General features: G+C 46.0%; 2 protein-coding genes across 3 annotated transcripts; one reads left to right on the top strand and one right to left on the bottom strand.

Moving 5' to 3' along the window:
• Positions 1–20,338: 20,338 nt before the first annotated feature.
• On the top strand, positions 20,339–26,468 carry MYL2 (myosin light chain 2). 2 transcript variants are annotated; one of them, XM_068989905.1, is made up of 6 exons: positions 20,339–20,422; positions 22,674–22,749; positions 23,816–23,920; positions 24,487–24,565; positions 24,671–24,719; positions 26,370–26,468. In XM_068989905.1, the coding sequence occupies exons 1-6, from the start codon at positions 20,387–20,389 to the stop codon at positions 26,466–26,468; spliced, it is 444 nt and encodes a 147-aa protein (XP_068846006.1). In that variant the 5' UTR covers positions 20,339–20,386. The 2 variants fall into 2 exon arrangements, with proteins under 2 accessions (XP_068846006.1, XP_068846007.1); XM_068989906.1 differs by lacking the exon at positions 22,674–22,749 and having other exon boundaries at positions 23,782–23,920.
• A 1,538-nt stretch (positions 26,469–28,006) lies between these two features.
• CCDC63 (coiled-coil domain containing 63) lies at positions 28,007–62,881 on the bottom strand. Its single transcript, XM_068989614.1, has 10 exons — positions 62,823–62,881; positions 57,771–57,960; positions 47,446–47,565; positions 46,626–46,807; positions 45,292–45,473; positions 43,946–44,166; positions 39,514–39,588; positions 34,940–35,132; positions 30,531–30,734; positions 28,007–28,140 (listed from the first exon to the last, which is right to left on the bottom strand). The coding sequence occupies exons 1-10, from the start codon at positions 62,879–62,881 to the stop codon at positions 28,007–28,009; spliced, it is 1,560 nt and encodes a 519-aa protein (XP_068845715.1).
• Between the last annotated feature and the right edge of the window lie 8,393 nt (positions 62,882–71,274).

Raw genomic sequence — 71,274 nt, 5'->3', positions numbered from 1 at the left:
CTCCAGTACTCTTGCCTGGAAAATGCCATGGACAGAGGAGCCTGGTAGGCTGTCGTCCATGGGGTTGCTAAGAGTCGGACACGGCTGAGCGACTTTACTTTCATTTTTCACTTTCGTGCACTGGAGAAGGAAATGGCAACCCACTCCAGTGTTCTTGCCTGGAGAATCCCAGGGACAGGGTAGCCTAGTGGGCTGCCGTCTATGGGGTCGCACAGAGTCAGACACGACTGAAGTGACTTAGCAGCAGCAGCAGCCAAACTATTTTCCATAGTGACTATACCATTCTACATTCCCACCAGCAAAGTGCAAGGGTTTCCATTTCTCCATATTCTTGCCAGTACTTTTATTTTCTGCTTTTTCTTTATAGCTATTCTTATGAGTATAAGGCAGTATCATTCCCCTAATGACTAATGACACTGAATATCTTTCCATGTGCTTGTGGGCCGTCTGTATACCTTCTTTGGAGAAATGTCTATTCAAGTCTTTTGACCATTTTTTAATTGGGTTGTCATTTTGTTGTTGAGAATTCTCAACATTTTGTCATTTTGTTGTTGTAAGAATTCTCCATTTGGGTTTTAAGGACATGCCTGTCTATATATGTCCCTTCATTCAAAGCATTCATATATGTTTATCAAGCACCTACTAAAGGTCAGTCACTGTAAAGTGGTAGACAAGATAGTTAAAGATGCTTGCTTAGGGACTTCCTTGGTGTCCAGGGGTTAAGAATCCATCTTCTAATGCATGAGACACAGGTTCAATCCCTAGTCAGGGAAGTAAGATCCCACATGCTGCAGGGCAACTAAGCCTAGGTGCAGCAGCTAGAGAGAATCTTTGTGCTTCAATTAAGACCCACTGTGGCTATAAATAAATAACTAGTTTTTTTTTTTTAAGATGCTTGCTTATAAGGAACTTCGGGTCTAATAGGGAAAACAGAAAGAAGGAAGCAAATAAATAAAACAAGATCTATTCAAATTGTGGTAAGTGCTAAGGATAAAGTAAAATGGTGAGATGGAATAGACTGGGAGAGAGAGGGAGGCCTCTCTCTCAGGAGGGGAGAGTTGAGTTGAAACAGAGAGAACAAAGAGCCAAGATCTGGGATAAGGGCTCAGGCAATGAGAAGAGTTGGTGCAAAGGCCCCGAGGCCAAATGAGTTTGCTATATTTGAAGAACAGCAGGAAGGCCAGTGCGGCTGGAGCAGAGTGAGCATGGGGAAGAAAGATGTGTCAACAAAATCAGAGTTGCGGATGGGGGCTGGAGCACTTCTTAAATCTGGACCAAACCTGGACACATAAAATAGATTGTGGCAACTTCTGCGGGGATGCGGACCTTTCCTTTCTACTGTACAGATTCCTCTTGTGTTGTTTTTGTTAAAATCAAAAATTGCTTTTGTGAGAAAATTATTATAAAGAGCAATGCATGCCCAATATAGAAAATTTTAATATAGAATCACATAAAGAAGAAAATTAAAATAAAAACTACCCAGATGGCCAGCCCCTAGAGATAAGCCCTCTGGTAGGGATTTTATTTCTCCTCAGAAAAGGCAATTTCCTATCAAACAGCATGTCTTCCAGCCTCTGTAAGTTGCCCTGGAGCCCTCAGAAAGGCCCTCTTAAGAAACAATCAGATCTCACATATAAAAGCTTTCAAAGTATGTACAGTCTTCTGTCCAGCATTACCACTTGTAGAAGCACATCTTAATGACATAATTGGATGATTGGACAATGTAAAAATGTTACAAGAATGGTGACTATGTCACTATTTATAACTGAGAAAAACGGAAAACAGTCTAAATGCCCATTAAAGGGGGAAATGGTTGAATAAAATATGGAACATCCATACAGTGGGACATTCAACAGCTGTTACAATAATGAATCGATACTTATTGACAAGGAATGGTCTTCTGGTTGTATTATAAAGCAAATAAATGATTATGAAACTTTATGTATGGAATGACCCCCATTTGTTTTATTTATATATAGGGTATATACCTATATATGTATGTATACATTCCCTGGTGGCTCAGATGGTAAAGAATCTGACTGCAATGCAGGAGACCCAGGTTTGATCCCTGGGTGGGGAAGAACCCCTGGAGAAGGGACTGGCAACCCACTCTGGTATTCTTGCCTGAAGAATTCCATGGACAGAGGAGTCTGGTGAGCTACAGTCCCTGGGGTCACAGACAGTCAGAAACGACTGAGTGACTAATGCTTTCACTGTATGCTTAAAAGTAGAGCACAAAAATATACACCAACATGTTAAATTGTTATTTCTGAGTAAAGAAGTTACAAATGATATTTTTCATTATCTAATTTTTCCACAGTAAGTGAATATTACTTTTACTTTCAAAACTAAATAACATCCTAGCTTCTTCTCCAGGCATCCTCCATTTCAAGTCTTTGGTGAGATGTCATTTTCTCAAGGAGCCTTCCAGACCATTTTAACTTGCCCCCATAGACCACTCTCTCTTGCCTCTTAACTTGCTATATTTCCCTTTTATTTCATAGAACTTATCAACTTCTAACCGAATTTGTAATTTGCTTATTTATTACACTTATCATCTATGATCTCGCATCCCCCACCCTCAGCCAACAGGTCACCTCCCCTGTTGATTCCCAGAGCCTAGAACAGATTCCCAGGCTTGGAGCAAAGTAAAGTGAAAGTGACATCGTTCAGTCGTGTCCGACTCTTTGTGACCTTATGGACTGTAACCTATCAGGGTCCTCTGTCCATGGGATTCTCCAAACAAGAATACTAGAGTGGGTTGCCATTTCCTTCTCCAGGGGATCTTCCCAACCCAGGGATCGAACCCGGGTTTCCCACATTGCAGGCGGACTCTTTACCCTCTGAGCCACCAGGGAAGCCCCGTTACAGCAGCGTAGGAGCTCAATAAATACTTGAGGAATGAATGAAATAAAAGCACGCAAATGGTTTTCCTGCACGGATACTTTTGTCCTTGCCCTTCTGGTTTTCAGAAGTGGTATGGATGAGACATCTGGCAAGCCTAGTGAAGGACTGGAGGGAGAAAACATGTCCTCTCGGTTTCCACATTCCTGCCCCCTTCACTTGCCTGCGAGCAAAGGTAGCTGCGCTGAGCCCTAACGTAGCACCGCCCCCTGCCGGGAAGTTTGAAGAACTGCAGAGCTCTGCTGTGACCCCAGACACGTTTGAAAAATGATGAAATCCGGCAGTTTGAAAGAAACCAGGTAGAAAAGTTATGGGGTGAAGCCCCCATGTTTTCCTCTGGCAACCAGATAAGCCTGTGGAGGCCTTTTTTAGGCTGGAAGAGGGGTTGAGAAGGAAACGGGGTTCACTTTCTCAGCAGTGGGGTCCTGAGGAGTCCTGCCTCAGGCAGAGTTTCTCTCTCAGGGTGGAAGGATTGCTCCTGAGAAATTTGGCTCAGGCTGACCTTGGTGGATGGGCCTCCCTGGTGGCTCAGTGGTAAAGAATCAGTGCAGGAGACGCAGGTTCGAACCCTGGGTCAGGAAGATCCCCTGGAGAAGGAAATGGCAACCCACTCCAGTATTCCTGCCTGGAAAATCCCATGGACAGAGGAGCCTGGCAAGCTACAGTCCAGGGGGTCGCAAAGATTCAGACACAACCGAGCAACTAAACAATGACGACCTTAGTGGATATCAACCATAATTCAAAGTCAACTCTCCAGGGATCTTTTTTTTTTTTTTCTTTTTAATTTCCGGCTTTCCTGGAGTTAGTTCAAGTACAGGGTTTTTCTCAGGTTTTGTGCTTACCATATGTTCTTTTTCTCCAACCCACCCCACAAAAGGAGAATTTCGAATCCAGTTTTTACCCAGACCTTTAAATGAATGCGCAAGTTCAGTTACAGAAAGAGGAAGTGGAATGGTCAAGTCTGCTTACTGGCTTAGCGTTTTTAAGGAGCAGTTACCTCTAGCCAGGCAGGGTTCTAGGTGCTGGGTATACAGCAGAGAAAAAAACAGAAATCTCAGCCGTCACAGGGTTGATATTCTGGGGAGGGGACAGATGCTTCACCCAGAAATAAATTCAAATACCTAATTTAAAACTGTGCTAAGTGCTCTGAAAAAGAATATGGTAAAAAAGAGTAATGGGATAGACTTTGATTTGGGGAAATCCACAAGAACGAGATATTTAAATTTGAATTCTGCTGCCAATAGTCAGGGGCCATCTGGGGGCCTCAGTCTTTCAACCTTGGCAAAATACCTCCCCAGAGAACAACAATTTGCTCATTTTAGTAACTGTTTGCTCTACAGCAAAGAGTATCGCACAGTGGTCTAGGATCAGAATCCTGGCTTCAAACCCTGGCTCTGCCCTCTTCTTCTTACCCACCTCCCACCCAGCACCATAGAACAGGGGATGGACCTGTGTCCCTGCAGTGGAAGTGCAGATCTTAACCACTGGACCACCAGGAAAGTCCGTGCCATCTTCCTTAGTTTCTACTGTTTGGGGCCCATAGAGTTATTATATGGAGAAGGCAATGGCACCCCACTCCAGTACCCTTGCCTGGAAAATCCCATGGACGGAGGAGCCTGGTGGGCTGCAGTCCATGGGGTCGTGAAGAGTTGGACACAACTGAGTGACTTCACTTTCACTTTTCACTTTCATGCATTGGAAAAGGAAATGGCAACCCACCCCAGTGTTCTTGCCTGGAGAATCCCAGGGACGGAGAAGCCTGGTGGGCTGCCGTCTATGGGGTCGCACAGAGTCAGACACAACTGAAGCGACTTAGCAGCAGCAGCAGCAGCAGAGTTATTATAAGGACTTAATAAGATAGAAATAAAGCAACTGATACAGTACCTGGCAAGTAGTCAGTATTTTAAAAAACACCAATTGTAATTGTTAAAGGCTCTGAGAAGTTCTGCAACTGAGAAACCATTTTTTCAATTTACCACCTTCACTAATTTAAAGAAATATTATTGTTTGGCTGAAGCAGGTCTTCGTTGTGGCACATGGGACCGTCTTGTTGTTGTTGTTTATATTTACTCTTTTTTTTAACTTTTTATTTTGTATTCGGGTATAGCTGCCTAAGTGTTGTGATAGTTCCAGGTGAACAGGGAAGGGACTCCATCATACCTATACATATACATATTTCCATTCGTCCCCAAACTCTCCTCCCATTCAGGCTGCCACATAACGTTGAGCAGAGTTCCCTATGCTATACAGTAGATCCTTGTTAGTTATCTATGTTAAATATAGCTGTGTGTATATGTCCATTTATACTCCCTAACTATCCCTTCCCCCAGCACCAGGGATCAAACCTGGGTCCTCTGCATTTAGAATGTGGAATCTAAGCCACCAAACCACCAAGGAAGTCCCTAGGAACCTCTTTAACTAGAGTCATTCTTCAGCTATAGAAAATTTTTGCTCTATTTTATATTCGACTATATATTTGGAGGGAAAGTATTTCAGCTTTTTTGGAAGGAGTGGTAAGCAGACATTCTTCACTGCCTTACCCCAAATCATTTGCCATCTTTTTTCTTGCTAACAAAACTCTAAGTTCAGGATTTGACCAAAGACAAAATAATCCTCCAATGGTTTAAGCTCCTGCTAATGGTCTTCTGCAACCCAAAGCGTACCCCATGCATCTAGGGGTCCCAGGTCTCTGTTCAGAACTAAGATCAACCTGGCTTTCTCCATTTGTGTTAATACCTGCATGTTCACCCTTAGGACAGTCTCTGGGCATTGTTACAGGCAGAACCAATTCCTTCCCTGAGGCCTGTTCCCTCTGTAAAATCATGACTCACCTCAGAGACTTTTGTTGGCCTCACACCTTCATTCCAGAGTGAATTCCATGATCTATTCCCCTTTGTCTTCCTCATCTCTCCTGTCTATTTTCGTCCTTTGTAAAAAGCCCTGGCCCCTGGCCGGGATACAGAAATATTAGCACATACTCCCCCTTAATCCCTCAGGCTCCTCTTCCCTTGTCCAAAGTCACCCAAGACAAGAGGGCAAACTTAGCTTTCTCTGTCTGACTTTTCCTGGGGAAACAGAAGTACTCCATCGTGTGTCCCAAACTCTCCCGTTCCCCTCAGACATGTAACGCAAGGACCTTCTTTCTGTCTCAGAGGACACATACAAAGGATGAATAGCAGATACATGGCACACAGCATGCGTACACGACTCCCTAATCCAGCACCCAAGGCAGACATTGCTAACCAATCACAGTACCCTTTTTTTATTAAGCCAGGAGAGCCATGCTCAACTGAAGTTGATAGGTGAGATCCTTAACCCCTCTGACATGGATGGTGGTAAGGGATAAAGAGCAACATCCACACTCAGCTCAAATAAGATTTCTCTGATGCCTGTCACTGTGATACTCTTGGTGAGCCAGAGGGGACCCACCTTGCCTGAAGTCTTCCTTTTACTTTTGAAGTCTTTCTTTTAAAAATATTTATTTTTTTCACCACAACATGCAGGATCTTTAGTTGTAGCATGTGGGAATCTAGTTCCCTGACCAGGGATTGAATCTGGGCCCCCTGCATTCAGAGCTTGGAGTCTCAGTAAGTCCCTGGCCTGAAGTCTTGGACAGGACAGGTGTGAGGACCACAGACTTCAGCCTCCAGAGACACTGCATAGGAAGTCTGTCCAGGCCTTTTACACATGTGTTCTGGACTCACTCTAAGACCATCCTCAGTCCCTTTTGAATTCAGTTCCATAGAACAAGTCTACAGTGATCACCTACTATGTGCCAGGACTGAGGGCCCTGGAAAGATGAATGAATCCTGGTTTCTGATCTGGAAGGTTCTGGAGAAAGAGAGAGACTAACAGAATGATAAGCCAGTGCAGTGAATGCTGCAATAGAGCATTCAGCAAATACTGACTGAGTGCCTACTGTGTGTCAGGCACTGTGCTGAGTGCCACGGGAAGATGGTCAGCAAGATAGACAAGGTCTCTACGTCGTGGAACTACAGCCCAAGCAGGGAGTCAGTGCTCATCAAATAATCAGACAGAGGAGTGTGAAAAGTGACTGTGATAAGTGAGGGAGAGAGGATTCCAGTGCTAGCAGTCTTCACCTGGGGCACTGGGGAAGAAGGAACAAGTTAGTTAGAGAATAAATAACTGCTAGGTAGGCCAGCGGCTCTCTAATGGAGACAATTTTGGACCCACCCCTAGGGGACATGTGGCAATGTCTGGCAATGTCGTTTTAAGTATCTCTGTTTGTTTATTTGGCTGTGCTCGGTCTTAGTCACAGCATGTGAGATTTTTGGTCTTTGTTGCAGTATGCATAATCTTTAGTTGCAGCATGCCAACTCTTACTTGGGGCATGTAGGATCTAGTTCCCTGCCCAAGGATTGAACCTGGGCCCCTCTGCATGGAGTGCAAAGGAGCATGGAGTCCAAGCCACTGGACCCTCACAGAAGTCCCATCTGGCAACATCTTTGATTATTACGACTGGGTGGTATCTAGTGGGAAGAGGCTGGGGATGCTACTCAGCATCTTCCAACCCACAGGTCAGCCCCCAACAACAAAGAATTATCTGGCCCCAAATGTCAATAGTACTGATGACCTCACTATTCCCCACCTCCAGCCATGGCAGAGAGGTCGAGGGTGTCAGTTCATCTCCCTTGCCATCTTCAACTGAGCGTGGCCAACCTGGCTCACTGAGAGTGCTGTGATTGACTGGCAGTGTCTGCCACGGGCACTGGATTAGGGAGTGGTGCGTGCATGCCATGTGCCATGTATTCGCTAGTCCTGCTTTGCAGGTGTCCTCGGAGAACTGAGAAAGTTCTAAGGCCACGCAAGGTGACATTGAGAAACTCTGATTTAGATAAAGAGAGAAGGGAAGAAGGGTCCAGATAGATGGAAGACTCTTTGTCCTAAGAGAGTAAGCAACAATTTAAAAGAATGAGTGGACATAACTGGCTTTGAAAAAGGTTCCCCTTGCTGCCATATGGCAAGTCTGTGGAGGGTCAAGGACAGGAAGCAGGGAGGCTATTGGAGTCATCCTGGTGAGTGGTCACAGGGATTTGATCAGGACGCTGTGCACACCTTGCAGGGCTGAGCTGAGGGAAGACAGAAGACTGGACATGAATTCACAGAAGAAGTTTTGAATTCTGGTTTCCATTTGGGGTTAGACATTCTAAATATTGAAGTAAGATTGTCTTTAGGGTTAAATGACCATAGGACTGTCTTTTACCTAAAATGAGCAGAAATGTCATGCACAGAAAACTCAACTTTTCATCCAAGGACAGGCATAAGTTACCCCAGAAAATAGGATTTAGGAAGACATTGGAAGGCAAAATCCAAGCTGTGTTTTGTTCAGTGTTATCTTAATCAAGCTGAACAGCGCCCCATGAGATTGGTGTTCTTACCCACCCATTTCACAGATGCAAAAAGGGAGGTTCCACAAAGAAGAGCCACTTGCCCTCCAGGAGCCAGGCAGCAAGCAGCAGAAGTGGCATTCTTCCCTCTTGACCCCAAGTGTCCCTCCTTCCCCACAGCCAGGCCAGGAGACGGCGGGAGGAAAGACAGAGGGTCGGTGGACTTCAGCACTCCTAGGCATCTGCATGCTCTTCACTGGCAGAGAACCCATCTCCCCCAGTGTTGTTGTTGATGTTGTTTAGCTGCTAAGCCATGCCCAACTCTTTGTGACCACATGGACTATAGCCCAAAAGACTCCTCTGTCCATGCAATTTCCCAGGCAAGAATACTGGAGTGGGTTGCCATTTCCTTCTCCAGGGGATCTTTCCCACCCAGGGATCAAACCTGTGTCTCCTGCATCGACAGGCAGCTGTCTTACCACTGAGCCACCTGGGAAAGCTCCATCTCTCCTAGCCTCATAATAACTCTCAAGATCAGTGGTTCTAACCCTTGTATAATTTCCCCCCACAGTGGAGAATTGGCTGCATCTGGAGACATTCCTGGTTGTCACAATCTGGGAAAGGGTTACTCCTGGCATCTACTGAGTGAACACCAGGAACACTGCTCAATGTCCCGCCATGCACAGGACAGCCCCTATCCCATTAAAAAAAAAAAAAAAAAAAAACTACCTGGCCCCAAATATCAAAAGAGCTGAGGCTCAAGAATCCTGCTCCAGGATCAAAGCCCTGTGAATACCCATGGCTGTGCCGGAAAGGTGCAGGGGCCCCAGCCCTGCAGAGCCCTGTGAGCTGAAGACATGCTGAAAGGTCCTTCACCCAAGAACCCTGGGTCGGATGACTAATGAGCCAGGAGCTCAGCCTTTATACAGCTCCAGAGCGGGGCGTAACTGACAGGTTCGGCTGTCATGATGCCACGGTTTCAACAAAGGGGACTTGGACAGGCGGGCAAAGGAGTGTGGAAAGGCTGGTGGGGGAGGTCAGGGCAGCAGCTGTTGCTGGAATCTGGGCCTCACCGAAAGGAACAATGCCCCCAGAATGCCAGGCATGCCACGGAGACAGCTGAGCCTGCGGGGCGGGCGGGCGTGGGCAACGGGCATCTGAAGGGCACCAGTAAAAATGGAATTGTCTGGGTGCCTTGGTCCCCCCACGCAGGCAAGGCAGATGACTGAGGGCTAAAAATACCAGGAGAGGAAAAGCCACCAGAGGCTTGTCTGGCTGCCTGGGACTGGGTCTGACCTCTAGGCTCCCTGGGGGTGGTGAGAGCTGGGACCTGGATCCCTGCGCCCCCAGACTGGATAGCAGAGTGAGGAAAACTGCAGTGGTGGAGTCTGGCATGCAGGCTTCAAATGTGCCAGGCACTAGCAGTGAGGCCCTGGAGAGTGACTGCTCTTCTCTGAGCCTCAGTTTCCTCATCTGGAAAATGTGTCTAATACTAGTACTCTCCTCCCAGGGCTGTGAGAATGAAATGAGATGACGGTTAAAGCTCTTAGGTCACTGTCTGTCATGTGAGCGCTAGATAAACAGGACAATAATGATTTCTCTGGGGACCTCAGTTTGGGGAGGTCATGGGACAGTGGCTGCGAGGTGGTTACGGTGGGCAGGCCTGCTTTCTCCAGTCCTTATTATCTACCCCCAAGAATCCAGCCCAGGCTTTAATGCTCCCTCCAGACCCTGCACTTCCCCCTCATGTGTGTCCTTCCTCCACGAGGAGGCTTCATTTCAGCAACGCAGACATGTCCAAGGGTCACAGCTCACCTTCCCCCAGCACCTCTGCCTGAGCGTGAGGTGGGGGCTGGAGTAGGAAATGAGCTGGAAAGATAACCAGTAGTAACTCCTTTGCACGTGCGTGCGTGTGTGTGCACACACACACACACAGGTACTTCTGGTGCACATACTCTGTGCAAAGCCATTCACAGGAATTCTATGAGTTACCATGTGGATGGCTCTTGGGACAGTACCTGGCACAGAGCAAGCACACCATATATGTTAGTTGCTATCCTTAGCATCTCAGTGATCTAGTTTTACTTTTAAAACAATCTTCTAAGGTCAGCTCTATTGTTTCCCCTCATTTATAAGTAAGGAATCTGAGGTTCAGGGTAGTTACGTCACTTTTCCAGAGCCCTACAATAAAGGAAGTGAAGGAGCTGACCTGGAATCCCGCTTTCAATAATTGTACCACTCTAGTATGTCAGGGTCAAGTGGGAAAAGATCTTAACTATTGGACCAAAGAGGGCAGTGTTCTTCCTCAGGTAGTAGGGAGCCATTGAAAGTTCTGAAACATGTAAAGTTCATCATCAGAGCTGGGTATGTCAGGAAGTACTGGAGTGGGGGTATATAGAAGGCATAGGTGAAAAGGCAAGAGAAGAGGGGCCTCAAACAAATCAGGATCTAGTACCATATGCCAGACCTAGGACAAGATTTAGGAGAAATGATTTGCAAGACATGATAGGAGCAGAACAGATTTATTTGCCAGTGGGACAGAATCAAGAGGGCTGAAGATTTTGGTCTGGTCGTTAATAAGCAAAGAGTTTGGCTGAGCGAGAGAAAAGAAATTAAATTCATGCTTGAACATGTTATCTTTTACCCCTCTTTTTCCCCTCTCCCTGGACACAGCTGACCTCCAGTGCTCTGGAAAAAGAGCTGACAATTACTGAACACTTATTGTGAGCCCAGAGCATTCCAGCACTTTGCAAGTATGAGTTAACTCATTCAAACCTCACAAGAATGCTTGCAACACTTGGACATTAGGGTCTCTATTATCCCCGTGTCACAGATGAGGAAACTGAGGCTGCTTGACCAAGCTGCGCTCACCGCACAGAGGGTGCCCCTTCACTGTAGCTGCCCCATCTCTGCTGGGCACAGAGCCTGTCTACCTAGGTCTGACTTGCTGGAGAAGCCAACTTCCCCACCTGGTGGCTCTCACTGACGCCTGGGGGCCCTGACACAGGGAGATAGGCTATCACTTGGTGACAGAGCCCATCACCCAGCCGACTTTGGGCTGGCAGGGCCTGGTATGCCTTTGTTCTATTGGTGATGGCTGACTTCACCACCCTCCTTAAAGAGGTATTACGCCCAAGGCAAGGCGACCCACTAGACCAGTTTGCTTTCAATGATAACATGGTAAGCACATATATGTCATTTTCCTGTGCCAGGTTTTGTCCTAAATATTCACATGCTTAACGCTTTAAATTTAACGCTTTCATTTACTGATATTAATGTACGTATTTGTTTGATCCACTGAAGTTTTATAAAACAACCACACAGAGAAGAGCTTCTTTTTCACCTTATGAGAAATATAAAGGCTTAGACTTGAATTCCAGGAGCTAAAGAGGAAAAAGTACTTACAAAGGGGATGAGTTAAAAAATACCCCTAGCCAGAGCTGGATTAAAACCTTTAAAAGACTCAAGTAGAGCAAAGACGCTAACTCCCACTACCTCATATGAAATGCAAGATAAAAACAGTACGAAACGGTCAGACCAGCGTAAAAACATCTCACGATGTTCTGATTTTCCCTGTGGTGACTATTTTAGTCATTTTAAAAAATATATCTAATCCTTTCCCCAAAAAAACTTTGCGGGTTTTCCTTTATTTTGTTCTTGGCTCCCCTACTCAGTTGGTGCTCTGAGTGTGTATTAAGTGTGTCTGCTGCATGACCTGGGTCTGCCTCCAGCCTCTCGCTCAGTCACAGACAGGTGGACAAGCATCTCATCCCCATGGGTGAGGAGAGGGTGGACAACGTTTCAAAAGGTTTCAAGGCACTTCGTGGAGTAGAAAGATCCAGGTGGCTGGTGTGTGTGTGTGTGTGTGTATGATGATATCATTCATGTGAAAAAGTATATTAGTATGTGCATGATATGATATTAATACAAAAAAGTACAAGTGTGTGTGCCAATGAGAGCGATTGAGAAAGGGAGAGGGGAAAATTGAGATGCAATCCTGAAATAGATCCTGGAACAGAAACAAGGGCAATGGTGGAAAAACCAGAGAAACCCAGATGGAGTCTGGAGCTGAGTCAATAGTAATGCACCAACGCCAGTTTCCTAGTTTCGACCAAAGTCCCAATGACAACGTAAGATGTTAACATTAGGGAAACTGAGTGAGTGGGACCTCTTCAACTCTTCTATAAATCCTAAAGTTAAAATTTTATTTTAAAAAAGTCTGGAAGGAACTTTCTGAAGTTCTAGAATAGCAGAACTAATCTCCGATTGTTGTGTGCTTTAGTCGCTAAGTCGTAGCTGTCTCTTTTCCGATGGACTGTACCCCGTGGACTGTACCCCACCAGGCTCCTCTGTTCATGGGATTTTCTAGGCAAGAATACTGGAGTGGGTTGCCATTTCCTTCTTCACTATATATATGTATATGTGTGTGTGTGTGTATTGTTGTTTAGTTGCTAAGTTGTGTCCAACTCTTTTAAGACCCCATGGACTGAAGCCTGCCAGGCTCTTCTATCCATGGGATTTCCCCAGGCAAGACTACTGGAGTGGATTGCCACTTCCTTCTCCAAGGGATCTTCCTGACCCAGGGATCAAACCTGTGTCTCCAGAACTGCAGGCGAATTCATTACCACTGAGCCATAAGGGAAGCCCTGTGTGTGTGTGTGTATGTGTGTGTGTGTGCGCACGCATGTGTGTGCGTGTGTGTGCACGTGTGCGCATGCGTGTGTGTGTGTGTGTGCGTGTGTGTGTGTGCGTGCGCATGCACATTTTATTTATTTTTTGCTAAACCTGGTAACCCCAGAGGTTACGAACTCCCACTGTTCTGACCCCTAACAGCAGGGATTCATTTTACCTGTTTACCCACACACTGTCTTGAAATTTAAAGTCTTAATGTTTACCTTAGAAAAATATCAGAAGCAGTGATCAGCAAAGTGGGAATCACAAGTTTATGTCTCCTTTATCCATCTCCCCTCATTCCAAGCCCCTGAAAACAGTCAACCCAAACAAAGGTGTTGGATCCAAGTTCAAACAGGGACTTTGACTCTGAGACACTCCATGTCGAGGCTCCAAACGGTCAATGGAAAAGGACTGTCCTTTTCCATTTCTTTCGAGGATTCCCTCCACCAGGTTAGACCACATTTCCCAAGCCTGGGAAAAGGTAAAAAGGTTCCTGGCCCCAAGTCGGGGTTCCCAGGTCTAACATCTAAGTGCCCCAAAGACAATCACAGTGGCTAACGTTTATCAAGGGCTCAAAACACTCTATCCTATATGAGCCTCATGACAACCTTATGAGGCAGTGCTATTATTACCTCCACTTTACAGATGCAGAAACTGAGATTTAGAGAGGAGAAAAAAAAAAACTTCCTGAAATAATACAGCTGGCCTGAACTCAAACCTTGGCTTATTGGATTCCAAAACCCTGCGCAATCACACAAGGCCATCTCGAGAAGAATCAAAAGCAAATACTCCTCCTGTCCTCAGTCTGGCAGGTGACCGATTCCCGGGACCTAGGGTCTGTGGTCTGCAGTCCCTCGTCCTCTGACTCCTTGCTGCCAACATTGCCAAAGAAAAGTCCGATACCAATTATATTTTTTCCACAGGAGCTATATTCTTTCTGCCTAGAAATATGTCAGATTTTCTCTTAACCCTGGAAGTTTGTGAATTTTGCCAAGATATACCTTGGTGTGTGTTTTTTTTTCCTTATCCATCCAGCATGGAGGAGCTTTGGGAGTCCTTTCAATTGGCAGATTTCATTCTCCCCTTGGCTGAAGACAGTTTTCTTGTGTGTGCTCAATCACGTCTGATTCTTTGCAACCCCATGGACTGTAGCCCACCAGTGTCCACTCTCCAGGCTCCTCTGTCCATGCAATTTTGCAAGCAAGAATACTGGAGTAGGTTGCCATTTCCTACTCCAAATTTTCTTGAATTATTTATTTTTGGCCCCTCCTTCTGGAATGTGTAGCATTTGCTTCTCTTTATTTCCTTCCAAGATACTCTCTGCAGGTCATCCTCCTGACCACTGTATGGATTGCAATGACCCTCCTTGCCGACAAGTCATCTAGTTAAGTTTTTATTTCAGAAATCGGCTCTTAAAGCTCCAGGAAGTCATTTTTGGATTTCACTGGCATTTCTGTATGTTTGTTTGTTTCAGTTTTTGTTTTATGTAGTAAACCAATACCTGGGTTTTAAAAAATAATCAAATTAACACACTGCTTCATTTTCAAAAGAGAAGACTATTATGCCATAGACAGTTGGACATAAATTCCTACTTTTCTCAAATTGAAGCTTAGTATGTACATCTCTCTCCTTAACCAAACAAAGTTTTACTGACATACATCAAGCCCTAAGAACAGGACCCTGCCCTGAGTGGGGCACCAATAAATATTTAAGTAATTCATGTCCTTTGAAATTGGGGTTGATATCATTCTTGCTTTAAAACAATGTACATCTATAAGCACTACTTGTATTTTTTCCTCTCCTCACGCCTTCTTTTAAAATCGTCAATGGGTAATTTTTAAAATTACCGTTAGATAAAATTGACCCTTTTTCATGCACAGTTCCATGAATTTTAATACACTTAAGTTTTATTGTTGTAATTAATATTACTTAGCTGTTGCTCTGTTTCCTCCTCTGCTCACTAGATGTGGAGGACAGTATAAAAGTCCTCGGAAATGTCCACGTCCCTGTAACTCGTGAGTATGTTACCTTACCTGTAAGGTCCCCTGACAAAGGGGACTTTGCAGAGGCGATAAAAAATCTGGAAGTGGGGAGATGACTCCCCCACCAAGATTACTGGATTACCCACGCTGGCCCAAAATAATGGGGGTCCTCAGAAGCCAAGAGCCTGGAGTGATGTGTCCATGAGCCAAGGGGTGTAGACAGGCCCTAGGAGCTGGAGAAGGCAAGGAATGGATTCTCCGTGAGACCCTCCAGAAGGAATGTTAGCCCTGCATTTTCAATTGACTTCTGACCTCTAGAACCATGAGATGAATAAACTGGTGCTCTCTTAAACCACCAAATTTATGGTAATATTCTTATAGCTGCAGTAAGGAACTAATCCACTAGATTCATTTTCTGATTGTTCTGCCCGATGTTCTTCTCTTTGGCTTCTGTTCAGGTGGGCAGTTATTTTTCTCTTTGGCTCCATGGAACTTAGGTCTGGTTGTTGGATACTTCTTGACCATAGGAATCCCACCAGCAGTGAAAAGCTCTCAGGCCTGGTGGAGCTGCATTCTCAGGCAAGGTGCCTTAGCCGTACCAGCATCAAGGACAGAGAAGCTTCAGCCCAGCCACGAAGCTCCCTCCCCTGATATACCCTTGAGGTTGGGGCTGAACGTACCCTTGAACGTCTACACAGACCCAAACCCCAAGTCTTCTCAGACTGCCACTCCCAGGGCTCTCGGGGACTCCCCAGGGCCAGTCCAGCTCATTGACAAGAGGGGATATTCGGTTCTCCAACAACAGAACCTAAGGTCTAACACAGCCTGTGGGCCCAAGTCCTGGTGGCCACATGCCACCACAACCTACTCAAGGTGCCATGTTCCCAGGATTTCCCTGACACACATAATCTCACTTAATCCTCTCAACAGCCTTATGAAGGTGTGTGTACTATTATGGTCTCCACTTCCCAGATGAGGAAACTGAGGCCCTGAGAAACTTATTACCCTGACCAAGACCCTCCCACCCACCTTGAATTAACAGAGCCGAAACTCTCTCCCCAGCATCTTCTCCCAAAGGCCCAGTTGAATAAAATATGTTCGTAGAGGGTCCAGCTGTACAGATGCCCCTCTGGAGGGGCCTCAACCAGGGACTCTCTACCCCCACCATGCATTCTGAACATCTACTGTGGCTGCAACAAACTTTTTGTTTACCCATTTATAGCTACTGACTGCTCACACAAGTGTTTTACTGGAAATCCATGGTGTGCCTATTAGCTCGGGAAACACTCGTTCTGGTGTTGTCAGAGAATCTTGGGCAGAAAAGCTCTTTTTGATCTGTCTGCGTGCAGGTACATGTGCGTGTGAGTGTGCATAGATGTGTGTTATTATGTGCCTCTGGACGTGTGCACAAGTGCATGGGTGTGGGTGCATGTGCCCACTCAGGTGTGTGTACCTGTGCCTGCACACAGACAGGAAAATACATTTTTTGTTATTAAAGATTCTTTAGAATCAGCTCCTGGGTAATTCTAACCCAGGTGTGACTGCAGGGAGGAAATAACGTACACTTTTTTTTTTTTATGCCATGGCAATAAATTATTTTGGGGTTTGCACCCCCAAAAGTGAAATTTTTTTCTATCTGAGTGATCACTGCCATTTACTGAGGACCTGCCTGGGCCTCATAGTTACTCACTCTGGAAAAATCTCTTAAGGAAGGGCTTTTTATGGTTCTTTCTGTGCTCAGAGAGGTAAAGTCACTTGCCCGAGGTCACACAGCATGCCCCCTGCCCCCAGTTCAAGTGCAATTCTGTCTGACCTCCCAGCCTGAGGGCTCCATCATTCCACTCCACCGCCTCAAACTGCCTAAGGTTGAATGAAAACTTTATAATAATCCCTACTCAGGCCCTTGACAAGGAAAGCAAAGTCTGTGTTACTTGTTTCCTTAACTACCTTGTTCTTTCCTGGGGGCCAAGGATCTTCCAGTTTTCTCCAGCAACATCCACAGAGGTTTCAGCATATCAGAGCAACTGAGCACATATTGGTAGATTGATTTGGTTGACAGGATCTCGTTTGCTGGCCTTGCTCCCAGTCAGATTGCCCCTGGCATGGGCAGCCTAGGGGCTGGTTCGACACAGTGTCTCCTGCCAGGAACTCATTACTCCCCTCGTTTCTGGTGTGAAATTCCAAGGCCAAACCATGTGGTCTGCCTTGCACACCTTGCTGTTGCCTCACCTTGCGCCCCTGGCTCCCTCCCTCACTCAGCTCAGGTCGCATGCTCCTTCTGCTCCGCAAGATTCCCAATCTGTCCTCCTCTGAGGCTCCTGCTGTCCCTGGGGCCAGGAGCACTCTCCCCATCTCTGCTCAGCACTGCTGCCTGGCACTACCCATCTCTATTTCTTCCCTCTGTCGAATCTGTCACCACTGGAAATTCTCTGCGTTGTGCATTTGTATCTTTTCATCCATCTACCCCTTGCACGGTGTCATGAGGCATGCAGTTTGTCGCTAGGCGGCTGTCTCCCCTACACTAGCCCCACGCCTGGCATGCAGCAGGGCTCCACGAGGGGCTGACCACCCAGCCAGCCATTGACTCTGTGGCCATACCACTGGGGCGGCTGAGGAGATGTTCTGCTTCTTAGAGGCAGATGTTCTGGTTCTTGGACTCTGAAGCCCATCACCCACGGCCACTAAACAAGGCCACGACTTTATTCCAAGCCCTCCCTTCTCACTCCTTGGATCCCAAGGCTGCCTGCGGGGCCACCGGAGGAAAACCATCCTGAGAGAGATTAACCATCACAGTGCCTTGAGTTCTGAGAGCAAACCACCTTTCCCAAGGCCCTTTAAGAGCCTGGACTCTGGAAGCAAATGGGCCTCAGATCCACTCCCAGCTTCTGTCTGATCCCAGGCATCTCATTTTTCCTCTCAGCCTCAGTTTCCTCATCTGTGAAATGGAGACACAGAAAACAAGGGGGTCTCTCCCACACAGGGTGATTAGATTTTAAACAGGAGCACAAAACATATACACGGTTCCTGGCACACAGCAGGCACTTGATGAGAGCTGTTACTTCAATCAGTTAACAGACTTGCTGAGCAGCTGCTGTGTGCTGGCCAGTCAAGAGCTTGGAGCCGAGGAGAGTGTGGTGAGGACTCACCCTCCTGAGCGGCCCACTGAGAGTGAACAAAATAAGTGAATTGCACAGTATGTTGTTGTCCAGTAGCTCAGTCGTGTCTGACTCTTTGCGACACCATGGGCTGCAGCATGCCAGGCTCCTAGGAAGTGGTAAATGCTGGGGAGAAACACAAGGCAGAGAAAGGGCTCTGCAGGGCTGAATGGCTGTTTTTTAAAAAATATTTATTTGGCTGCATCAGGTTAGTTGTGGCACTCAAGATCTTCGCTGTGTCATGCAGGATCTTTCATCGCAGTACAGACTCTCGAGTTACGGGAGCACTCTGTCTCTCTAGCTGTGGCCCGTGGGCTCAGTAGTTGCTGCAAGCAGGCTTAGTTGCTCTGCAGCATGCAGAATCTTGGTTCCCTGACCAGGGATCGGACCCATGTCCCCTGCACTGCCAGGCGGATTCTTAACCACTGGACCTCCAGGGAAGTCCCTAAAGGGTTATTTGTAAAATAGCATGCTGAGGGGGTCTCACTGAGAAGGTGAGCAAAGACCTGAAGGAGGTGAGGGAAGGAGGTTCACAGATGGCAGATGGAAAAGCATTCCTGGCAGAGGAAACCACAGGAGCGAAGGCCCTGAGGTGGGACCCGTGACTAATAATGTAAGAGAATTTCTAAGTCTGCTTTCCCCACCATTTTCCTCCTCAAAATTGACAAGCACAAGTGCCGACTGCCCAAGCGCTGCAGCGAGCGAGCAGCATCTCTCCCCGTGCACCAGCCGCCCGGCTCTTTAACCTTGAATGCCTTTCTGGGTCCCACGTGTCACCGGGTGGTGACTGAGCTGCCCTTACTTCAGAAGAACGGCATGGGGTGGGGGGGCCTTAGGTGGTGTCCGCCTCACCTACCACTGCCAAAAGTGGTCATGGGGTTATTTTTAAACTTGGGGAGGAAGTATTTATTGTTCCCGGGCTGAAGAGAGCTGGGCAGACTGTGGGATTCTTCTGGGGGAGCAGTGCTGTGTCCTTTCCACCATGGTGAGTACTCAGGGCCCCCGGAGGAGGTAAGTGATGCTGGGTGGCAAGGAGGGGACACCACCTACAAGCAAAGGACCAGATGGGAGGGGGAGCACAGCAGCTCTCTGGGGCCCCAGATCCTGGAGGAAAAAGCACTGCTTGCTGCGTGCACACAGAGGAACCCCAATCAATGCCCCCGATAAGCCACAAATAACAGCAGCTCCCGGGGACTCGCAAAAACAAAGTAAGAGAGTTGGCTTTTTTATGGCTTGTCTACTGACCTCTTGAGGAATCAATAACTCCCAGGGCTTGCAAAATGGGATTGAACGCTTTTAAGGATCAAATTGTAATTCTTTTCTCTTGTTCAGGCAGCTGGGGAAAAGAATCTTTTTGTTTTCACCTTTTGAACTTGCAAATTTAAAACCTCTCTCCCTCTGTTGTTTAGTTAGGTGTCCCTCTCCAGAAGCAGGAAGCCCCCAAAATCAGGATCAGAATAAGGCTGTGGTTAGGGGCACAGACTCTGGAGTCAGTCTGCCCGAGTTCGACACTGGCTCTGCCTTTTTGTGACTGTGTGACCTTGGGTAAACGAGCCAACCTCTCTGAGCCTCGGTTGCCTCCCCGGGAAAATGGCGATGGTAATAATAGCATCCACTTGACAGAGCAGTTATGAGGACTAAATGCAATAACATATGCAGTGTTCAAGCGTTTGCTGTAACTCAAGTCAGAAGCAGGTGGGGAAATGTTAACTCACTCCCCTCTGCTCTGTTTGCATGGTGCAAGGACAGAACATTTAGAGAGGAGATGTTGCTGCCATTTGGATCAGGGGAAAATCGAGGGGGACAGAGCAGTTGGGTTTTAACACCCTGAAAATGTGTCATTTCATCTCGCATTCTTCATGGTTTAGTGAGCCTGACTTTTTTTCGCCTCCAATCAATTTTCCTTCTGTGCATTACTGAACTTTTTGTGAAATGCATCAGAACAAAAGCAGCTGGGTCCTGCTGGAGCTGATCCGAAAGCCTGGCCTCCATCCCTGGAGACACACCTCTACCTCCCCTAGTTTGCAAAGGAGCTGCTGCAAGACCCACAGTCTTTTGCCATCCACCAGAACCAGGCTGACTTTGAGAAGTCTTATTCCATGTCCTTTTAACTTTCCAGCACTGCCCTTTTGAGATGAGTGTCGGAACCACACCCCCATTTCGCAGATGAGTGGCTGAGACTTACCCAGTGATGGAACCTGATCTAGTTTTCTAATTCCCAGCCTCTGACTCTTTTAACTGATTTTTTTTTTTTTTTTTTACCCTCTAGTCACCTAAGAAAGCCAAGAAGAGAGCAGAGGGAGCCAATTCCAATGTGTTCTCCATGTTTGAACAGACCCAGATCCAGGAATTTAAGGAGGTGGGTGCAACTGGGTGGTGATTCCCATATGCTAGAAGGAGCCTTTCCCTCATTCCATATTCCCTGCAAGGACCTCTCAGTTATGTTGTCTTTGTTTCCGTTCTGTTGTTGTTGGCCGTCCCATGCCATGTGTGGGATCTTAGTTTCTCAACCAGGAATCGAACTCACACCCTTGCAGTGGAAGTGCAGTGTCTTAACCCTTGGATCAGCAAGGAAGTCCTAGCTTGTCTTTATCCTCCCCAAAACACCCCAAATTCGGTCTGAACATGTGTGTGAATGACTTAAAGAAATTAACTTGTGCTGATCATCAAAACAAAGTCTATGTCTTGTTGAAAATGTAGGAATGGATTTCAGAAATGCATGAAGAATAAAAATGACCTGACTTATAATTCTATGACCCAGAGATGATCAGTTAACATTTTGGGATACGCCCTGCCAGTGGTTTTTGTTATGTATGCACATATTTGCTAAACAAAGGGACCATCTTCTATGCACACTAATCAGTACCTGTTATTTTTTCTTGAGCAATTCAGCACCAACATTTTCCATCATTTCTTTAAATCACCTCCTATGGTTAGATGTTATGTTTAGAATGTTTTACTATTATAATTAATACCCTTTGCTTGTATCTCTGGTTATTTCCTTGGGGTAAATTCCTAAAAGTGGAACAGTTGGATCGAAGGAACATTTTTTTTTTACAAAAGAAACTAAAACCAAGTACAACCACTGGTCCAAGCTGCCCTCCAGAAATCCTGTGCTCATTCTGACTCCCATCAGCCCCAAGAGGAGAAGGTGCCTTTCCTGCCACATCTCCATCAATACTAGGTGTTAACATCTCAAACATGATTTCTGCCAGTCAGAGAGATGTCTGAGAGTATCTTGAGATTTTAATTTTTACCATCTTAATTGTTGACTGCTAGCTAGGCCTGAAACCCTACCCCGGTCTATGGGGATGTGCCTTCGTAAGCGAACCTAAGTACCAATTATGTAAAAATAAACCACTGCTGCAGGCTCAGGATACACTGAATTAATTTTCCAGCCATCCTGATGGCTCACACTGAGTTATCCACTCTCTCACCTGGCCCTTCAGAGGAAAACACACCAAAGCTATGCTGGAGAGGCCACAGTATTTTATATGAAAGGAGAAACCACTGGGGGCTTCCAATGGGACATGAAGACTTGCCCCTTCTGTCCCCACCAGCATTCATATCACAGGAACATCACACCCCACGGGCTGCCAGGGAGAGAGGAATTTCTGGGATGAAATGTCACATCTGAACCTGAAATAGTTCTCTTCCCCGGAGAAGACTACATCCTCCCTTCTCCCTCCCTCTGTCCCAACTTCTGGAATGAGATCAGCTGCTTGGGGGCATGACCTAGGGGTGCAAATACTTTCAGGAATCAGTTGTTAAAAGAACTCAAGAAACGTCATTGGTAAAATACCTGGGCATTCACGAAGCTCTTGGAGTCTCCCTCAGAGCCAGCTGGAAAAGATCACTGGCTTCATTTTACAGATAATGTGGGCTTGCAAGTTGGTGAGCAGACTCCAGTTTTTAACTCATTTTTTTTTTCAACAACAGCTTGATAAAGTTGTAATTCACATACCATGTATTCACCCTTTTAAAGTAACTGTACAATTCAGTGGTTATTTAATACAGTCACAGCATTTTGCAACCATCATCACTTATCTAATTTTAGAACATCTTCATCGCCCCCAAAAGAAACCTCATACCCATTAGCAGTCACTCCTGAGTCCCCCCTCCCCGCAGCCCCTCACAACCACTAGTCTATTTTCTGTCTCTAAGGATTTGCCTGTTCTAAATGCTTCATAGAAATGGAATCATACCCTATGTGGCCTTTTGTGTCTGGCTTCTTTCACTTAGTATCATGTTTCAGGGTTCATCCATGTTGTAGCATGTGTCAGAATTTCCTTTTTATCGTTGAATGACATTCCATTGTGGGGAGAGACCACATTTGTTTATCCATTTATCACTTTGGAGCTATTGTGAATAGTGCTGATGTGGACGTTCACACCCAGCTGTTTGTAAGGATACATGGTCTCATTTCTCTTGGGAATACACGGGAGCATGAAATTGCTGGGTCCTGTAGTAATTCCAGATCTAACACCTAATATCCCTCGATGCTCCTTGAAAACCCCAGAATCCCACTTCCCCCAGCCCTTGGCACAATCTCTGGGGCTCCTTCCCACAATTTCTCCTGGGTTGACCAGACAATCGCCTCTCTTTCACAGGCCTTCACCATCATGGATCAAAACAGGGATGGCTTCATTGACAAGAATGACCTGAGGGACACCTTTGCTGCTCTTGGTACGTCGCCCCGCACCACCACCCAACACCAACTAGGAAGGTCTTCTTATCCCACTCCCGCGAGGGGCAGGAGGTGAGGCTATCAAAAAGGTCAAGAGCTTGTCATTTTGAAACAGCTCAACCAAGATCAATCTTTAAGGCAAATTTCAGAGGACAGGAAAGAAGTGTTTAGTCTTTGAGTGTCTTAACATATCTTTTTCTTTTAAAATCATTTTTATATGGTTTTGAATACAATGGCAGTTTACAATAGAAAACGCGGACAATTCAGAAGAGTATAAAGGGGTAGACAATGCTGACCATGAGGGCATATTCCACTGCTAACATCTGAGCCTCTAATTTTTTCCCAGGCATCTCATGTGCGTGCATGCTTAACAGTTAGACTCATTCTATTTTGGATTCAGCTTTTAAAATTTAACATCTCAGTAGGGTGATCATGAGTACCTGGAACTGTTTCAAAATATAAGTGGCCAATCTGTCACCTCCTCCTCCATTCCATGGACCTCATCAGGTCCATGAACAGCCGGGCAGGTTTTGTACTGAGCAATTATACAGAGTACTATTTGTATTTGTAGCCACTTAAAACATAAGTTATCTTAATAAGGGGTGGCTTTTTCTAATTTATACAAACATACTATATGGGCTTGTGACAGTGACTAGGACAAATATATCAGAGTCTCCAAGGCCGTGTGGGTTAGAGCAGCTATAATTTGAAAAAGTTCCCTCAAATTCTGATCTGTCTCTCCCACCTCCAAGTGAGAAGGGCTAATTTTATAACATGAGGATTTCTTATTTGAGTAAAACATTAAAACATCTGTATAAAATGTTCCAGGTCCTGAAAGCACAGTTTTAAAAATAACTAAACCCTCTGTGAGTTGTTTCCAGTTGTCTGGTTATTATAAATAACACTTTTGAGAACATCTCACGTGAATCTCTGGCCCCGTCTACTGTGTCTCCGATTATTCCTAGACAAGATTCCTTGAAGTAGGATTACAAGGGCAAATGCCAGTGCCCTGACAGCTGTTTCTGTCCCAGCTCAGAATCGCTGAGTGTCTGTCTCCTGCTCTAGGGCGTGTGAACGTGAAAAATGAGGAAATTGATGAAATGCTCAAGGAGGCTCCAGGTCCCATTAACTTTACTGTGTTCCTACAGATGTTTGGGGAGAAACTTAAGGGTAAGTTCATGTGTATTTCTGTTCATCTACGTCTGTAGAGGTATATATCGGTGTATGTGTGTGTGTTGGTTTGTGCACTTGGGTCTGTCTTTATGTGTCTTCATCTTTGGGCATCAATTAAAAGCACTAGGAGAACATACAGGAGTTGGCAGATGAAGGCAAGGTAACACAGGAGAGAGAGAGAATAAAAAGAGCAGTTAATAGTGCTCCAAGGTTGGCCTTCATCCAGACCTCATACGAAACACTTTAAATGCATTATATGCATCCCCTTAGTCTAGGACGTAGCTTCTCCTCTTATTCTCGTCTACAGAAGGGGAACTGAGAGTCAGAGACGGAAAGTCATGTGCCTAAAGCTACACGGCTAACAAATGCTGGAGTCAGGATTCAAATCCCAGTCTTTCGAAGTCTAGATCCATGCCTGACCTTGGGTTTGCTCCAGAAATAACTGAATTCTCAGCCCACGCTTTCAAAACACCAAGGCTCGGTGCTCAGAAGTGGTGAGGTCTTTCTTCCTTACCCCAGATTCTCAGCCACCCATGGCACATCAACCCCATTTTCTGTTTCAGGAGCAGACCCCGAGGAGACCATTCTCAACGCATTCAAAGTGTTTGACCCTGAAGGCAAAGGAGTGCTCAAGGCTGATTAGTGAGTGGGATGTGAGTGGTGGGAGGGGGACATGGGGGTTCCTTGATTCTCCCCACAGCCCTCCCCACAAAGCCAGAGGCAATATCTGCTTTTCTCTCTCTGCAGTGTCAAGGAGATGCTGACCACGCAGGCAGAGAGGTTTTCCAAAGAGGAGGTAACAGGGCCCTTCAGACACCCTCTGTACCCCAGTTACTGGCCTCACCTTTCTAGGGACTCCCTCTCCAGACTCTCTTACATAAAATACCCCTGACCCCACACTGAGAGAGAATCTGCTCTCGTTTACTGAGCCCTTATCTCATTTCATTCCCTCAGTCACCCTATGAGGTAGTGACTAGCACTATGGTCATTTTACAGATGGCAAAACTGAGGCTCAGGGAAGCAGTTACTAGCCTGAAAGTACAACCCTAATGGGAAATGCTGGGTCCTAGATCCAAACCTCTGTCTGACTCTAGGTTCTGCCTTCCTCGTAACACATTGAAACCTGGTGACGGCATCAATTTCCTGAGGGATTGAAGGTGTCATGCAGGGTGACCATGTATTGTTGTGTAGGTTGTACACCGCACAATCCTCCTGGATGCCCTTAATAATATATACTGCAGAGTATCTATTTGTTGCAAGTTTTTTCCAGCAGATGGCAGTAAAGTGTCTTGCTAGAATTTTCTAAAAATCAGAACATACATAAGACTTTCTGGCAGGTGGCAGTAATGTGCCTGGAAGAAGGGGCACTATTGTTATCAATAATTCATCAAAGGCCCTGTATAAACAAGCAACTGTCTTGTCAACATTGCTAATTAATCTTAATGAATCTATTTAAAATAGTCCCTTGCAGCCTCTCAGGCCTGATTCCGTGAAGTTTCATATTTTACTAAAAATTTTATTTGAATTTCCTCCTTAAAATTCAAGCAGTTGAAAGAGCCTGCCTTTAAATTCCCACCATCTTTGTGACTTCGGACGAGCTGCTTAACCTCACTGTGCCTCAATTTCTTCATCTGTAAGGTGGGGACAATAATAGAATCTACTTCATAGTACACATGACGATGAGTGTACTATGAAGTACACTTTAAATGAGTTCAAATGTGTAAAGTGCTGATACATGAAAAAGGTAATATGTGTTAGCTATTATTAACCCCAAATTAAAAAAACAATAATTAGCTAATATTCTTTAAGGACTTCCTGGTGGCTCAATGGTAAAGAATCCTCCTGCCAATGCAGGAGACTCAAGTTTGATCCTTGAATCAGGAAATCCCTTGGAGAAGGAAATGGTAACCCACTCCAATATTCTTGCCTGGGAAATCCCGTAGACAGAGGAGGCTGGTGGGCTACATTCCATAGGATAGCAAAAGAGTCGGACACAACTTAGCAACTAAACAATGAAAAAAAATTTTAATGTAGAAATTACACATTTAAAAAAATTAAATTTCCCTCAAAGAATCAAATTCCTCAAAGAGTCTGACCTCCTTGCCCACATGGCCACAATGGCTGGCCCTGAGGAGTTATAATCTCTGTAGATAGACTATGTCTCCATTTAACCACAGTCCCCAACAGGCCCATCGTGCTCCCCTATATAACCTGCCCCGCCCTTTACACACACAATTGAGTTTGCAATCCCTGCTTTCCCCATTGCAGGCTGGGTACCTAGGAACATCCCTGCAGGATGGCCCTTGGGGTCAGCACCTGGGGAAGGAAGCAGGAAGGCAGGGAGGGAGATGCCCATGGCACCCCATATCCTCCAGGCCCCAGCTGCCTCTCCACTTGGGCCGCCCTTCCCCCCAAACCCTCAGCATGTCTTGCTGGTTCGTTGCAGATTGACCAGATGTTCGCCGCCTTCCCCCCTGATGTGACTGGCAACTTGGACTATAAGAACCTGGTGCACATCATCACCCACGGAGAAGAGAAGGACTAAGGGAGTGGCTTGCCTTTGGGTGGGCAGATGGGGGCATCCTTGCCCTCTTCTCATTTTGCCCAGTAACACACCACCCCTGACCTTGGCCAGCTGGTCATGTGGCTGCCTCATTTATCCACCTCCATCTTCTTTGCAGCCTGGGTGCCTTAGAGCTACCATGTGACCACACAGCTGGCAGATGGAAATGCACCCAGAGTCCATGTTCAAATAAAAAGGAGGTCGTGTGTTTGTTCATGATGTGTCCTTGAGTAAGGAAGACCCTTTGCTAGTTCCCATGAAGGCAGTATATGAGTTAGGGATGGCCCTGCTGTCATTATTATTGAATCTTAGTGACTCTTTACTTAAAACAGATCTTCAGGGACTTGGGACTCTGCTGGTGGTCCAGTGGTCACCAGCAGTTCCTGGTTCTTGTCTATCCCTTCAGCAATCCTAGTGGAGAGAGGACACCTTTCTCTCTCTCTCTCCCAGCTCCACACAAAGCCCAAAACAGGGCCTGTGCGATACCTGAACCAACCCTGAAACAGGTGCAGTACTCTGACTAGCAGACTTGCTCAAATGACCAACCCTTGCACGGGGGCTGAAATCAGCCCCTTCCAAACCTTACATGGCCTGAGGGTGGGAAGGCCCATGCCCAACAGAAAGTCCAGATGTAGTTTAGGAGGAAGGGGGAGTAGATGTCAGGTAGTCAAAGTTTTCAAGGGAACCCCAAGAATCTGAGACCTAGCCAAAGCGCAAGATGTCCTGGAAACAAAGAGCTGAAGCTGGGATCAAAGTGGCAGCTGGGGTCACCTAGAGGGAATCAGACGGTCTGGGTGGTTGGCGGAGCCAGAACTGAAGTGAGTCTTCAAGGTTCAAGAACAATAACAGAGACCCCCAGAGGAGAAACTCAGGGTCTGCTCCAATGACATCACCTGCTGGGAAATGGGGTTCCTTTCAAGCCAACTGAGAGGGCAAAGACTCAGGACCCCCATGCCATACCGTGATGACCCTTCATGATCCACACCCTGCAATGACCCTCGCCCCCCTCACATCCAGAACCTGTGACCTGGGGCTCCTGCAGAGACAAGGCCAGGCCCTGGAGAGGCCCCAGCTTGTGCTTGTGGCACTCAAATGGAGTTTGTGTTTCAGGACAAGACATCCTGGACACAGCTCTACAGTGACACACTCATCCATGCGCCCACCCCACACACAGATGCAGACACAGGGCCTCCTCGGCTCCAGGTTCCCACCTGTGAGTCTGCTGCACCCTATATGGTTCTAGGTCGTGAAATCAGTATTTTGGGTCCCATGTGGCCCCTACACTTCACCTGGTGAACTGTCATGGGGGGTTTACCATCTCAAGGGTTCTCAAGGGCCACAGTGACCTCACACCACTCTCGCCACCTACGTCAGCTTTGGATCTCCACCCTCCTGCTCCTCCACACCATCCCAGGGAGGTGCCAGTGCCCCAGTCTCTTAGTAATGACTGTGAAAAGGCACTGAGGTTAGAGAACAAAACATTTACTCTCTCTAGTTATGTACAAATGGCCAGAGTCGCCTCAGGCTGTCGCCTTCTTCTTGGACTTCAGCTCGTCCCCCTTTTCGGGCGTGCTGTCCCTGTTCCAAGACTCTCTTGCGGTGTAGTGACTGAGCGCCATTTGCCGAAGGCTGCTGTGGTCCAGGGGCTGCTCCACTGCACCAAAGACAGGACCCATGTGAGGAGTTCAAAAATCTAATCCAGCACAGCGGAAGGGCGGGCTTCCTTCCCAGGGCTAGTGCCCCTTCGCCCTGTTCAAGGAGCTCCAAGCCTGGTTTGGTGACGCTCCACAGCACTGGGGGTGGGAGTGTGAACAGTCTCCACATTCAGGGAGAGGGAGGACAGGCAGGGATGTGCTGCTCAGGGATGGCCAGACAATAACAGTCTTTTTCCTCCCAGACGAGGATGTGAAGGTGAGTTGGATTTAATATCAAGGAGATAGGGCCACCACATGCAGTTGCTCAGGATGTAGACTGCACAAAGACACCTGTTTCTGCAGGACTGATACCCACCCCCCCACCCACACACACTTGATTGCCAAGCCACGTCTATCCAGCAGGGGTGGCTTTTCCTAATTAATCTGCCTAGAGGGGTTTCCCTCTTCTAATTTACACATGCAAGCCATAGAGGCTAGTGGGCTAAGAGAACCCAATGTTTATCAATATTCCCTTGAACAGAAATGAAGATATCATGTGTATATTCCTGACCTTGTGAGGACGGTGTTATCAATGGCTGTTCTCTGCCACCCTCCTCATTTAAGAACTCGAAGGCTCAAGAGAAGCTGTGCTAAGGTGGCTGACACCAGCCCTGGTTTTCACTCCTGTTAACTTTCAGTTGCTCTGAATAAATCAAACAGATGTGTGTACACCTGTGCATCTCTGCATGCGCACATATTGGCAATTCCCTCCCTCCATTCTTGGCACACCTGCACGCTTGAAATGCTGCTCACAGAAGAGGGGAAACTTTTTAAAAAACCAATTTTTCCCCTCTGGTTACTGAAATCACACAAGGTCACTGTAAAAGAAAATTCTAAGCAATGACAGAATTAACTCAGAAATAAAAAATTCTCTGCAACCCACCACCCAGAAATACCCACTGTAAGTCGGCATATACATCCTCTTCATTTTTATATGTGTAATCTAGATACTTTCCTTCCCTTCCTCCTCCTCCTCCTTCCTTTTCTCTCTCCCCACCTCCCCCCTCCATCTCTTATGTACCAGGTTGTGAAAGGCTGTCTTGTGAACTGTAGGTTTTACGCAGCATCCCTGGACACTAGAGGCCATATACACATATGTCAGTTCATGTCAGCCCACAGCATTCTTTTTAGTGGCTGCCTAGTATTCCATCACATGCATGGGTGAACTGTAACTTATTTAACCAATCTCTAATAGGTGAGCATTTCACTCATTTCCAGTTTGGCTGCCCTCCTACTTCCAACTTCGGACCTTGAGTAAGTTTTTCTCTGAAGGACCAATTCCCACAAGCAAGATTACAGACTCTACGCATGTATCTGAAATCCAGGGTAATTATTAGGTAAGCCTATTTCACCTGTAACCTTCCTTCACTAATCAAGGTCATTTTCTTATTGGTATAAACGTCTCTCTTGTCCTCCAGGCAACATGTAGCCTGAACAATGTGTCTGCCTGAGTTGTTTTCTAGGAGCTTGGGTTCAGCTGTGTCTAGTTCCAGCTGAGCAGGTTAACCCTGGATAGAACCACAATCCTTCCACTGAGCACATGCTAGTGTTGCTGGATGACATCTTGAACACACAGAGGCCCAACACTTAGTTACACCTATACAGAACCAGGATTAGGGCACCATTTTCCAATCACCTTTCCCCACATGTTCCATGCCTCAGATCACCTGGCATCTTTATTCTTTATCCCATAAACACCAGAGCCCCTTGCTTTCTGGGAGGGGAATTTTGGAGATTTGTCTCCCCATCTCCTCTCCTTGGCTTTGCGGACTTGTGAATGAATCACCCTCTCTCTGCTGACCCTCTGTGTCTTGGCCTGGCTTGCTGTGCATCGCAAAGATGCAGCCTGGCTCAGTAATATAACCACTCCTCAACCTTCTGGAACATGTTGCCAAACTGCCCACCAAACACCACGTGGGGCCAGACTTTAACCCCACCTTCAGAGAGAAGGGCTAGTTCCCTCAACCCCCGCAAACCACAGTACCACCAGCTTCTGCCTCCAAAAGCAAAGAAGATTAATGTGCCTGCACCCGCAGGGCCACAGTTAATCTCTGGTGTGAACCAAGCCTCAGCTGCTTCAATCATGGGGTGGGGGGACACAGATGGGGCTGGGGAAAGGAGGTCACAGGTGGAGCGAGACTCAAGAGCATACGGTGAGGATAGGAGACGGGATCAGGGAATCTCGTCTGCTCATAACGTGCCAACTTGGAAATTTTGGCTACTTTAAGGTTCATGAAATGGTCACAGAGTAGTTGTAATTTTTTAAAGTATCCGAGATATCTACACTTCAGAATCTGTGGCTTTGTCATCATGCTGTAGAAAGAAAACTCCAGGTAAGGAGAGAACTCACCTTCATCCAACTTGTCACTAAAGGGGTCAGCCCCGAACACTGGGGGGATGACCTTGATGGGTTCTGCAGGCTTGAGGAGGGCGGAGCCGCCCCAGAAGGGGTTGAGGAAGGATGGCTGGACCTCCGCCTCTGCCACTTCCATTTCCATAAGCCGCTTGTAGGATTCTAACACCAGCAAGTCATTGGTCTTCTTCTCAATGATGGCTGGAAAAAAGGCGTAACCAAGAAGTTTGCCAAAGGGACCTGGGTGCTAGGGGAACTAGAGGTAGCGCTCCCTGCTGGAGAGGAAGGGAAGTAACAGGAAGGGGGCAGGTCACGAATGCCTATAAGGACAACGGCTTTCTCTTGGGTTACATCGTTCATTCCCTAGAGAGCACAATTTGGTTCTTGAGAGGCAAAACCAATATGACTCTTTGATGTATAAGGCACGATATACATAAAAAAACATGAACAGTTATATGGTATATCAACTGTATGAAAATTCCATAAGGAAGAGCAGTTAGGAAAAGTATGTCTGAAAAGGCTCCATAGGAGACAATAATAAAAAGAAGGTTGAGGAACATTTTTTTAACACTAAAAATTGGGAGCCTTGGGGAAACTCTGCCTTAAACTACTGATCTTTTCCTCAGTGCTCTGAGTTTGGGGGAGCTGTCCTTCCCACTGTGTTTCACAGCCCCATGGAGTCATCAGAATAATTCATTCATTCATTTATTCATTCATTCCACAAATGATTATTGGATGCTTATCAGACCAGGCACAGTGCCTGAGACGCCACGATGCATGGAGGGAAAACAATGACAATAAACAATAACAGAGATGCAAACCCTGATGGAGCTCATAAACTTCAGTGTGAATGGGAAGATGGAGAGAAAGGCAAGTTCAGCAAATAAATACACATATCCTCACTATCCAGATGCTTGTTATCTGAATTCAGTAACTATTGGGTTTAAGGTGGTTTTTTTTTTTAATTTTCATATAATGCATACCGTTTCTCTTCTCTCTGAAAATCAGGAACCAAAAAGATTCACATCTGAAACTTGCTATTGGTTCTCAAGAATCTCCTCAATTCACACAATGATAATTACCTGTTTATAGAGACAAACTAGGCAAAGATTAAATAATAGAACTGCTATGAGAGTGAGTACCAGACCACCTGACCTGACTCTTGAGAAACCTATATGCAGGTCAGGAAGCAACAGTTAGAACTGGACATGAAACAACAGACTGGTTCCAAATAGGGAAAGGAGTACGTCAGGGCTGCTTATTTATTGTCACCCTGCTTATTTAACTTAAATGCAGAGCACATCATGAGAAACACTGGGCTGGATGAAGCACAAGCTGACATCAAAATTGCCAGGAGAAACATCAATAACCTCAGATATGCAGATGACACCACCCTTATGGCAGAAAGCGAAGAACTAAAGAGCCTCTTGATGAAAGTGAAAGAGGAGGGTGAAAAAGTTGGCTTAAACTCAACATTCAGAAAACTAAGATCATGGCCTCTGGTCCCATCACTTCATGGCAAATAGATGGGAAAACAATGGAAACAGTGAGAGACTTTACTTTGGGGGCTCCAAAATCACTGCAGATGGTGACTGCAACCATGAAATTAAAAGATGCTTGCTCCTTGGCAGAAAAAGCTATGACCAACCTAGATAGCATATTCAAAAGCAGAGACATTACTTTGCCAACAAAGGTCCATCTAGTCAGAGCTACGGTTTTTCCAGTGGTCATGTATGGACGTGAGAGTTGGACTATAAAGAAAGCTGAGCACTGAAGAATTGATGCTTTTGAGCTGTGGTGTTGGAGAAGACTCTTGAGAGTCCCTTGGACATCAAGGAGATCCAACCAGTCCATCCTAAAAGAAATCAGTATTGAATATTCATTAGAGGAACTGATGCTGAAGCTGAAAATCCAATACTTTGGCCACCTGATGGGAAAAGGTGACTCATTTGAAAAGGCCCTGATACTGGGAAAGATTGAAGGCAGGAGGAGAAGGGGACGACAGAGGATGAGATAGTTGGATGGCATCACCGACTCAATGGACATAAGTTTGGGTAAACTCTGGGAGTTGGCAAGGGACGGGGCGGTCTGGCGTGCTGCAGTCCATGGTGTTGCAGAGTCAGACACAACTGAGTGACTGAACATAACTGATGAGAGTGAATAATAGTGGGTACAGCAGGACCAGCCTCAGATGGAGCAGCGGAGAGGGGCCTTGCTGGAGAGAGGACATTTAACCTGAGATCTGAGAAAGTGGAACTGGGTGTGGGATGAGTATCCTAGGAACAGCCCATGCAAAGGCCCTGAGGTAGAATTAGTTGGGGGAGAGACTTGGAAATACAGAGAGGAGAACAGTGTGGCCACAGGAGGTGAGCAAAGAGGAAGAGCAGGACAAGAGACGATGAAAAGGGTAAGCAAGGGGACTTTCCTGGTGGTCCACTGGTTAAGAACCCAGCTGCCAATGCAGCGGACACCAGTTCGATCCCTGGTCCGGGAAGATCCCACATGCCCGGGGCAGCTCAGCCTGTACATCACAACTACTGGGTCTGAACACCCTAGAGCCTGTGCCCCACAGTAAGAGGAGCCGTTGCAGAGAAGCCCGTGCGCTGCGACTGCAAGTAGCTCCCTGCTCACCACAAGAGGAAGCCTGCACACAGCAGTGAAGACCCAGGACAACCAAAAATCAATAATAAGTAAGTAATTTTTAAAAAATGTAAGCAGGGGCCAGGCTACTAAGAAGTTGAGAGGCTGTGGGTAAGAAAGAGTTAATACAGCAAAATCTGACTGCTCTCCTTCGAAAAGGTTGCTCAGCAGTTTGGTCCTTGGACAGTATCAGGGAACTTGGATTTCAGGAAGGTCCCCACCACCATTAACTGTTAAGAGAGGCTCATTATGCCTTTGTTGTTCAGTCACTCAATCGTGTCGGACTCTTTGCGACCCCACCGACTGAATCACACCAGGCTTCCCTGTCCTTCACTATCTCCCAGAGTCTGCTCAAACTCATGTTCACTGGGTCAGTGATGCCAGCATGCTTAATCTATTAAAAAATGTAGCTTATGCTATAAATAAATACTTGCTGTTCTTTCTGGGGTCTGGAACTGGGGTATGTGCCAGGCTGGAGGTGCCTGTATGATCAGCCCCCATCCTAACCCTAAGCGATAAGCAGCCAATGAGCTTCCCTGGTTGACACCATTTCACTTGTGTTGTCACGACTCATGGCTGGGGGGGATTAAGGACATCCTGGGAGACGACCCTTGGAAGCTTGCTCTTCATTTCCTCCATGCTTTCCCCCAAGCTCCTTTCTCCTTTACTTATTTTTCTTTGTACCTTGTGGCTGTAATAAATCATAGCCATGAAAATATGACTATGTGCTGAACCCAGGAGCCCTCTTAGTGAATCCCTGAAACCGACAGGAGGGAGGTGTCTTGGGAACCTCCCAAACACAGATGGCATTAAGAACCTTCGATTCTATCCTAAGCGCGGTGCAAGTCATTCATTCTAAACTGGCATGATCTCTGGGGGTGCATCTCCCTCTCTCTCCTGAGCTCAAGGCCTAGAAATGCGTATTACAGTTAATAGGCATTTGCTACATGCCAGGCACTGCTCTGAGCACTTTATTTCTTTCTTCCCAATCTGAATGCTTTTCATTTCCTTTTATTGCCTTACTGCATTATCGACGACCACCAACATAATATTCAATAGGAGTTGTGAGAGCAGACATTCTTGCCTTGTTCCTGATCTTAGAAGAAAAACATTCAGGTTTTTTTTTCACCGTTAACTATGAGGTTAGCTTCAGGTGTTTCTGGAGATGCTTTTTATCAGGTAGGGAACTTCCCTTCTAGTTCTAGTTTGTTGAGAGTTTTTTTATTATGAATGGATATTGAATTTTGTCAAATACTTCCTTCTGTATCTATTCACATGATCATGTAACTATTTCTCTAAGAACTACTTATTTACTTAACCTTCCCAACATTTTTTAGATGAAAAAACTGAGGCACAGAGAGGTTCAGAAGATTGCCCAGAAAATTCCCTGATGGTCCAGTGGTTAAGCACCTGCTTTCCAATACAGGGGACGCAGGTTTGATGCCTGTTTGGGGAACCAGGATCCCACATGCCATGGGGCAACTAAATGCTACAACAAAGATCCCAATTGCCGTAACTAAGACCCGATGCAGCCAATAAAGAAATATGAAACACACACACAGACTCAAAAATCCATGTTTTTAAAAAAAAAAAGTTGCCAAAAGTCATACAGCTAGTAAGAGTGGAACCACAATTTGAACTCAAGCAGGTTGGCTTTAGTGCCAGGCTTCACCACCAGGCTCACTACCTCCAAAAGAACAAGTCCTTGTGCCTGCTCATAGAAATCTCTGGAAATGGTTGCTAAAAGTCTAGTGGGCTTGACTCACCAAAGTACTGCGGGAGGTTGATATCCGTGACTTTCCCCGTCTCCCCTAACTGCACCAGGATCTTGGTGGCATCACAGTTTATCTTCTTAAACAGATTCTCCACTGAGTTCTTGAGATACTCCAAGGTCTCGGTGATCTCCCTGTAGTTGTTCTCGTACCTGTCTGCCTCCTCCGTGGTCTTCTTTAGTTTCTCCTATGGCAGACCCCCAGTTCCCATCCAGGTCAGCCAGGTGGCCACTCTGGCTGGGCTCAGCCCTCACATGTGAGAGTCTGAAACCAGGGTCTCCAAACTGCAGGTTTGCAAACCTCTAAGGGGCTTCCCTGGTGGCTCAGACGGTAAAGAATCCACCTGCAGTGCAGGAGACCCAGGTTCGACCCCTGGGTTGGGAAGATCCCCTGGAGAAGGGAGTGGCAACCCACTCCAGTATTCTTGCCTGGAGAATCCTCATGGACAGAGGAGCCTGGCTGGCTACAGTCCATGGAGTCTCAAAGAATCAGACACGACTGAGCAACTAAGCACAGCAAGGGGATGCAAGGGAGCTTCCCTGGTGGCTCAGACGGTAAAAGAATCCATGTGCAGTGCAGAAGACCCAGGTTTGACCCCTGAGTTGGGAAGATCCCCTGGAAAAGGGAATGGCAACCCACTCCAGTGTTCTTACATGGAAACTCTCACGGACAGAGGAGCCTGGCAGGCTACAGTCCATGGAGTCACAAAGAGTCAGACACAACTGAGAGACTGAACTAAGCTGAGCGACTGAACTAAACTGAGCGACTAACACTTTTCACACAAGGGGTTGCAACAACAATTTAATGGGTCTCAATCCACATTTTTTAAGTGAAATAAAATAGATCAGAAAATAAAGAAAGAGAGGAGAAAATACTAGTATTCACTGGAAGTAGTGAGGATAGATATTATTTAATGTAAAGATTAGTTTCACTTACATATGTGTATCTGCATGTCTACTGGATTGCAGCATTTTTTAAAAGCTGTTGACTCATTTTTTAAAAATTAAGGCCCACAGGAAGAAATATATCTACATTGCAGTCCAATACATTCACACACTGCTGTTTAGTCGCTAAGTTGTGACCAACTCTTTGTGACCCCATGGACTGGAGCATGCCAGGCTTCCCTGTCCTCCACTGTTTCCCAGAGTTTGCCCAAGTTCATGTGCATTGAGTCGGTGATGCCATCCAACTGTCTCATCCTCTGCCGCCTTCTCCTTTTGCCCCCAATTTTACATGTATGTATTTATATACATTTATCTAATCAAAGGAAATTAAAGTTTCACAAGTCAATATTCTTATTGTGTGTTCTAATATTTTCCATTCTGTTCTATTCCATCTTGTTATCTTTAAATGCTAGTGACAGTCCAACAAACCGATTTCACCATTCAGTTTAAATCACATTACTAGAGACCAGGGGTTCTCAAAGTGGCGTCCCAGGACAAGCAGCATCAGCTCCATCAGGGAACTTGTCAGAAATGCAAGTTCCTGGGCTCCAGTCCAGACCAACTGAATCAGAGGCTCTAGGTGTAGGCTCAGCAATTTGTGTTTAATGAACCTCCAGATGGTCGTGACACATGGTAAAGTTTGAGAACCTCTGTGAGTCCACTGGATCACAATTTCAGTTTCACATTGGTATCACCCGGGAGCATTAAAACATTGGCTGCCCAGACCCCAGCCTCAGACATTCAGACATCTCGGTCTGGCGTGTAGCCTCAGCATTGGGAACTTTAAAGCCTCCAAGGCGATTCTGACTTGCAGCCCAGACTGAGAATAGCTGCTCTAGGATAAGTGCTTTGATGGCTTCCCACCTCTCTCCCTGGTTCTCAGCTTGCAAAGGTGAACTGGGCCCTGGAAGGATCAGCCTTGTCCCTACCAGCTCCATATGGACCATTCCAAACAAGGATCCCAGAGGGCCCTACCCACACTCCCACTTATCGGGTGAGGGAACTGGGGTTCTGAGGCAAGGGAGAGGGAAGCCATGATTTGAACTGTCCCTCAAGCACCACACCAGGCAGCTTCCTCTGTCTCAGCCACTAGTATATTCAGTCCCCAGGGCTGAATTTCCTCATATGTCAGCCAGAGCCCCTCCTCTCATTCTAAAGGTGCAGTAAAAGATCACATGATAAAAACGCTTTTTAACAGCCTGATGTGATGTTGATAATACATATATGTGTGTGCATGCTCAGTCATGTCCAACTCTCCGTGACCCCCTAGATTGTAGCCCACCAGGCTCCTCTGTCTATGGAATTTTCCAGGCAAGAATACTGGAGTAGGTTGCCATTTCCCCCTCCAGGGTATCTTCCCGACCCAGGCATCGAACCCTCGTCTCTTGTGACTCCTGCATTGGCAGGCGGATTCTTAACCACTGTGTCACCTGGGAAGCCTGATAACCCATGTCCAGCACCTAAGATGTTCCAAGCACTTCACACACATCTTCTTAACTAATCCTCACAATTGCCCCAGTTTCCAGATGAGGAACCCTGAAGTCAGAGAAGAAAAGTGAACTTGTGCTTACCTCATCTGTGTTGAGTTGTCTAAGAACCTGATCTTCGGATCTTTATTTAAGCAATTATTTAGTAACAAGATGATGGTGACTTGAAGCTTTACTGACTTACAGGATAAACAACAATAATGATAGTTATGTTTATAGTTCTTTGCCCTGCAGTATGCCAAGCATGTACATGCAAGATTTTATTCAATCTTCACAGCCCTATGAAGTGAGTACAATTATTATTCCCATTTTATAGGTGAGAAAACTGAGGTTCAGAGAGGTTAAGTCAACTTTCTCAAAGTACTAACGTCAGGAAGTAACTCTTCTGGGAATCATACCCAAGCCTTTGTTCCCAGGACCTGGTTGCTTAATTTCTATGCTAAACCTCCCGTGAAAGGACCGATTCCACCACTTCTCTCAGAAGGGACAACGAATGGAAGGTAAGTAGAAAGGTTCCAAGAGTAAAGGAGATAGGCGTGATCTTTAGTAGGGGGTAAGAAAAGTGGGTTCTAGGTGAGCCCCTTGCTATTAAGACAAATTCTCTTGCTAAGAGTATTTGCATTTGAAAAGAGGCTCCAGGAAAGCCCAAGGAACAAAGAGTTACTGGAGGACTTCAGACAGAGGTTGGGTGATGCTTGGGGTTGTCTGGTCAGCCTCTCCAAGCTGTATCCCCCATTAGGCCTTCAAAACCCCAAGATGCAGAGCAGCAACAGTCCCAACCCCAAGGAAGTACGTGGACACAGAGTGGCCAAGAGTCAAGGATGTGGGATGCCAAGCATGTGTCCAACTTGAGGGGGGGGGGTCTCCTTGAACTTGGGCCCTGCCTGTGTCTACTTTCCTCATTCCCGAATCCTGGGAGAAGTTGCTGAGCCTGAGAGGTGCTTTGCTGCCCTCCAGTGGTGCATTAGAGAATGGCAGGGCCATCCCTGTCTACCACCTGCAATGCCAAGAACAGAAATCAGCTACAGAAAAAAGGAACGGAAATGACCCATGAGCATAGTTCCTGGGACAGGAACTACTGAATTAGAAAAGGGCTTTGCAATCAAGCTCTGTGGTTCATATCTTTCTCAGACATTTGCTATCCATTCTCCCCTTATACCTTAATAACAAAATGGTTATCATTTCAGTGTAGCAATGTGCCAACTAAAAGTTGTATTTCCAACCATCCTTTGAAATAGGAATGGCCAGTAAGACACAGATACAGATGCTATTGACTGAAAATTCAAGGAAAGAACTTTTAAGCTGACTAACTCAATTAGAAAGGCCTTTTTTTCCTTCCCTACTTTTTTTCTGCTTGGAATGTATATGTGATGGCTGGACTGTAATACAACCATGAGGCATCGTCGGGAATGTAAGCCACACACTAAAGATGGCAAAACTGGAAGGAGAAGCCTGATTTACTGATAACATCATAACCAGCCCTAAAGTGCTAATCTTCAGATTTACATTTTAACAAAGTAAATAAACTATGGCATAGACCACTGTTATTTTGGGTCCCTATTATTAGCAGCTGAATGCAATGCAAAGCTCATACAGCATCACAACTCCATGATGATGGGGACTGCTTCTCTGAACCTCAGTTTCCGTATCTGTGAAATAGATCATATCACCTACTTCATAGTGTTGTTGTGAGGACTAAATGAGATAGTGCAAGCCAAGCTCTTAGCCCAGTGTCTTGTGCATAGTAATTGCTCAGGAAATGTTTGTAATTACTATTATTGACTGAGAACAGGCCGCAACTAGGACAAGGGAGAGAAAGAAGTAAAGACAGAGGCAGAGATCTGTTTGGAACTCACCAGTCAGGGATGAAATTACAGACACAAGGGCCTGGGATAGGCTTCCTGATGTGGGAGAGTCTTTAAAATGGAAAAAGAAAGGCTTTGTCTTTTTTAGGAGCAAAATTTTGCAGCAACATCTGTAGCAGAGGCTGCCTGTGACAAAGGGTCAGAACATGTCAAGACATGACTCAGGCCAGTAGTCACAGGACAGACATCTTACTCCTACTGAGAGTCAACTGACAGGCCATTAGATAGACAACAGAGACTCCCATGTCCCTCCCTCCGCAGTCTGGTCTTACCTCCAGCTCTCTCAGGATGGCGTGGTTGTCTTCATGGGATGATTTCTGCTGGGATCGCAAGCGCATGATCTCATTCTGCTCAGGAGAGAACCAGACCATAAGGAAAAGTGGTGTCCCCCTTCCTAGAACACCTCAAAATAAGCCAGGGCCTTGAAGAGTTCATGAGGACTTATTTCACTTTTTTAATATATCTAGAATATATTTTAATTGGAGGATAATTGCTTTACAATGCTGTGTTTGTTTCTGCTGTACACAATGTGAATCAGCTATAAGTACACATATATCCCCTCCCTAGTGAGGATTTAAATTATCCATTTCAAGAAACCCCAGAACCCCTGGACCCTTCTTAGGTCCATGGAAGTTTCCTGATGCTTTTTAAATTAAAAGGAGGATGAGGGGGGTGAGTGGGTGGGTGGTTCATCCTTTCTGGAGAATTGCCTATAATCAATAGGATTTGCTGCAATGGTGGCAATGTTCTATCTGCACTGCCCAGTACCGCAGCCATTAGCCACACATAGGCACAGAGCTCTTGCAATGTGGCTAGGACCAATGAGGAACTCACTTTTAGATTTAATTTAAATTGATTTAAACTAAAACCTCCCATGTGACTGGCGGCTACGGTAATGGACAGACAGCTCCAGAGCAGGGGTTCTACCACTCTACTGTGAATCAGAATCACCTAGGGGTTTGTGAAAACAGATATCTGGGCTCCACACCAGAGCTTCTGATTTAGTACGTCTGGGTGAGGCCCTGTGCTGTGCTATGCCTAGTCACTCAGTCATGTCTGATTCTTTGCAACCCCATGGACTATAGCCTGCCAGGCTCCTCCGTCCATGGGGATCCTCCAAGCAAGAATACTGGAGTGGGTTGCCATCCCCTCCTACAGCAGATCTTCCCAACCCAGGGATTGAACCCAGGTCTCCTGCATTGCAGGTGGATTCTTTACTGTCTGAGCCACCAGAGAAGCCCAAGAATATGAAGCTTATCCCTTCTTCAGGGGAACTTCCTGACCCAGGAATTGAACTGAGATCTCCTGCATTGCAGGTGGATTCTTTACCAGCTGAGCTACCTGGAAATCCCGGGTGAGGCCCTAGAACGCACATTTCTCACAAGTTCCCAAGAGATGCTGCTGCAGTGATAGCCCAGGGGCCAGATCTGAGAACTCCAGGGCTAGGGCAGTGTATCCAAATGTAAAAGGCATGCACTTTTTGATGGGGCAATACCATTTCCAGGAATCTGTCCCAAGGAAATAGTAGGACACATGGGCAAAGGTAGCCACTCAAGGCCACCCCTTGAGTTATCATTCATTATCTCCATTAGGAACAACCTGAATGTCTACTGGTTGTTGATTGGTTAAGTAAATAATGGTACATTTATATCATGGGGGGAAAGGGTCTCAAATTAAAATACAATTTAACTGCATATTCCAGGCTTATTTTCAGAGAATCTAGGTTTGTACGTATGAGACAGGGCCTGAAGAATCTTCTTTTTTAAGAAGCATCTTGTGATATTATTACTACAGAGCATCTGGGGAGCATCTAGGGGCTCCAGAAGCCACTACAAAGAACATAGGAATAAAAAGGTTTCTTTAACTATGTAAATTTATTTAAAATACCAGGGGAGAAAACCATAGATGATATTGGGCAAAACTGTCGGAGAAAAAAAGTTCATAAAACAGCAAAAACTATTTTGTTCGCTACCACATTACCAGTGTCCTTTGGGCCCTCAAAAACCTTCCCTGCGATACTGAAGATGGCCACCAGAGGGAAGTGGCGAAGCGCCTAAACGGGAGGTGGCCCACTCAGAGGCCAACTGGGCCCCTCTTGCTTGAGACTGGTCTGGTCTCTTCAGAGCAAATGAGATCCCAGCTCCTCTCAGCAAAGGAGGGAGAGTATGGTCTGACCAGTTAATAGAGGCAGTGCACTCAGCTTCCTGTGAGAATGTGGGCTGGAGTTATCAGATCTGACTTTCCTAGGGAAACCAGAAATCCACATTTTCATGTGGAATATCCTGATTTTTAAATGTTGGCAACTCACTAATTTTAAAATTTGGGTATGAAGGAGGCCAAGCAACAGAACAATGAAGCCTGCGTTCATCAGTTTATGACCTCTGACCCCAGCCCTCTAGGTAAAAGTGAAGTCAGATGTTAGAATCCTAAATGTTTTTGACTTAAATCTGAACCCTACTTTGGGCAGAGGTGCCACAAGAGGGCAAAGAGATAAGGGCTCAAACACCCTCTCCAGTAACCCATCTCACCTCCACCCCCTTCATCCAGAACCACTCCATTTCATCTGTTTTATTTACTGATGTTTCCTCATACCCTAGTTTAAAGAAAAACTTCGGTAGCTTTTAATGAAAGCTTGGAAACTACTGCTCCAGTCCGAATGTCATTCTACAGGTGGGGAAACTGAAGCCCAGAGAAGGCGGGAGTTTGGCCATCTTTCCTCAGATACACTTGTCCTCACAACAGAGACAAGCTGTGTGGCTGTAGAATAAAGGAGAGTGCCCTCAAGGTGACTGGGAAAGTCAAGGTCAAGGTTGCTGTTGGAGAACAGCTGCTCGGTGCCTCCCACTGTGTGCAGGGCAGTCCTGGGCTTTGGGAATGGACAGGGCACCCACGAGGGCGCCTGTCCTCTGAAAGACGGGCCTCCTCTCCCCTTAGCTCTCTGGGCCACCCAGCCAAAGGGGTACCCCAGCTGAACAGTGGAAGGAGAGCGGGATTGGGGTACTTGCCCACCCTCTTGGCAGGTCATTCGTTTGGCCACCAGCCACCAGGAAAGACACACAGACAGCCTTCTCCACATACCTGCCTCCTGGTTCCAGAAACTGCTCCATCACCTCACCCATTCTGGAGCTCAGCTATGCGATTCAGCACATTCCCGCCTTAATTTCTTTAGACCTTTGTAGTCTCTTTTTACAAAGCTCACCTCTCTTTACCCATTTTGGGCATGCCATCTGTTTCCTGTGACAGCCCACCTCCGTTTCCACGTGTCACCTGTACTATTATTATCTATTAGTAGCTTTCTTTAAATTGACCAAATTTTGGGTAGTTTGTTTATCACTATTTGTTTACCGTTATTATTACTACCTGGGCTTCCCAGGTGGTGCAGTGGTAAAGAATCCACCTGCCAATGCAGGAGACTCAAGAGGGGCAGGTTCGATCCCTGGATCAGGAAGATCCCCTTGCCTGAAGAATCCCATGGACAGAGGAGCCTGACGGGCTACAATCCACGGGGTCACAAATAGTTGGACATGACTGAGCAACTGAGCATGCAGACATTACTACTACTTACCACCCTAAGGAATCCTCTCTATAGAATCACAATGCTCTGCGTGCTGTTCTTTCTAATCCCCATTAAAATTAACTTCATCACTCATTCTGAAAAAATTAAAATGTTTTCCCCTGTCTTCTAGCTACTTGCATGTGGCCCCACATTCAGGAAATGGTGACACTGCAAAAGGAAGGGCTCCCCTAGGTTTCCACCCAGCACAGGGACCTCAGAGGGAAGAGTAATGAGTTCTCAGAGGAGGTGACATTTGTCAGGACTAATGAGTGGTATTGCATCAGAAGAAAAGTGGGAGGGGTGGGGAACAGCATGAGGAAAGTTTCAGAGAAGGGAAACACAGGGGGCAGCTGGGACTGGCAGCTGATGGGAGTGCCTTGAGGGTCGCGATGAGAGCTGAGCCTGCAGGGGCAGGTTGAAGCCAAATTCTGAAAGGACTGGAGTGTCATGCTAAGTTTAGACTCTCTCTGTGCAGAGAGTTCCAAAGGCTGTTTCTGTGTGTTCTGGGGAGTAAGCAGCTCAGGGAGTCAAGTTTGGGAAATTACAGGTTCAACAAAGGTAAATAGTTTCTTTACTGCAGGACTTATCAGAGCCCTTACTATGCTCACGTACATCAGTTCTCTCCAAGATCAATTTACCATCTCTCCTCAATTCTACAAAGCTGTCTATTGACAGGGGTCAGCCAGCTTTTAAGGCAAAGGGCCACACAGTCAATATTTTGGGTTTTGCAAGCCATATATGGTCTGTCTTGCATATTTTTTTCCCTTACAACCCTTTAAAAATGTAAAAATCATTCTCAGCTCATGGGCTGTGCAAAAATAGGTCCAAAGGCCATATCTGGCTGTAGCTATAGTTTACTGAACTCTGGATTATAAGACATACCATGGATTTTAAATGTCACCTCTCAGGGGTGAGGGGACATGAACCTATTAAGTGTATGTATCAACTGAAAGACAAATACCAGTTTCAGGAAGGTTAAAATGTAGAGGGGAGAACATTGGGGGAATATAGTATTTCCCAAACTTTTTTTGACTTGAAGTCCTTTTTTCTGCAGAGCAGCTCAAAGAGTGTTCTGAGGAAGCTGCCTTGGGGAAGGCTACTGCGGGAGCAGGTGGGCCCCTGGCCTGGGAAAGGAGAGGTGCCCCGACCTGGATTCTCTCGATCTTCTTGTGCATCATCTCCATGTCATTGTTGAGCTCCGTGACATACGTGAACCGGGCAAAGTTCTTCTCCTCCCTGGCCAGAAACTCCTCGATGAGCTGATTCAGGTTCCCAGTCTTTGTCAGTTTCAGCAGCCGGAGGTGAGCCACCTCGTAGCTCTCAAAACTCTCACCCTTGCTCTTCTTCCCATACTTCTTTGCCTTGAGAGCTAGAAAAGGAAGAACCAGCAACTGTGAGTCTGAAAGGGAAGCCACTCAGAGCAAAGTCTGCCCCAGGGAGGGGGCTAGACTTTCCCAGGACAAGGAGGGGGAAAGTGAGAGATGGAGTTTCCCAGAAACACTTCTAGCCATACAGTTGCAAATGAGAAGGTAGAAGGGGACAGAAGGGCTAAAAGACCAAAAATCAAATGCAGCTACACAGGGGGCTCTCTGAAGAGCTCAGATCTTTCAACCTGTTCAGGAGAGAGTTAACATAGCAGCCCTGAGCCTGCTCTGCTTAGAAAGGTCTGTTTGCAAGACTGGCCCTTCACCTTCATCTGGGAACTTAAATGGTGAACATTTCCCTACACTGATATAAAACTGTCCTCAAATGGTTCAGAGTGGCTCCTCTGTCCTGTATGGACAGTGTGGCCTGTGCCGAACACCTGCCTTCCTGCTGGGAGGCTGGAATCTTGGGATGTGCTGGGGAGAGAGGGCCTACACGACCAGCCCCTAGTAAGAATCTTGGGCATCGAGTCTCTAACTAGCTCCCCAAATAGATGACTCTTCACACGTGTTGTCAAAACTAGAGGCTGGAGGAATTAAGCATATCCTGTGTGACTCCACTGGGAGAAGATCCGGGAAGCTTGTGCCTGGTTTCCTCTGGACCTCGCCCCGTGCACCTTTTCTCCCTGCTGATGTGTCTACATCATAGCCATGTTTGCAATGATATGCTGAGTCTTGTGAGTCCTCCTTCAGAATCTCCAAACACGGATAGGGCTGCCTCCAATAAAAGTTCCTCCTCTAAATAATGGAAGCAGAGCCACAAGGTGAGGCCACATCCTGTAGGTTAGGGATGGCGGATAAAATCCAACTCATCTAGTTAAATTTGAATTTCAGACAAACAATGTATTTTTAAAAGTATAAATATGTGCCAATTGTAGATAAACCACAAATAATTCTTTAGTGTAAGTATCTTTTAAATATTGCATGGGACTAAAATTTTATTCTTTGTTTATCTGCAATTTAAATTTAATGGTGTCTTGTATTTTTCTTAGCTAAATTTGGCAACCTTGGTACAAGGAGACTTGGGCACCTTCAGTTGAGAGAAAGAGGTATTCAGTGGAGAGAGATACCTTCTTCCTTTTTGGACTGCTCCTCGAATTCAAGACGATCATTCAGCTTGATGAGCAAGAAGGATTTGAGCTTGGTTTCATGATCGTAGACACGCTCCAGCTCTCGGATCTCCAGGTTGTACTGAGAGATGTCCTTCTGCTGGCGGTCCTTCATGGCAGCCATTCGAGCCATGGCTTCCAGCCTCGGTGGGGGGAGGGGAGCACAACAGAGTCTGAGTGTCCAGAGGCTCCTTCCTTCTCCCCCGCTTCTCCCTACCAGTCCAGACGGACTTCATTCCTGGGCAGTGATCATCCCTTCTTTTAATTATGGAGATTTCTGGGAGTAGAGGAACCACCTTCCTCACCTGAATGACAGGAGCTCACAACTCTAGACCACCCTCAGGAAATGATTTTCTATCATCATCTCTGTCACCACCCTGATCATCACCACCATCAGCATTACCCCTATCATCACCACCAAACCATCAGCATCACCACATCAGCATCACCACCATCAGCATCATCGAACATCACCATTATCACGATTACCATCATCGTCACCACTTGTCAAGTATAATACTATGCCCCAGCCACTCCCTTATATACTCGTTTTTTTTTAATACATATTTATTTGGGCTGCACCAGGTCTTAGTTGCTACATGCAGGGTCTTCGATCTTCATTGTGGCACGCAGGATCTTCTGAGCTGCAGCAAGCAAACTCTTAGTCTCGGCATATGGGATCTAGTTCCCTGACCAGGGATTGAACCTGGTTCCCTGCATTGGGAGTGCGGAGTCTTAGCCACTGGACCACCAGGGAATTCCCTATACTAATATTATGTAATCCTCACTTCCACCCAAAGAAGTCCTAAAATAAATTAGTGGTGGTGGAGCCAGGTTTCAAACCCAGATCTCTCTAGTTTCAAAACCTGCACCCTTCACATCTGAACTGCATGCCTTTCGCCCTTCCAGGGGTGAAGCCGGGAAACAGTCCAGACTGAGAGGGATCCCTAGGACTACAGGCAGGGACACCTGGGGAAGATGATATAGAATAGGGGTTTAAATCTCAGCTCCACCACATCTGCCACTTACCTGGATCTCAGGTAAGCATTTTGACATCTCTAAGCCTTCATTCCCTGGCCTATAAAATGGGGATAGTAACTCCTAGGGCTGTGGTGAGGGTTAAAACACTACCCAGAGCATCTAGCATCTTGCTTGGCAGAGACACAACCAGTGCTCAGAGTTACGATGATGATGGTTTCAGGTTCCTCAACACATAAGCACAGTGGGTAGAGGGGTAAGAAGCCCAACAGGTGGCTGAGACATCTCTGCCCCCAGGAGTCTCTCCACCAGCCTACCTCTGCTCGTAGGCCTGGGCAGACTGCTCGATGGCCACATTCATCGTCTTCTTCTGCATCAACAGGCGCCGACAAAGATGCTGGTAGACGTTGTCGTAAGCAGCCTTCTCATGCCTCAGTTCCTCGATCTCCTTCCGGAGCTTTGCGTTGGTGGTCAGCATCTGGTCAAAGTGCACAGTGACCTGCAAGGAGAGCTGAGCTTCAAAACGAGGCTCACTCCTGGGGCACGAGACAAGCTTCCAGAAGGCAGCCAGAGTGTTGCAGCGTCTTCCCTGCACCTCCCACCCCAGGCCCACCGAACCACAGTTGGAGCGCTGCCTGGCCTGTTTGTACACCATCGTTCACCTTCTCCTGACTCAACCAATGAAATGTATGCCTGCTAATGGCTTCATGGACATCATTCTTTCCTTCTCCAAAGGGAGGGAGAGCTGTCTGCAGAGATTTTGTTTGGCCGTGTTGCACCATGTGGGATCTTAGTTCCCCACGTGTTCCAGGTACATTCATGCACACGTGTTCAGTTGTGTCCGACTCTGTGCAACACTATGGACTACAGTCCACCAGGCTCCTCTGTCCATGGGATTTCCCAGGCAAAAATACTGGGAAATACTGGGGTGGGTTGCAAGTTACTTCTCCAGGGGATCTTCCCAAACTAGGGATCGAACGCATGTCTCCTGTGCTACAGGTGGATTCTTTACCACTGAACCATAGGGAAACCCCTTAGTTTCTCTGCCAGGGATCAAACCCATGCCCTCTGCAGTGGAAGCAGGGAGTCCTAACCATTGGACAGCCAGAGCATTCCCCCAGAAGACACCTTACGTACAAGATTCAAACGGGTTTCCAAAATGTGGATCTGTTTTTGCAATTTCCGGGGGTTATTGGCCTCCTGTATTTTTGTGAAAATCTGTCTTTGGTTTACAATTTTTTTCTCCATCTGAACAATCTGAAAAAAAGAGAGAGAGGGAAAACCCAGCTGTGTTAACATCTGTATGGGGACAAATGCAATAGTTCACTAACTCAAGCATGCTAAAACAAAAACTACCATGTTATTTCTTTTCCTATGAATAGAATTTTAATTTCTCTCTTGGCTGTGGACTCAACTTAATCTTAGTCAGTTTGGGACAAAATGAGCAACTAAGAGTTTTTATTCTCACTTGTGCATGTAAATTTCACTCACATATGGGCAAAAATTTCACCTGACCCTAAAGCCACTGTTTTCCTGGAGAAATGGCAGAAATTTCCTGTAACCTTGTTTTTGGTTGGTTGGCAGGTTTTTTGTTTGTTTCTTTTTCTGACTCTCACAATAATGGGGATGCTGCTGCTGCTGCTAGGTTGCTTGTCATGTCCGACTCTGTGTGACCCCATAGACGGCAGCCCACCAGGCTCTGCCGTCCCTGGGATTCTCCAGGCAAGAACACTGGAGTGGGTTGCCATTTCCTTCTCCAAGGCATGAAAGTGAAAAGTGAAAGTGAAGTCGCTCAGGTGTGTCCAACTCTTAGCGCCCCCATGGACTGTAGCCTACCAGGCTCCTCCATCCATGGGATTTTCCAGGCAAGAGTACTGGAGTGGGGTGCCATTGCCTTCTACCGCTTCAGTCGCTAGCAACTCTTAAAGAGCAGGTCATGAGGTGTCACACCCTGCAACATGTAAGACAGCACCAGACATCCAAAAATTGACCCCATCCCTTGTGACTGTCCAGTGCACCTTAGATGTCAGGCAGGTGAAAATCCTCTCTATAATCCTCTGTATCTAGAATCAAAATGTCTTCTACATATACACACATAGCATTTTTCATTCTCTCTCTTTTTTTTAATTTTTGGCTGTGCTGTGTCTTTGTTGCTGTGCATGGGCTTTCTCTAGCTGCAGAAAGCAGGGGCTACTCTCTAGTTGCGGTGCACAGGCTTCTCATTGCTGTGACTTCTGTGGCTGCAGAGCACAGGCTCTGGAGTGCACATGCCTCAGTATTGTGGCTCCTGGGCTGTAGCGCACAGGCTCAATGGTTGAGGAGCATGGGCTTAGCTGCTCTGCAGCACGTGGGATCTTTTCCAGCCAGGGGTGAAGCCCACGTCTCCTCCATGGGCAGATGGATTCCTTACCACTGGACCACCAGGGAAGTCCTTTCATTCAGTTTTAATAGACAAGTATCCAGGAATGGAGTCACTGTATAAATCGAGAGAATGTTCATTGATTTGTCTGGAACTTAACCAAGAGTTGGCCATCATTTTGGAAATCTCGACACCAGCACAACGTGATCATCTTGTGGTTTTTGTTTGGTTATGCTGTGAGGCTTGTGGGCCTCTTAGTTCCCTGACCATGGATTGAACCTGGGCCACTGCAGTGAACACAGCAACTGCTAACCCCTGGACGTCCAGGGAATTCCCACGGATCATCTTCTTTGAGTTGTGGATACAGCAAGCCCCAGTCGGTCTGCAGTGTGGAATCTGGCCCGCTGCCTGTTCTCATAAAGTCTTACTGGCCCACAGCCATGCCCATTCCTTGCATTGTCCGTGGCTGCCTTCAGGCTATGAAGCAGAACGGAATAGCTGCAACACAGACCACATGGCCGGTAAAGCCAAAATATTTACTATCAGGCCCTCTGTGGAGCAATTTGCCAGCCCTGTTCAGGATAAGTCAGGCCAAAACATGAGCATATCGAAATACATACGATTTTAGTATAAATAGCTTTCCTTTACGTTTCCTTTATATTATAGTTATAGCATCATATTGATTTAAAAGAAGAAGGGTAAAGGATTATATCATCTATGAATTTTACTTCAGGATTGTAAAGGAGGTATTATAAATATTTGCTGTTAAAAAGACGTGCTGGCAGTTGAGTGATTCATAATTTCAAGTGTCAATGACTAGAAAATGATTAAGTTCATTTAGGCTCAGAACTTGTTAAAAATATGCTTTCCTCAGAAGAATTTCCTCTGCTTTTATAGGCACAGATCTCAGCAGCCTCCCTTAAGGGGTAGCAGCTTGTATCAGTTAGGAATACATGCAACAACAAATTACAGAAAGCCTGGCTAAATAGTGGTTTAAACAAATTATGGTTTATCTTTCTCTCATAATACATTGATGGCTTAAGTTCAGTAACTGAACTATGTAAGGACAAGATCTGTATAATTCACCTGACTTCTCCGTCAAAACATGGCTGCCACAGCACCAGCCTTCACAGTTATGTTCCATGGAGGAATACAGAGGAAGAAATATGGATGAAGGGTAGGACCTATATCTAAGACGTTTGGCCCTTCGAAGAAAAGCTATGAAAAATCTAGATATTATATTCAAAAGCAGAGACATCTCTTTGCCAACAAAGGTCTGTCTAGTCAAAGCTATGGTTTTTCCAGTAGTCACGTATGGATGTGAGAGCCGGACCATAAGGAAGGCTGAGCACTGAAGAACTGATGCTTTCAAACTGTGGTGCTGGAGAAGACTCTTGAGAGTCCCTTGTACAGCAAGGAGATCAAACCAGTCAACCTGAAGGAAATCAACCCTGAATATTCATTAGAAGGACAGATGCTGAAGCTGAAGCTCCAATACTTTGGCCACCTGATGCGAAGAGCCGACAATGGAAAAGACCTTGATCTAGGAAAGACTGAGGGCAGGAGAAGGGGATGACAGAGGATGAGAAGGTTGGATGTCATCATCAACTCAGTGGACATGAGTTTGGGCAAGCTCTGGGAGATGGTGAAGGACAGGGAAGCCTGGGTGCTTGCAGTCCATGGGGTTGCAAAGGGTTGGCCACAGCTGAGTGACTGAACAGCAACAGCAAACCAGCTGGAGTCTCTGAGCTGCAGGGGCATCTGGTAGGGAAACGTCCGGAAAACGTTTCCTTATTCCTAAAAGGGAGTTCTAGGACGAGATGGTCTGTCTTCTCTTGCAGATGTTGTTCCATATGGATGCAGTGCCTGGAATTGCTGCTGCCCACAAAGGACAAATACTTTGATAACCTAACTGAGCTGCTGAATCAACCATCCTGAAGCTTGTATTATTTTTATACTTCCTGTTGGTTTTAGTCACCAAGTCATGTCCAGCTCTTTGCAACCCCATGGACTGTAGCCCGCCAGACTCCTCTGTCCATGGGATTTCCCAGGCAAGAATGGTGGAGTGTGTTGCCATTCCCTTCTCCAGGGGATCTTCCCAACCCAGGGATCAAACCCAAGTTTCCTTCATTAACAAGTAGAGTCTTTACAACTGAGCCATGAGAGAAGCATGCTACTGCCTGTTAAATGAGATAAAAACATTTTCTTATTGCCAGTACTTTACTCAGGGAAGGTGGGCTCTGCCCCGAGGCCCAAGGGATAAATCATCATCCATCTAAACCAGGGGCTGGGGAACTTTTTCTAAAAGGCCAAAACAGTAAATATTTTAGGCTTCGAGGACCAAGAGACTCACATAACCATTTTAGAGTATGTGAGTATGTAGATACTCACATAACCATTTAAAAAGCAAACATTTAAGATGTAAAAACCATTCTTCACTAGAGGGCCATAAACAAACAGACCAGACTTGGTGCTTGCACCATAATCTGCTGCCCCTGGTATACCCCAAACCAATTCTGGAAATTCCATAATTTCTCTTTATCAGTGATTGGCAAAGGAATGGACCTATACCCCAACCCTGGCCAATCAGAGAAAATCTGCTGGAGGGATTTTGTGAGTTATTCTCCCTTTCATAAGAAGAGAATATCATGTAGGAAAACTCCCATCCATTCTTTATATTTTTGAATGCAATTCTATGAAATATTATACCAGCTAATGTATCCATTCAGTTCAGTTGCTCAGTCGTGTCCGACTCTTTGCGACCCCATGAATCGCAGTACGCCAGGCCTCCCTGTCCATCACCAACTCCCGGAGTTCACTTAGACTCACGTCCATCGAGTCCGTGATGCCATCCAGCCATCTCATCCTCTGTCGTCCCCTCCTCCTCCTGCCCCCAATCCCTCCCAGCATCAGAGTCTTTTCCAATGAGTCAACTCTTCGCATGAGGTGGCCAAAGTACTGGAGTTTCAGCTTCAGCATCATTCCTTCCAAAGAAATCCCAGGACTGATCTCCTTCAGAATGGACTGGTGGATCTCCTTGCAGTTCAAGGGACTCTCAAGAGTCTTCTCCAACACCACAGTTCAAAAGCATCACTTCTTCGGCGCTCAGCCTTCTTCACAGTCCAATTCTCACATCCATACATGACCACTGGAAAAACCATAGCCTTGACTAGATGGACCTTTGTTGGCAAAGAAGTGTCTCTGCTTTTGAATATGCTATCTAGGTTGGTCATAACTTTCCTTCCAAGGAGTAAGCATCTTTTAATTTCATGGCTGCAATCACCATCTACAGTGATTCTGGAGCCCAAAAAATAAAGTCTGCCACTGTTTCCATTGTTTCCCCATCTATTTCCCATGAAGTGATGGGACCAGATGCCATGATCTTTGTTTTCTGAATGTTGAGTTTAAGCCAACTTTTTCACTCTCCTCTTTCACTTTCATCAAGAGGCTTTTGAGTTCCTCTTCACTTTCTGCCATAAGGGTGGTGTCATCTGCATATCTGAGGTGATTGATATTTCTCCCAGCAATCTTGATTCCACCTTGTGTTTCTTCCAGTCCAGTGTTTCTCATGATGTACTCTGCAAAATAAGTTAAATAAGCAGGGTGACAATATACAGCCTTGACGTACTCCTTTTCCTATTTGGAACCAGTCTGTTGTTCCATGTCCAGTTCTAACTGTTGCTTCCTGACCTGCATACAGATTTCTCAAGAGGCAGGTCAGGTGGTCTGGTATTCCCATCTCTTTCAGAATTTTCCACAGTTCATTGTGATCCACACAGTCAAAGGCTTTGGCATAGTCAATAAAGCAGAAATAGACGTTTTTCTGGAACTCTCTTGCTTTTTCCATGATCCAGCGGATGTTGGCAATTTGATCTCTGGTTCCTCTGCCTTTTCTAAAGCCAGCTTGAACATCTGGAAGTTCACGGTTCACATATTGCTGAAGCCTGGCTTGGAGAATTTTGAGCATTACTTTACTAGCGTGTGAGATGAGCGCAATTGTGCGGTAGTTTGAGCATTCTTTGGCATTGCCTTTCTTTGGGATTGGAATGAAAACTGACCTTTTCCAGTCCTATGGCCACTGCTGAGTTTTCCAAATTTGCTGGCATATTGAGTGCAGCACTTTCACAGCATCATCTTTCAGGATTTGAAACAGCTCCACTGGAATTCCATCACCTCCACTAGCTTTGTTCGTAGTGATGCTTTCTAAGGCCCACTTGACTTCACATTCCAGGATGTCTGGCTCTAGATGAGTGATCACACCATCGTGATTATCTGGGTCGTGAAGATCTTTTTTGTACAGTTCTTCTGTGTATTCTTGCCACCTCTTCTTAATATCTTCTGCTTCTGTTAGGTCCATACCATTTCTGTGCTTTATCGAGCCCATCTTTGCATGAAATGTTCCCTTGAGCTCTAGTCTTTCCCATTCTGTTCTTTTCCTCTATTTCTTTGCATTGATCGCTGAAGGCGGCTTTCTTATCTCTTCTTACTATTCTCTGAAACTCTGCATTCAGATGCTTATATCTTTCCTTTTCTCCTTTGCTTTTTGCCTCTCTTCTTTTCACAGCTATTTGTAAGGCCTCCCCAGACAGCCATTTTGCTTTTTTGCATTTCTTTTCCATGGGGATGGTCTTGATCCCTGTCTTCTGTACAATGTCACGAACCTCATTCCATAGTTCGTCAGGCACTCTATCTATCAGATCTAGGCCCTTAAATCTATTTCTCACTTCCACTGTATAATCATAAGGGATTTGATTTAGGTCATACCTGAATGCTCTAGTGGTTTTCCCTACTTTCTTCAATTTGAGTCTGAATCTGGTAATAAGGAGTTCATGATCTGAGCCACAGTCAGCTCCTTGTCTTGTTTTTGTTGACTGTATAGAGCTTCTCCATCTTTGGCTGCAAAGAATACAATCAATCTGATTTCGGTGTTGACCATCTGGTGACGTCTATGTGTAGTCTTCTCTTGTGTTGTTGGAAGAGGGTGTTTGCTATGACCAGTGCATTTTCTTGGCAAAACTCTATTAGTCTTTGCCCTGCTTCATTCTGCATTCCAAGGCCAAATTTGCCTGTTACTCCAGATGTTTCTTGACTTCCTACTTTTGCATTCCAGTCCCCTATAATGAAAAGGACATCTTTTTTGGGTGTTAGTTCTAAAAGGTCTTGTAGGTCTTCATAAAACCATTCAACTTCAGCTTCTTCAGCGTTACTGGTTGGGGCATAGACTTGGATAACTGTGATATTGAATGGTTTGCCTTGGAGACGAACAGAGATCATTCTGTCGTTTTTGAGATTGCATCCAAGTACTGCATTTCAGACTCCTTTGTTGACCATGATGGCTACTCCATTTCTTCTGAGGGATTCCTGCCCACAGTAGTAGATATAATGGTCATCTGAGTTAAATTCACCCATTCCAGTCCATTTTAGTTCGCTGATTCCTAGAATGTCAACGTTTACTCTTGCCATCTCTTGTTTGACCACTTCCAATTTGCCTTGATTCGTGGACCTGACATTCCAGGTTCCTATGCAATATTGCTATTTACAGCTTCGGACCTTGCTTCTATCACCAGTCACATCCACAGCTGGTTATTGTTTTTGCTTTGGCTCCATCCCTTCATTCCTTCTGGAGTTATTTCTCCACTGATCTCCAGTAGCATATTGGGCATATTGGGAGTTCCTTTTTCAGTATCCTATCATTTTGCCTTTTCATACTGTTCATGGGGTTCTTGAGGCAAGAATACTGATACAGATACCCCTCGTCCAAGGTAAGGAGCAGCAGCTGTGCTTTGCTGGAGCAGCCATGAAGAGATACTCCGCGCCCAAGGTAAGAGAAACCCAAGTAAGATGGTAGGTGTTGCAAGAGGGCATCAGAGGGCAGACACACTGAAACCATACTCACAGAAAACTAGTCAGTCTAATCACACTAGGACCACAGCCTTGTCTAACTCAATGAAACCAAGCCATGCCCGCAGGGCAACCCAAGACAGGTGGGTCATGGTGGAGAGGTCTGACAGAATGTGGTCCACTGGAGAAGGGAATAGCTAATGTATATTATACCATTATACAAGATGGCTATTTGGCAGGCCATCTTGTAACCATGAGGCCAAGAGAGTCACAGAGAAAAATAAAAATCCATCATTGTAGAGCTGCTAAACCATCCCTAGGATGGTCTATTTCCAGTAAAACATCTTATTATGTGAGAAAAACAAACCTCTATTTTCCCAGCTGCTTCCAGTCAGGAATTGCATTACTTGTAGCCCAACACATTTCTCAAGCAAGATAGTGGCTCAGAAGATCAGACATCAAGGGAACCAGTGGATCTCACACAAAACTGGCAAGGTATAGAAATGCTACTTATGACTGACATCAGCCAGGTTTGGACTTTAGCTGGAACACACTGTCTCTCTCCTCTATAAATTCCCTCACAGCAAAATCAAATTGCTTCATCAGTGCTGACAAAGTCAGGTTCAAGTCAAGCCAGGTCCCTTTTGCACTTGGCTCTCCTTTCCTGTTCTATGCACAAGGCAACATCCTCAACACAAACCCACTCCAGCTCTCTTCTGATATAAAACAAATGACTTGTTTTGATTTATGGAAGGGTAGCGTCCTCCCCCATATATCAGGTGTGGTCTCTGCAGCTCCGAAGGGCTGCCTGTCCCTGCCTGAGCTGACCGCTAGAGTCCTGAGGCTCTAGCTCCGTGCCAAAGGAAGTTATGGCATCAGCTCTTGTGACTAAATTCAGAGCTGTATTCCCTTTGGCACCTTTATGTCAGACACTGCTTTTGTGATGCTGAAAGTAATTAGGCTTCAGCCCAATGGGAGACATTACCCAAAGCCTGTAGCTGAAGGGGAAATGCATTTGCCTACACAAGATGCCCAGCAGGAAGGCATCAGCTTATTAATTATTCTGTGAGGCCAAGCAGGGCCCAGTGGTATCCTCGCCTCCAGTGACCCCTTGAAAGGACAAAGTTCTGGGCACTGTGTGGTGGACACAGCAGGAGGGGATCCTGGGAGCTGGGATGGAATTAGACCAAGAAGGTTTCTGTGCTGGGCAGTGAGTGCCATACTCTTTGGATGATTTGCAAACTAAATCGCCTTTTCTAATGTTTCTGAGAATCCACATCCCTGTTTCTTTTTGCAATTTTTCTTTGTTCACTTTTTAAAGCATTTTTTTTCCTTTGATGTGCACCATTTTAAAAGTCTTTGTTGAATTTGTTACAGTATTATGGTTTGTTTTTTTTTTAATGTTTTGGTTTTTTGACCGCAAGGCATGTGGGATTTTAACTCTCCAACCAGGGATCAAACCTGCACCGTCTGCATTGGAAAGCGAAGTGTTAATCACTGGACCACCAGGGAAGTTCCCTCTTTGTTCACATTTATTGCCTTCTTCTCATACATTCATATATTCATTCATTCACTCATTCATCAATGTTTATCAAACCACCGCTTGATGCCAGACAACAGGGGTAAGACAGTATCCAAGACAGAGTGGCTTCTGCCCTCAGTGAACCTACAGTCTAGGACTGGAAACAACCCAGGAAGCATGTTGAGTCCTAGGAGAGGGGAGATAGAAGATAATTTGGACACACACAGAAGGGGCACATAGCAGGGAAGAATGAAGGGACAACTATCCTGCATAAACAGCATTTGAGCTGAGACCCAAAGGATGAATAAGACTCCCGCAAGCAGAGAGGATGGGACCCAGGACTCCAGGCAGAGGGAAGAGCATGTGCAAAGGCAGAGATGAGAGGCAACAGTGTGGGTCCATAAAGGCAGCCAGTGCGGATGGAGCCCAGAGGACAAGGGAGGTAGGGGTATTTACGCCAGGTTCCAGAGTGCCCTACTTCTCTGAGTACCCTGAGTGTGCTATCTGTTCCTGGCCAGGAACCTAATACCAGGGGGATATACTTTAAACTGGATAGAGGCCATAGAGAAGGCCTCCCTGAGACCTGAGAAAGTCACCTTTAGGCTGAGAAACGGAGAAAGCAATGGTAACCCACTCCAGTACTCTTGCCTGGAACACCCCATGGACGGAGGAGCCTGTAGTCCATGGGGTCTCCAAGAGTTGGACATGACGGAGCAACTTCACTTTCACTTTTCACTTTCATGCACTGGAGAAGGAAATGGCAACCCACTCCAGTGTTCTTGCCTGGAGAATCCCAGGGACAGGGGAGCCTGGTGGGCTGCCATCTATGGGGTCGCACAGAATCGGACACGACTGAAGCAACTTAGCAGCAGCAGCAGGCTGAGAAAAAGATAAGCAACTAGGGTGAGGCATTTGGGGGCAGCATACACAAAGGCCCTGAGGTGAGAAAAGACAGCATTATTTAGCGGGGTGGGGCGTGCGGCGAGAAAGGCTTTTGCAGCTGGAGTGGGAAGACTTCAGAAAGGAATAACATGGGATGAGCCTAGAAGGGTAGGCAGAGGCTAGATCACATAGGGACTTTCAAACCACAGTAAGGGATGAATGCTGTCCAGCAAATGTCTCTAGCTCTTTGTTTTCTGGACCCATGAGGACTGCACTTCCTAGGCCCTTTTGTGAATGGATAGAGTTGACTATTTTTGGATGGGTATGGGCACTGGGGGTATTTATGTGTTTTGTAGACTGTCTTGAGTCAATGGGTCATGAGCAGACGTGACACACTGGAACACTCAATTGCCAGGGTGAGACCCTCAGGATCTCACTTTTTTCTACCACAACCCCTGGCAATGTCCAAGATGGGAGCTATCCCATCAGCCTGGCCCCAGGATGAGAGGATTTAAGAGCCCCTAGCCCATCCACCATAGACCATAAATCATGTACGAAAAAGAAACCTTTGTTGTTTTAAACCACTGAGTTGGGGAGAGGGAGTGTTTGTTACTGCAGCATACCTAACCTCTCCTGACTGATACAGTAAGGATTTGGGCATTTATTCTAAGTGTAATAGGGAGGCACTGGAGACCACAGTGGGGAAATGGATCAATGGAACTGAGAGATTAGGGGTTACAATGGTGGTAGAGACAGGTTTAGAAAAGCCAGCAGTGCAGGGTATGGTGGGGAGTATCCCTCCCCCACTCCTTCCCCTTGCTCAGTGTTCTGGTTAACCCTTTAAGAGAAAGACCACACCTTCTCATCCAGTTCAGCCAACAGCAGTTTCATTGATTTAATCAGGGCCTCGTAGTCCTCCTTAGTTTGCAGCAGGAAACGCAGTTCCAGGTAGTTTTTCTCATTGAGATCCAGGTTCCTGGAGGACTTGATGAGATTCAAAAGCAGGGTGATCTCATCCTGCTCCTCCTGCAGGGTCTTGATTTCCTTGCTGTTGGGAAAGCAGCACATGATTAACCCTGAACCCCTGGCTTTGCCTGGATTGGACACTCCAGGCCCCTTGACCCTGAAAAGAGACTCAGAGAGGTACTTCCCAACCCAGCGAGTTGGAAGGAACTCATGCAAGGTCTCTAGTCCAGGTCCTGAACTTACATCACCTCTGATCCAGTTCACTGCAACTTCCACTTCTCTGCACCCTTCTCTGAGTGATACCTTTTTTTTTTTTTCCCTCAGAACAATTTGCAGCTGTGCCTGTCAAAACCCATTACCTAGACATGGTGGGAGCCCCCAAGTTTTCTTTTGTCAGCAGCTCACTGGCATCTGTCTGATTTTGCAAACCTTCTTTTCCAGCTTTCCGGCCTATTATCTCTGGTAATGACAGGCAAACCCATCAGACAGGATCTTTGGACTGTGCATCAACACAGAGCTGCACAGGAACCTCTAACCCCCGCCAGCTCCTCTATTCGGGGGCTAATGATTTATGAAATTGGCTAACATGAGTCTTCTTTCTCTCCCTTGTCTACTCTGGAGGAGAGAGGGGGTCAAGGACATGGGCAAATGGAGATTTTGAAAAGAAAAGAAGGCTTGGGTGACTGCACAGCAATTGAACAATGTGAAATGGCACAAAGGCCGAATTTCTTGCAAAGTCCTTGCAGCCTATTCCCACTGTTCAGTGCGATTTGCAGGCTTGCTGCCTCAGTATCCTTTGGAAGCTTGGAGAAATGAAGCATTTCAGGTCCCAACCCAGGACCTACTGAATCAGAATTTGCTTTGCAACAAGATCCTCAAGTGACTTCTATGCACTTTAAAGTTTTGGAAGCACCACTCTAGAACAGTAAAGAACATTCAAGGGCAAAGGGTCTGCAAAGACTTTTCTATAAATGGTTCAGTTCAGTTCAGTTCAGTCGCTCAGTTGTGTCCGACTCTTTGCGACCCCATGAATCGCAGCATGCCAAGCCTCCCTGTCCATCACCAACTCCCGGAGTTCACTCAGACTCACGCCCATCGAGTCCATGATGCCATCCAGCCATCTCATCCTCTGTTGTCCCCTTCTCCTCCTGCCCCCAATCCCTCCCAGCATCTGAGTCTTTTCCAATGAGTCAACTCTTCGCATGAGGTGACCAAAGTACTGGAGTTTCAGCTTTAGCATCATTCCTTCCAAAGAAATCCGAGGGCTGATCTCCTTCAGAATGGGCTGATTGGATCTCCTTGCAGTCCAAGGGACTCTCAAGAGTCTTCTCCAACACCACAGTTCAAAAGCATCAATTCTTTGGCACTCAGCTTTCTTCACAGTCTAACTCTCACATCCATACATGACCACTGGAAAAACCATAGCCTTGACTAGACGGACCTTAGTCGGCAAAGCAATGTCTCTGCTTTTGCATACGCTATCTAGGTTGGTCATAACTTTTCCTCCAAGGAGTAAACGTCTTCTAATTTCATGGCTGAAGTCACCATCTACAGTGATTCTGGAGCCCCAAAAATTAAAGTCTGCCACTGTTTCCATTGTTTCCCCATCTATTTCCCATGAAGTGATGGGACCGGATGCCATGATCTTCGTTTTCTGAATGTTGATCTTTAAGCCAACTTTTTCACTTTCCACTTTCACTTTCATCAAGAGGCTTTTTCAAGTTCCTCTTCACATTCTGCCATAAGGGTGGTGTCATCTGCATATCTGAGGTTATTAATATTTCTCCCAGCAATCATGATTCCAGCTTGTGATTCTTCCAGCCCAGCACTTCTCATGATGTACTCTGCAATATAAGTTAAATAAGCAGGGTGACAATATACAGCCTTGACGTACTCCGTTTCCTATTTGGAACCAGTCTGTTGTTCCATGTCCAGTTCTAACTGTTGCTTCCTGACATGCATATAGGTTTCTCAAGAGTAAGTCAGGTGCTCTGGTATTCCCATCTCTTTCAGAATTTTCCACAGTTTATTGTGATCCACACAGTCAAAGGCTTTGGCATAGTCAATAAAGCAGAAATAGATGTTTTTCTGGAACTCTCTTGCTTTTTCCATGATCCAGTGGATGTTGGCAATTTGATCTCTGGTTCCTCTGCCTTTTCTAAAACCAGCTTGAATATCTGGAAGTTCACGGTTCACGAATTGCTGAAGCCTAGCTTGGAGAATTTTGAGCATTACTTTACTAGCGTGTGAGATGAGTGCAATTGTGAGGTAATTTGAGCATTCTTTGGCATTACCTTTCTTTGGGATTGGAATGAAAACTGACCTTTTCCAGTCCTGTGGCCACTGCTGAGTTTTCCAAATTTGCTGGCATATTGAGTGCAGCACTTTCACAGCACGGTAAAGAGTAAATATTTTAGGTTTTGTGGGCCAGAGGACCTCTGTTGCATCTACTCAACAGAGCAACCATATGAAACACAAAAATGAATAGGTGTGGCTATGTGCCAATAAAACTTCATAAAAACAGGCAGCCAGTAAGACTTGGCTCATTAGCCACTACTGCTCTAAAGCAGCACTGTCCAGTAGATTATTCTGCAGTGATGGAAATGTCCTCTAGTTGCTCTGTCTGATAGCATCCACCAGGCACATGTGGCTACTGAGCACCTGAAATGTGGCTGATGGAACTGAAGAACTGAATTTCTAATTTTATTTATTGTAACTAATTACCAATGTAAATGGCCACATGCTGCTAGGGACCACCAGAGAGCACACCTAGTTCTAGAGCTCTTGTCTTCTAAACCTGGCCGTTGGGACTTCTCTGCCCCTCTTAAGCCCCTCATGGGAGGGGTCTTTGTAAAGGTACAGAGAAAAAAGAGAGCGAGCAGGATAATCCATCAAAGATTATCACCAGGCTTTCAGGGTGTAGTGAGGTCAGAAGAAAGCAAAAGGAAGGTTTGTCCATCTTTAGGCAGGGCTGGGACTGCAGTGTGAGTCTCCCCTCGAGTGAGATGCTTCAAAAATTAAGGAGATCTTCACTCTCAGGGTGGTATAGGTGCAAGGTCAGCACTGGGGAAAAGCACTTCCTTAAATATTGTACCCTAACGACCTCACTTATCTCAACCCAGTTTTCCTCCTATTTTAGGGTGTTAATGTCTACTCTTTCACTCCCCTCCCCTGCTTCAGTTCGATCACAGTGAAACCAGATCAGATGGACTGAGGTAGGGTAGAGCAGGATGCAGAAGAGTAAGAAAGATTCAAGAAAAACTGAAGACACACCAGGAAGTAGGCATTCCCTGATGCCCACACCAAGGACAGACTGTGAATCAAGATCACCTGGCACAGAAGTGCAGGCTATGGACTGCACAGCCCAAGGGAGCACCATCTACTTGAAAACATATCACCGATTTGCTGATTTATTGTACTTTTCTGAGAGATAGTTCATTCAGTTCAGTCGCTCAGTCATGTTCGACTCTTTGCGACCCCATGAACCACAGCATGCCAGGCCTCCCTGTCCATCACTAACTCCCGGAGTCCACCCAAACCCATGTCCATCGAATCAGTGATGCCATCCAACCATCTCATCCTCTGTCATCCCCTTCTCCTCCTGCCCTCAGTCTTTCCCAGCATCAGGGTCTTTTCAAATGAGTCAGCTGTTCACATCAGGTGGCCAAAGTACTGGAGTTTCAGCTTCAGCATCAGTCCTTCCAATGAATATTCAGGACTGATCTCCTTTAGGATGGACTGATTGGATCTCCTTGCAGTCCAAGGGACTCTCAAGAGTCTTCTCCAACACCACAGTTCAAAAGCATCAATTCTTCGGTGCTCAGCTTTCTTTATAGTCCAACTCTCACTTTCATACATGACCATTGGAAAAACCATAGCCTTGACTAGATGGACGTTTGTTGACAAAGTAACATCTCTGCTTTTCAATATGCTCTCTAGGTTGGTCATAACTTTTCTTCCAAGGAGTAAGCATCTTTGGTCGTGTTTTAACAAAATCTCTACATAACAATGATGTTTCCAACAGATGGCAGTAAAGAATCTTGAAAAAAGGGTGCCTTTTTCTAATTCACAGAGTGATCTCATACTGACCAACAGTGGCTCTGAGTAAGCCAAACCTTGGAAAATCTAAAGAACTTCTCTAGCCTCTGAACTTCGCACATCATCTAACAGTCAAATTTTCTTTCTACTAAGAGGCAGTTACTGCCTGTATAAACATTTTAGATGTAGTTAATGAATCACCTTTCCTTGGACGGAATCTAAGAATGCCTGTTTAACGTTTGCTTCTTCAAACCCCGAGAACACCTTTCTGTTGCCCAGGGAAAACTATGCATAATTTCTCGGGCAACTCAATTTCAAATATTCAGTCTTGAAGATCCCAAAAGGTCACACAAACAGGAAATGTCCTTTGGGGTATCCACTGCCGGGTGATTTCCCCTTCTCTGGGAACTCCCCACCTTCACTGCTAGAACCGCTGGGGATACCCATAGCTATTTTCCGTCCTATAGTTCAACCCCAGACCACAGCTGATTGGGCCAGAAGCAGACACCAGACCCAAGCTGAGACAATCAGATTCTCCCTGTCCTGAGAATTCTGGGATGGATTCTCAGAATTCTGGAATTGATTAAGGACAGTCTCTCTGTGTGGCCCTTGGTAGCTCAAGAATTGAAGGAAGCCATCTCCCACCAGCCACAGATGAGATCAAGAAAAGGAAGAACAAAACCCATGTGATGAAAGAAACAGGAACCAGCAATGGCTTCTAGTTTGGGTCCTTCCCTGAAACATGGGTGCTCTGCTCCCCTTGGGGTCCCCAAGACACCCTGAACTCTGAGAATATATCTCCTTTCCCCACTGAAGCTATCCCAAATGGGTCCATGCCCCAGAGGCCACATCAGAAGGCAAGCCCCATGAAACCAAAGCCCCAGATTTTCTCTGACCATCACTTACTGCTGGTTCATGATCTTCTGCTGGGAGCGGAAGTTAAAGGACTTCCGACTGTCCACCATCTTCCGGAACTGCTGCCTCAGCTTCCGAAGCTCCCCCTCAACCAGCTGCCCTTTGGTCTTCTCTGAAGGTTCCTGGGAACTTTCAAGGTCTTTTCTCCTGTGCTTCTTCTGGGTGAGACAGGGTGGGTATTAAGCAACAGGTTAGGTGACTAGAAAAGCCCACATTTCAACTCAAGGATGGAGGGCAAGAAGGGTGCTTGGGGCAGAGCTAGAGTTGAAAGACCACCCTTGGGTGATGTCAACTGCTTGTGCGTTACATGTAAAACCTGCCCTGGGTTGCTGAGGTGGAGAGGAGGCTGGGCCTCATTATTACATACTGAAGAGGTGGCCTTGCTGTGTGACCTTGGGTGAGTCACTTAACATCTGAGTCTCCAGTCTTTCATCGATAAAATGGGTGCATACAGATTTGCTGTCAAGATTCCATAAGCTAATATGTGTTTAGTGGACAGCACAATGCCTAACCCCAGAGTAAACCCTCTCTATATAGGAGCTATTACCCACCATTGGCATCTTGAAGGAATTGTGCTTTTCCTCTCTTCAGACACCGTACCCAAGGGAGGTCAATGCCAGCAAGTGCTCCTCTCTCTCTCTGCAATGCCCTGTCCAGAGTGGCAAAACAAAGAAAACTTGTGAGCCACCCCTGCTGGTGGGGCCGGACCCAGCAGCACCCTCTCCCTCCTCCCACAGTTTGGCACCAGAGGAGGACACGACAGATGGCTGCCCGGGTGTGAGAAGAGGCTTTTTTTTTTTAAGCAATGTTTTCCTGAAACCTGTTCCTCTCACAATTTATTATTAGGAGCCAGGCAGATGGTTCTGGCATGTTGGGTTACCCTCTTGCTCCCTGTGTTCCCAAAGAAGAGGGGCAAAATGGCATCAAGGCAGTGTGTCCTCTGATGGGGTTACATCGAAATTCACCCAGCTTCAGCTGTGAGGATAACCTCCCCTCACTTTTAAAAGCAGGAGCCGGTGGTACTGAGAGGCATTAGGTATTCAGAGGCGGGAACAATGCTAACCCTATGAACCCCATGGGGCTGTAAGATCCACTGCACCCCCAACTTCCAGACTTCAGGAACTAAATTCCTAAACTAGAAACTCTGAGCTCCGCCACCCACTGAAGGGTCCTACAGTGCAGTAGTTTAAAGCATTGCTGTATCAACCATCAAATCTCAGCAAAAATTCCCTCCTTGGCCACTTGTTAACTTTGGACAAGTCATTTCAGGTTTCTGGGCCTTGGTTTCCTCATCTGGAAAATAGGAGAAATTCTAGAAGCCATTTCAGGTTGTTCAGTATGCAAGGCAATAAACCAGGCACAAAGTAAGAATGCAGTAAATGGTGTGATGTGGGTCTTTTCATATGATGACAGTTCAGCATAAAAAATATTTATGTGGGCTTATGGGGCATCCAGGATTCCTCTGCCTCCTGTTGCAATACCTGGAATTTCCAGTAGGAAGCCACACCCTCCCTCACTCCTGGTCATTTCCAGATTGGAACCTGTGACTCTGGATGGGCCAATCATAGTGCCAGACCCCTGGCTAATCTGCATAATCTCAAGGCCTTGGCCTGAGTGATCAGTTCCGTGATAGGTCATGACCCCAAGCAGAATAAATGGTGGAATTAAAGCTTGCACATTCAGGAAGAGAGAAATTGTTTCCTGCTGCACTTTAACCTATGTGAATGAGGTTGCGAGTGGCTGGCAACTCTTCAGGGAGCCTAAGAATAAAGCTATCTTGGAGGACAGAAGACAAACTCAAGAGAAATTTGACCTTGGGGGAATCATTTGAAGCCCTGGATATAGCCAAGCCTGAAGATACTCTGGGTCATGTCCAATTACATGAATCAGCATATTCACTTATAATAATCCAAAATGAGTTTTCTGTTGCTTGCAACCAAATGAGTTCTCATGCCTGAAGTAAGTAAATCTCTTTAGCACACAAATTAAGAGGCTGCTGATGCTGCTGCTAAGTTGCTTCAGTCGTGTCCAACTCTGTGCGACCCCACAGACAGCAGCTCACCAGGCTCCGCCATCCCTGGGATTCTCCAGGCAAGAACACTGGAGTGGGTTGCCATTTCCTTCTCTGAAACTAAGAGGCTACTGTGTGCTAAATATTGTAGGGAATTCAGGTGTAAGTCAATCTTCAAGGTGCTATGAACCCTGCCCTAGGTAAAACAGTGGGAAAAGGTGCACAAAGAAGATGATTTTCAATTTGGGTTTTGAAGGATTAATAGGAGTTCACCATGCAGAGAAGAAAAGTGGAGAAGAAATTGGGGGTAAAGAGAAGTGCCTGGGCGAAGGCTGAGCAGCAAGTGAATAAAAGGAGTGTTCAGAGACAGGTGTGTGCTCTAGTATAGATCGCAGCACCCACTGGGAAGAGCCAAGAGGTTTGGAAAAGCTAGGATGTTCCTTAAAAGCAGGGATGTAAGAAGATCAGCCTTTAAGAGATGAGGTAATTGTCTCCCAACAACCACTTCTCCTTCATGAAGAATTGTTGCCACGGTAGCTGCCTGACCAGGGCTTATACTTCCCAACTCCTCCTGAATCCGTGCAGGCCTATGAATTCTCACCCATGGATGTGAGCAGAGAGATGTGTCCCTTCCAGACCACGACTTTAAGATGTGGATGTGACATTTCCATCTTCTCTTCCCCACTCTGACATTTATGGGAAGTGCAACTCCAGATGGGCAGAGCCACAAGACAGGTCCCCTAAACCAACTTGTGGAAGAAGTCACCTGCCAACCATGAACATCCTCATTGGACTGTTACCAAAAAAAGAAATTAATTTCTATTATGTTAAGCCAATGAAATGTGGGAATATCTTGGTTATAGAAGCTAGCTATAGAGCTAGCATGACTCTTAGAACAGCCTAAGTTCTTCTTAACAGGACTCTGATTTTGTCCCTCCTCAATGTGCCCAGTTCTAGAGGATGAATCATGATTGGTTCCCACTAATCCTAGTAACCCTATTTCCCTTTGTCAATGATTGGTCAAAAGATGAGCATGTGACCCAGATCTGGCCAATGAGACTTCAGAAGTCTATTCCTCTTCCTTTATGACAAAAAGAGCTTGTCCATATTCCCCTTTCTTTTGTTTTTGGAAATTATTGTGAAAGAATGATAATTGGTGCTGGAGCAACCATCCTGTGACCATGAGGAGAAATATCACTGTCACACTAAAGAGAGCTAAGAAGAAATATGGGGGAAAATTTAGGTCCTCACTGACACTGTTTGCCACTGCCCCATTCTTAGAACAGCCTACCTCTTGGCTTCTTGTTAAGAGAAAGAGTTAAGTGTCACTGCTGTTTAAGGTATCCTTATCAAGTATTTTCTTCATTGCAGCCTACAGCATTCCTGCCTTACATGACACACTACCTTGAAAATGATTCTCTAGCTGCTGGGTGACAAGACAGTAGTGACTGAGACTATTGGACCTTTGACATTTCCCTAATATGTTCTAGGGGGTTTCTAGAGGGTTTGAAGACTAACTGAATTTTGGTAAATCACAGCTGAAGGAAAATATCTATTTCTGGAAAATTTCCACAGACAAGGAATTAGAGTAAAGACTAAAGTTCTATAGCTTGGTTATTTTTGGAAGAGCCCTCAAGGTAGGCCTAGAGGCTATTATAGCAGGATTTATTAGACTGAAAAGATTTGGGTAAGGGATACTCACTTTAGGACCTCCTTAAATTATAGAATTTTGTACAGCTCCAATTTCATATGGTCCAGGAGCTTTTCTATATCTAAAGACTTTTGATCCTAAGTGGATCTATAATGCACCTTTCTAAAAGTATGACTAAAGGATATCTGACATTCACTGACAATGTGATTTCTCTCTTTGATCTTCAGTCTCCTCATCTGTCAAATGGAGATACTCACCCACATGCTCAGTACAAAATAATGTATATAAAGCTCTCTGTGCAGAGCCTGGCACATAATAGGTGCCTGATGAATGTAACTTGTCTGTGAATCATGATTTTTAAGTATCAGTTTATCTTGCCCTTGAGCTAATCGGTTGTGTGTTTTCCCCCAAGAACTGGAGACTCCATCATCTTCTACCTTTTGGCTGATACACACACATACACACACACACACACACACACACACACACACACACACACAGACAGAACCAGGCTCCTCCTGGGACACTGGCTTTTCTCCAGCTCTAGACGCCAACACAGACCTTTCTGTGCCCTCTGGGCTGGGCCCACTCTGCTCCCCGGGAAGAGATCCGCCCTCATTCACACAGCTTGGACTTCAGAGAGCCCTGAAGAGTGTCCTGGCCCCTGGCACACCACTGTTTTGGTCAGGGTTCTCAAACTCAAGGCCCACGGGGCAAATTCAACCTGCCTTCAGTTCTGGTTAGCAGGCAGTGTTTTAAAATGTGAATGTGGGTCATGCTCTCTCTCTCCTGGCTACAGGCTCTATTCCTCCCCATTGCCTACCTCCTCCTCCCCTCAGTTCCCACATTTCCTGTATTGGGAGCCAGCAAGACTCTGAGTATGCAGTTCTTGGGAGGAATCTCAAAGCTGCCCATGCGGTGGAAAGTGTCAGCAAATCCAGAGGTCCAGGTCAGGGAGAATCATGAAAGTGCCTCCAGCTCCCTGGACCTCAGTCTACCCACTACAGTATCTGTAATCCTGGGCACATGATTAGCTCTTAGCAAATACTATTGGAATGAATGAAGTCTCCTAGTGGGTGGAGACTTTATTGTCTAATATTTAATTAGCTGAGGTAGAGGGGGCAGACTCCTCTGCTGCTGAATTTTAACAATCCGCCCTTAAAAGAAAATCCTGACTCCCGCCTGGAAGGGCTCTGCAGGGCCCCTTGGACAGTCTACTATGTGGATTATAAATGCCAAGTCTGAGAGAGAAGGATCCTACCAAAATTAAGTCAAGGCTGCATAACCTGTTAGAATGTTAAAACATATGCTTGCAGCACTAAGCGGGGTGCAGAGCACAAATTTTTTAAAATTGGGACAGTTTTGGGGGGGAGTGAAAGTTTGTTGGGCTTTCTTGGAGTTATTTTACACACTGTAATTTATTGACGTTTAATTGAGGGGGGCCAGGATATTTTCCAAGTTTAGGGGCAGCTAAACCTCTAAAGTCGGGGGCCAGGGGCAGCCACCAGGTATCTGATTTCCCCAGCAGGGAGCGCTGTGACGCAGCAGGCGCGGCTGCAAGCGCAGAGAAACTCACCAGCGGCGGCCTTCAGGACCGCTCCCACCGCGTGTCCGACGGCCGCAGCTGCGTGTCGGACCGCGCTGGGAGAACTGCTAGCTGCACCGCTGTGCTGGACCGCGCCGCCCCCAGCCCCAGGTCCGGGCGTTCTCGGACCCCTGGAACGGCGCCTTTGTGACTCCCACAGACGGACGTTCTGCCCTGGAAGGTGCTGGGAGGGTGCAGGGCCCTTAAGTGAGAAGCAGAACAGCCGATTAGAGGAAGGGGTTTTGGGGGGAGGGCAAGAAGGGTAGCGACACTCTCCCCGGAGACACCCCTTACTGACTAATTGAACCCTCACAGCACTGCTTGACTCAATGACCGCTATCCTTCCGTGACTTGGCCACTCACACCGCCATTCAAGCTCCAATGTCCTCTCTTATTCACACGAATCTTCTCCTGCCTCACATTCGACGTCCTTACAGCAATCCTACTGGGTGCATAGTTTACATACACAAACACAAAGGAACCTAGATCTTCCTGCTTTGGAAACAAATACCCACAGGTGCAGGGGAATTCGTCCATCAATTTTCTTCAGGAGCACCCACCCTCATCCTCTGTGAGCTTAACATGGGGAACCCCAGTCTGATCCTGTTTACCTATGACCAGCACCATAGGATGGTCAGCATTCTTCACTGGCCTAACAGCGTTTGATTGTTCAAAGATAAACATTTCTTCATACAAATGGCCCTGAAATAAAAGCCAACCACTTCCTCTGAGGCTAAACTCAAGAAGCAGCCACAGTGCTGAAGGGAACCGATTTACTGGGTTTCTAGGGTGCACAGAGTCGGACACGACTGAAGCGACTTAGCAGCAGCAGCAGCAGCAGCAGGGTAATTTTGATGCCTGTGATTTCCGCCTTACCTCCAGCCACTTGAGTGAATGGTAGCTCAGTCTCACTTAGCTCTCCATTCTCTTATCCCTAAACTCTTGGGACAAGATGTGTTTTAGAAGTTACTGTGTTTGGGATTTCAGAAAGGTACTTTGGTGCACAAGGAAGCATGTTGCCTCTGATGTTGCTGGCAACCATGTAACCGTGAGGGAAGTTAGTGGGACAGTGTATATTACAAATGAGATTTGGGCAACATGTCAAAATCAAACACACTGACATCTCTGCAAGAAAACATGAATATTAATAAAAATTAGAATAAATAAAGATCATAAGCAGCTTCATGTTAGGCCTGGATGACTCACACAAAGTGTTTTCGGACAAGTGTTACCAGCCTCATTTTACAGATGAGGAAACTGAGGCTCAGAGAAACAGAGTGACTTTTACAGTTAGTGGAGGATCCAGGATTTGAACCAAGAGCTGTCTCTAGAGACTCATGCTTCGTCACAATTTTGAGTGAATTCAAAGCTCCAACCCTGAGAAGTTCTGGTAGCTGGTATCTACCATCTCTCTGATATTTAAAGGGCTGCTCTAGCCCTCGGCTCCATACATAGCCCAATGACTCATAATTTCAAGTGTCAACGACTGAAAAATGATTAAGTTCAATTAGGTTCAGGACTTGTTAAAAATAGGCTTTCCTCAGAAGAATTTACTCTCTCTGCCTTTATGGGCACAGATTTCAGCAGCCTCCATGCAGAGAAGTGCAAGGCTTTTTAAATTAGAACATGCCAGAATCAATTCTGCTAAAGGGATCTTCAGCTCCATCAGTGGGGCTTGGAGCAGAGTGAGATGCCAACTTGCCAAAATGATGAGCCAGTGGTGAGAAGTGTTGGCGATAGCAGCATCTACAGAATGGAGGAGGAAATTAGAATCAGGCTGCAGAGGGTCTAGGCAAAGGCATTTGGCCACAGACCAGGAAGCTGATTGTCCAAATGACTCTTTGACAAGGGATCAGAAACCCACCTGAAATAACTCAAAGTGATTTTTTTTTTTCCTCTCCAGCATCTGTTCCCCTTCCTCCCTCCAAAAAGATCCCAATTTGTTCAGGTAACCATCCCTTTCCCATTCAGACTATGTGGCCAGGAGAAATTGATTTTCGTACACATCTCCAGGATCACTCTCAATTACTCTTAGCCCATCACAGCTATCCCATCCTCCTTGCCAATCATTGAACCTGGAAGCTAATTTTAAGCCAGTTTGTGCATAGCATTCTCCTGGAGATTGCAACTGGCCCAGGAATTGGCACATAACTGACAGTGGCCTAGTCAGACAGAAAGGAAGAACTTACAGGCCAGGGCTGGAGAGGAGATGCTTTTTTTCTAGCTCCACAGATGGGAACAAGGAAGCATGTTGCCCTGCTGTTGCTGGCAGCCCTCCTGTAACCATAAGGGAAGGAAATGTGAGATCAAAGCCAACACGTTATACAGGGCTAAAGAGAAAGAGAACTGCAGAACAGTATCACTGGAACTCCAATCATACCATACCTGAAATCTACCTTGGTTCCACACTTCTTGTTTTTGGTGGGTTGTTTTTTTTTTTTTTTCTTTTTGGACATCCCACAAGGCATGTGGGATTTTAGTTCCCTAACCAAGGATCAAACCTGTGCCCCCTGTCCTGGGAGCTCAGAGTCTTAACCACTGGATCAGCAGGGAAGTGCCACACTTCTTGTTAAAGAAGTTAACACATTTTTCTATTGTTTAAGCCAATTTCTATTTCTTCTAGCCAAAAGTATACTAAATTATATGAATATCATGGTTATTGCATGTAAACCGGAGGCAGTTCCCCACGAGGAACAAGAATCAAGAACTAGAAAGCTGTCAGAAATCAAAATAGCTCCTCTCTCCAGCTCTCTCTCTCTTTTGAATCATCTGATCTCTCAACTTGGTCTCTTATTTTTAAAAAAGACAAATTTTTCCTCCCCTCAGCTTGCTTCTTATGAATTCCCATTTTAAAGTCCACATTAAAAGAAATCAAGGTCTTCTTAATTTCAACTTTCCAGAAAAGAGAACCCAAATCCAAACCCAGTCTGGATTTGGTGTCCACTGTTGTGGCCAGGTGGAGAAGGCAACGGCACCCCACTCCAGTACTCTTGCCTGGAAAATCCCATGGACGGAGGAGCCTGGTAGGCTGCAGTCCATGGGGTCGCTAAGAGTCGGACACGACTGAAGCGACTTAGCAGTTGTGGCCAGGAAGCCACTATCAGGTGACACAACTGCCCTTCCACAAGGACTGTGAAAATAATTCTCAAAACAGGTGAGGGCACAGTCATATAGTGGAGAGAACTCTGGACCAGGT

This window comes from Capricornis sumatraensis, chromosome 17 (assembly GCF_032405125.1).
Source record: "Capricornis sumatraensis isolate serow.1 chromosome 17, serow.2, whole genome shotgun sequence".
Taxonomy (NCBI): Eukaryota; Metazoa; Chordata; class Mammalia; order Artiodactyla; family Bovidae; genus Capricornis; species Capricornis sumatraensis.
Note: the sequence above shows the minus strand (reverse complement) of the source record. Positions and strands in the feature narration are given on the sequence as shown.

Excerpts from the sequence above, each read along its gene's own strand:
- MYL2 (XM_068989905.1), top strand. The coding sequence starts at position 20,387 with ATGTTTGAACAGACCCAGATCCAGGAATTTAAGGAG. Across the intron at positions 20,423-22,673 it reads AGATCCAGGAATTTAAGGAG|GCCTTCACCATCATGGATCA; the intron begins GTGGGTGCAACT and ends TCTCTTTCACAG. Across the intron at positions 22,750-23,815 it reads GGACACCTTTGCTGCTCTTG|GGCGTGTGAACGTGAAAAAT; the intron begins GTACGTCGCCCC and ends CTCCTGCTCTAG.
- CCDC63 (XM_068989614.1), bottom strand. The coding sequence starts at position 62,881 with ATGGTGGACAGTCGGAAGTCCTTTAACTTCCGCTCCCAGCAGAAGATC. Across the intron at positions 47,566-57,770 it reads TGGCTGAACTGGATGAGAAG|ATTGTTCAGATGGAGAAAAA; the intron begins GTGTGGTCTTTC and ends TCTTTTTTTCAG. Across the intron at positions 39,589-43,945 it reads AGAAGATCGAGAGAATCCAG|AATGAGATCATGCGCTTGCG; the intron begins GTCGGGGCACCT and ends TCTCCTGAGCAG.